We start from the raw sequence: 72089 nt of genomic DNA, 5'->3' as shown, positions 1-72089 counted from the left end.
TCTGGACATCTGAAAACATGACACAACATGGTTGCATTGACACAGAGAAAACCTGAGAAACAAGCAGCCCTAATACAGATGGCCTTTAGGACACAGCAAAAGCAACCAAGAAAACACTAGAGGTCAGTAAGATAACATGAAATGTCACTTCCCTAGTTATCTTACACCTGTCAAAAAAAATCATTGACTGTCAAACCTTTGTATCTCTTGTAGGACAAGGCAACTATATTGACAGTAGGAACAGTTGTGGTGACTGTTGTAGAAGAATGACAGAAAATTGAAAGCAACAGTGTAAGTAGAAAGGTGTGAGGTCAGATTTTATTTGCAGGCGATGAGTCTAAACACATAGGTATATTTTATGTTGTAATATGTAGCATTTCAAATACTGTGATAATGTATGTTACCCTCCTGTATTTTCTCATAGAATAAGCCGAGAAACAACCATAACAAAGAATGATATCTAAATTTTATTCTCTACATAATCCCCTTCTCTATTAAATAAAAGTAGGATTTCTCAAAGAACTTCACAATATCAAGTACAAGAAAGAAGTACTGGACCAAAGAATAGAAACACCCACAAAACCATATGGAGGTGTTGAGCACATATGAGCCATCTGGTTCTACAATTCTCAATGACCCCATTTAAGACAATCAACGCACAAAAACAAAGTTAAATTCTTGATCTAATAAAAAGTATAGATTAGTGAGAAGTAGACAGGCCATTATTTGCTGGAGCAAGCTAGTCAAATAAACAAAGAATTTGTCATATGGCTTGAAGAATTTTAATCCCAAACAAGGCTGTTTCTTCCAGTAAAGACCATCAGCACATAGGAAAAGCACTAATGAAGGAACGCTGGGGAAGAGATGTGTACTATCTCAGAGAACTTCAGGGTTTATTGCTACAGCAAAAATAAAATGTATTCTACACAGAGAAGTAGCAACCAATCCTGTAGGAGGGTCTCCAACTCATCTGTACTGGGAAAGACGAGCACACGGTCAGGTGTTATGTAAGCTGGTAACAGTGTTTGGGGGTGGAGAGAGGGCAGGAAGTTTCAGGTCAGCCTGGGCTACATCACACCATCTTGTGTCTAAAATCCAAGGGCTAAGGATGTTACTCAGTGGCAGGCAGAATACTTGGCTGGCACACATAATGCCGCATAATTCAGGCAGCACTGGAGAAAAAAAAAATAAAACATCTCTTGTCTCTCATGTGACACTCTGAGGAAGATATGTCACTCATATGATCATCACCAAAATATCTTAGTCCTACAACCTCTGACCATTAAAGATATTTGTGGCTTTGTACAAGACTTTATCTTGGACTCTATAAACCAGTCAAGGTCAGAAATTCATATTAAATTCAATTGTCAAGGTCAAATAATAAACCCAAAATATCTAGTTCAAAGGGATAAATGGAATCTGTAGCCAAATGCAACATGGAAACTTTTGTTGGGTCCTGGATCCACACAAAATAACTACAAATGATAGCTTAAGTTATTTTGGAAATTTTAAATCTGCATCATATAATGTATGTAGAAATAAGATCTATTTTCTTAAGTAAAAAGGTAGTAGTATAAAGTAAAGGCATTTAGAGAAAGATATCTTGAGATATGCATCTTACATTAAAATGTTAGATAAGAGGTAGGTAGATGAAAGATAGATCAATTGTAACATATGTAATGAATACTAGTAATTGATCAATTTGTGTGGTGTGTGCAGATGTTAGCTTTATAGTTCTTTCACCTATTCTACACATTTGTGAAACTTTTCAACATTTAAAAGTGAGCTTTTTAACCAAATGAAAATTTCCTCATATTTCACTTCATGGGCATCCTCAAAATACCTAATTGTGTGCACACTTCTGTACTTGCTTCTTTTATGTTTGGAGCTCCACCAGGAAGGGGCTGGATCTGCTTGGTTCTGTGTTCAGTACCAGACAATGTCTGGGATGCAGCAGGAACAAGCACCAATAGACACTAGGATTGCAGAGGTCTGTCATCCTTCTGCTGGCTGTAACCCATGCAAGCTCTGCATCTCAGATCCAGGTGACAAGAGATCAGCATGCTGGGCAGAAATTGAAACTCTTTCTTCCAAACTTCAGAAAACAAACTAATAAACACTCTAAATTACAAATAAAAGCTATACTCTTAATCTTTTTCATATAACAACACATATTCTAAGCATTTTTGCAAGTCTAAACAAGCATCCAATAAGTACTAAAAGAGGGATGTGGGGCAGTTTATTATATTTAACTGTATTGCTGTTAAATAAAGGTCAAAGATGTATACAGTCAAAACACATCTTCATATTACATAACTACATATACTGTAGTCATATAATACAGCCATATCATATGTAATGTATGTAATGTCATCCATGCTGGTTATGTATGCTAAGATGTGTTGTTTGTATTTTTAAAACTCATGCAACAGCCTTGCCCAGAAGCTACTCTGCTCTGGCCCCTCCCAGCTTCATTTTGTTCTACCTGGCTTATTGCTCAGGCTTGGCTCCAGGATCAGCTGCTGCCAGTCCCAACCTGGCCTCTCTCTCTACCCACCTTTGCTTCAGGAGTTAACCAATTCACCACCCTACTCCTGAGACCCTTGCTCTGGGAGCTGTTGTGTTACCAGCCTTATCTGAGACCCTTGAATCTGCAGATAAAGGGCACACACTCAGCTAGCCACTTTACAGCTTACCTTTCATGGCACAATTACTAGGCACAGATACCTCCCGCCTGGAAAGGCATGCCCTTACAAATTTACATCTGTGTCTCCCTCCATCCTAAACTTAATGACTTGCATCAGGTAGCCCCTGTCAACATCCCTGCCCCTCCCCACCCCCCTGTAGCGGAGGCTGTAGGACCTAGCTTCCCGAAACCTTGCCTGACTGCTGCTTTCTACTCGGTCCAAAGCATAACAGGAAAGGCTCTCACTTTCCCTGCATCTCATTTGCCTCCTGAAACCCGGACATCCCACCTGTACCTTCGGTCCAGCAATTGTTCCCTGGCCTTATTTATTGAGAAGTCAAGAACCAACTGGGGAACAAGACCTTAGCCATAGAATCTCCCCTTACAAATATGATGTATGGTATATGGGTTAGCACAAATACCCCTCTGTATCTGGTTTTCCTGGAGTGTATACTGGGTTAATCACAGGATATGTTACACAGAGGATTTTCATGTTCAGGTGCCCTGACACTAGGATAGGTTTGAGAGCCACTACTACTGGGATTCATGAGCAGTTTAAAGATATATGGAAGGTCAGAATCTGAAAAGGTGCGTGTACCTAGGTACACATTTGCACATGTGTGTGTACATACATTATCCATGCATGTGTGTTTCTCTGTATATATTTGTACATGTGTATTCATGCATGTGTGTCTTTGTATTTGTGTGTATGCATGTATGTATGTGCTGTGTGTGTGTGTCCTTTATGGGGAAGGGTGAACAGCCTTCATGAGTCTCTAACAAAAGCCTACAGAGAAAGTACACTAGAAAGAGGATATTTTTTCAGAACATTTGGTTTGTGCTGTGTGTCTTTTTTGAGTTTAAACATTTAATTCATGAAGCCTGAGTGCAGTATTTAATTCTCAGAAACTGTGGGTGTTTACTAATATTAAATCCTTTTGCCTTTTGCTCTCCCCACAACAGAAGACTCTGGTCTCTATTCTTCTATTTGTCTATCTTCCAGCAAACAAACATTTTTCTTTTTCCTTTTCTTTTTGAAATTATAATTTAATTGCGATATCTCTCTTTAACTTTGTTCCCTTCAAACACTTTCATACACCCCTCTTTTCTCTCCCATAAACTAATGGTCTCCTCTCACTAGTTGTTGTTACATGCATATATGTTGCTATAATCTGTTGCATTCATATAATGTAATTTTATGAAGGCATTTAGGGCTGACCATTTAGCAATAGACAACCAATTGGTGTGTTCTTCCCTAGGGAAGACCCTGATTCTCCTCCCAGCTTTATGCAGTTTCCTATAGTTCTTTATGTAGTCTTGTAGACTTTTCCCCATCTCCCTTGGTATGTCCCCTGTTCTCATTCTTGTTCAGCTCATGTTTTGGCAGTCATGTTGTTGAGACTTTATAGATGTAGCTTCTGACATTGCTAGGAGACACAATCTCAACAAACAAACTACATGATCCTCTGGCTCTTACTATCTTTATGCGCCATCTCTTGCAGTGATCCTTAAGCCTTATGTGAGGAAGTGTTTTGAAGATGCAGCCAACGGGACTGGGCTCCACAACTCTGCATTTTGATTGCTGTGGTCTCTATTGAAAAGAGAATTTTTCATGGTGAGGATGATCACTATATATATCTGTGGGTGTGAGAAGAAACATTTCTAGGTTGTTGGTAGGGATATTCTGATTTAGTAAATAAGTGGCTGTCTTGCTTATAGCCCCAAATACCTACAATTAAAAAAATCAGAAATAGTATAACTGTCTTAACAAGTGGCAAATGCCTTTAATCACAGCACTAGGGAGGCAGAGGCAGGTGGATTTCTGAGTTCAAGGCCAGCCTGGTCTACAGAGTAAGTTCCAGGACATCCAGGACTACACAGAGAAACCTTGTATCGAAACCAAGAAAAAGAAAAAGAAAAAGAAAAAGAAAAAGAAAAAGAAAAAGAAAAAGAAAAAGAAACACACAAGCCAGCACCATCCCAAAGGATTCTGGAAGGATCAAGTATGGGAGAGAAGCCCAGAGGGCCAAGAAAATGAATGAAAATATGCAGTTGTGGGGGAGGGAGAACAAAGGCTGCTAGAAAGTCTCAGAGACCTGGGATGTAAGAGATTCACAGGACTCAATGGAGATGTCTTTAGCCCAAATGCCCAATACAGGAAGATGGAATCTGAAGATATTACCTCTAGACTGGAAAAGGGGTCAACATTTGGAATGTAAATAAATAAATACATAAATAAATAGCTGGGTCTTTAGAAAGTCTTCACTTCTGTGCATGGTGATGTAAGTAGAGACTAAGAAAGCCAAAACATATCTTACACACACAAATAATTTCCTCATTTTCTGACATAGACTCGATAAGAATATGTCACTCAGGAGAAATACACAGTTTATTCAGATGCATCATGATTTTTCTCCCCAATCTTCCTGATTATGAGGTAGAGTGATGGCAGTCTTCATGAGACAGCATGATTGATGGCTGAGAAGTATGATGAAAGCATCTTAAGTAGAATACCCATCCCAGAGGGAAGCTTCACTACTGTGTCCTGACTCTATTGTACCCTACCTCTCTCTTGCTGTGATTGCTTAGTTATCCAGGAAAGAAAAAAAAATGCACTAGAATGGTTTTCTCCAGATCCTTTGGTCTGTAAAGTATTTCAGTCTGACAGAGCGCCAGGTGGGAACTTTATGGGTTCAATTTAATGTTCTATTCATTATTTTTGGCATATTTTCTACATCATTCCTTGTCAGTTTTTAAATGTGAAGATCAAAAAGATTAATTCATAACATCTCATGTCAAAATTTTATTTTCATCTTTTGCCAACATTTTCTTAAAACAGAGATTCAGCATACCTCTGTCAGGACAGGACTGTACAGAACCAGCCTGGGGCAGCCTCCACATTTCCTGAGTAATGATGGCTGGGTAAGGGAGCCAAGCTCCCCTTAGCAATGGAACTCTTCACTGTAGTGTTGGAGGCTGCACTCTGTGGATGGTGCTGGATTTTTTTTCCACAGACACCCTGAAAACAAATACTGCTTATCAACTTTCTGATTTTATCAGTGTGCTTTTTACTTTGGTTATGGTTTGTTTAATTTGTTTGTTTTCTATATTTTAAATTATTTACTTATTATCTATTTATTTGGTTTTGTTTGATGTGGTTTGATACTTAGTGCTTTGATTTGGTTGGGTTGAGTTGGGTTTGGTTTGGGTGTTTTAATATATACTCAAGGCTTGCCTAGAGTTCTCAATCTTCCTGCCTCTGCACCCCTGGAACTACAGATGTTCTCCATCACTCCAGGATTCTTTCATTTACTCTTGTTATGATTCAGGTATGTGACAAATTAAAATAAATAATGGAGAAGTGGTGGCTCAGTAAAGATTACTTCTTGTTTTTTCAAAGGACCTGAATCAGGGTCCTAGCACCCACATCAGGTGGTTCACTACTGCCTGTAAATTCAGCACCAAGAGATATGGCAGCCCCTTCTGGCCTTCACAAGTACTATATGCAGACACACCACATACACATAGGTGATAGAAATAAAACTAAATTCATTTTGCAGTGTAAATGATGTACAAGATTTAGCATTCAAAATGTAAATGTTGGTAAATAGTAATATTTATTAAGTAAAAAGAAATAAATTTTGAAACCAATCGTGCAAAAATATGACAATATGCTATTATTTCTCTTTATGCTGCTTGTACATCTCTATGTAGTCTCCATATATTTTAGAATTTTAAAATATATAACTTTTATTTGAAATGAATATATCTGTCTTTATGCTATCTCCTAAAATCTATTGTTGTTTTGTTGTTGCTGTTTAAAAAAAAACCTCATTTTTTTAGGGATAATTATATCTTATTGAAAATTGTAGTTTCTCTTTTTTGCTTTTTCAATTGTTTGGGGGCTAAGTTCTTTTGTGTTTCACACAGACATATCCCTATTTCTCTTCTTTCCATCCTCCCTACCATTTTCCATCTCACTCTTTCTCTCATTCATGTCTCCCAGCCTCTATTTATCACTTTCCTTCACTTGGTATTTACCTTTTCTTTATTAGACAAATCGAATTCTATTTATAATGCCAGTCTTTGGATGTTAGAAAATGTTGTATTGTGGTAGATGGTGGTTAGAACACTGGACTTTTGGATCATTTATATACAGCTCACATGTGTATCAGTTTTGAGGAAGTAGAAATGCTAACCCAATTTTTACTCTATTGTATTTTCTTTATTTAAGCCAGATTCTATGCTCTTTAAAACAAAATACATTAACAAAACATTTAAATGTGGACATACACTTAGCAGCTATTTTATAGATTTTAGTGTGCTTACATATCCAACAAACATTTTATAATTAAATCTAGGCTCTACCATATTATAGGAAAAACAATGTACCTTTATTCTTCAATAAGGCTAAGTGCTATTCACTATACTTGAGTAGCATTTCAACAGATGTGTAATGTAAACAGTAAATTTTGATTGTGCTCAGAACACATTTTCCCTTCAAGGAGAAGCAGAAATAACCCCAGTGAAGGAAATAGAATAGGAAAGTGATACATGGCAGAGGGACCCAGTCAGAACAGACTTGAGTGTGATCACAAGGGTAAGGTGACATAGTGTTTGGAGTATCAATACAGAACTGGAGGAATAAAGTAGTAAGTGTTAAGACAAAATTAAAACTCCACATTGTCCAAATAACCCTGAACTTCAAGTACAGGGACAATGTCAGAATCACTTGAATTTTAGGAAGAAAAATCCTAGTGGAAGAAACAAGTTGACCACACACATGTTGGCATAATTCATTGTTGACTTCAAGAAACACCATAATCTATGTAGTTGCTCAGAGGCAAATCCACACACTTACTAAATTAATTTGTGAAAAGACTTAAAAATCATTCTAATAGATTTCTTTTACCAAGAGTATGTGTTCCTTGTGATTCCCAAGGCACCATAAAATATTGAAGTGAATTAAAGTTCATGATTTTACTGGTTGGTAAGCAGCAGAGCTGACATTTCATGGCCAGCAATCTTCCCTTCAGCAGCTCTGATTGACACACCCTCCACAAGTATGTACCTGGCAAGGACAGCTTAGGGAGGGGAACTTGCTAATAGCCTTCAGCTCCTGAGACTGTTCTTTTGTATGATCCACTTGAATTGAAGCAGGATGCTTTGATGCATGGCTTCTGTGTGTGCCATCTAAAAAAATAACCTTAGAACCTTGAAATATTATTTTTATGGAAAGTAGTTTGTAAATATATGTCTCCCTTCCTTCTATTGCCCCTCTGCCACCGACTAAAGGTCACCAGGTGAAAAGATTTTAAAACAGGACGAAGAGGAAAAACACCCTAAATGCTGAAATGAGAAAATCAGAGAGTTTAAATCTTTGAACAAAATAGACTAGTACAATAAAGTGTACATCATCCCTGCTTCCCACTTCACTCCATTGGTTCATCGATTCATTCATTCATCTTTACTGCCTTGGATGGACCAGCATTTCTTGTCTTCTGTACTTCTTTAGCTGTTCTCAACATTACTTAATTTGGAAACTAATGACTCAGATGTCAGCTAAGGCAATGGAAGGAATATATAATAAATTCTGGGTGTGCCTTGTAAGACAAAGAACATGCAAAGTAACGAATGGGAAATCTCCAAGTGACTAGTAAGTGTTTAATCGCACACTATGTACTTTATTCTACCCCACTATTTTTCAGTTCTATCAAAATGTGATTACTGTATCCTACCTAAAGTTATTATTAATACATCTGAAATATGAGATTATGGAGATTGAGAAATTACTGCATTATAGGGAACAGGTACCCTTGGAATGACTCACCTGACAAAGTGATGAGATCTACAAGCACACAAGTTATGGGATGTGTACCCACTTTTGTGTCTCCATGGGGAGTTTGCCTGCACTTATCTCACACTGCTGCTGAGCTTCAGGGAAGTGCCAAAACATGGCTCCAGGGATGAGAAAATGAGATGGGGGAGAAGCTGAAGCTGGTATTTTCTGACTTCTGGGCCTGTAGTCACTGCTGGAGAAACATACAAGGAAGTCACTCTCACATAATACCTGGCCAAAGGTCTTTGTATTTGTTATGATCTGATGCATGAGGAAGCTCCTCTGGTGATGGCTGAACAAGGCACTGATCTATATGTGTAGATGGATGTCATTAAGGGTCATTTTATTACTATGCTTTATTTGTTGGGTTTTTTGAGTAATAATACTTGGTTTTACTCTTGGTCTCTGTGTCATCTAGTCTCAGGTCTATCTCTATGTATGTTCTGCAAGTGGAAAAACAGAGATGGCACTAGTTATTGGCAGGACTGCTTGGGTCTGGACAGCTTGAAAAGACCCAAATCCGAATCAAAATCCTAATTTCCAGATTCACTACCTAGCGTTATTCTTCGTAATTTACTAGACAACGACCTAACCTGAAAAGAAGAGGTGGAAAGTGCTTTCAGTACTTGCATGTTCCTCAGCTGGTCTTAGTTCTGCCCCCATAGAACCCTTGCTTTATTCTAGGAATACAGACAGTGATAGGCAGGTTCTCTGTAACACTAGAAAGCATCCATTTGAAAGGATCATTCAGAAGTCATGACTGGGAAGAGAATCATGTCTTATTACCAGTTTTAGCTTCCTTGCCCTCACCATCTCCACACCCTTGTGCCTTTTGTGGATCTTCTATTTGGGTTACGTGCAAATATTTCCCCAATGCCATCCACAAGCCACAAAGTCACTGTTGGCTCCAAAACTGTGTCAAGTGGCCAGTTAATACCTTCAGATGTTTTTCATCTCAAGTTATGCAGCATTCTTCTTGGTCAGTCCAAAACTGTCCATAATCTCAGGAACAGTGGGACTCAGCATCTGACATTTGCTCTTCCATGATCCTCTGAGAATGGAATATTCTCACAGGACCATGCCCATTTTCTTGCACAGTGAAGTTATTTTAAATATGTATACAAAAGGTTAGCAAAGGTACAGCTGAAAAGGACATTAGAAGACACAATTTTCATGGGTAGATTCAAGAGACATAGGGAAACATTAAAAGATCTATGTAATTAACTGAATGTTATTTTACAATTATAATATGTGGGGCAGTGGGCTGTGACAGGGAGCCTGTTCCTTGGTGGAGCACAGGCTTGAAACCCTGTGTCACTGCAGGGATTATCCCTGCAAGGAACAGTAGGTGTTTTGCCATGCTCCTGGGCCCATGGCTCTTGCCACATAGCTACAACCCCACATTCCTCCTCACCACCCACCCCACCCCCAATCCCCGTAGAGAGGTCTGTGGCCATCAGTCCTTGGGAGCAGCATCCCAAGCCTCTCCACAGGTAGAAGACTTGACCACAGCATCAAGACAGATCTAGATTTTAATGAGGTACCTAAAGGCCTAGAGGCTTAGCCAATAAACTCTCTTTCCCAGACACTCCTCCCTGCAAAGGTATTTAACCTCAGGCTGGCCCTGAGAAAGTGGGGTATGGTTTTACTCATCACCACTCTCTGCCATGACAGTAAATGCTTTAAAACCATGAATTGTCTCTTTTCGTCTGGATGCGCCATGGGAGCAATGGAACAGGCCTTCATCTAAGGAGCCAGCTGCCTTCTACTGCAGAAGGCCTCTTAGTGCTCCCAGCCATGGCCTCCAGGAATCCAAGCCACCCACCAATCAAACCAAGGACTCTCTCCTCTCTGCAGGACCCAGCCAGAGATCTCTCCTCTTTCCCCCTTCACCCTTGAACTAGATCCAGCCTGCAGGCCCCCACTCCATTCTCAGACCTTCTACAGCATCCAGTGGTGCTTGGGTGCTCAAGACCCTGAGAAACAGATGTTCATTGCAGGCCTTCCCAGGCCCCCAAGCGAGCTCTGGCACTCCCTGGGACCTCAGACTACCCTACCCCTGGAGCAATGTCCAGAGGCTTCACAAAACCTGACACCTGCCCAGTGCTGGCATGGGGCAAATGCAGTCAAAAGTTCCGAGTTCAGCCTCAACCTGAGCATTGTGGCAGAGTGGACAGTGATAAAATGAAAAGTTCAAGTTCTTAGTGAATATACAAGAAATGACTTAACTTCACCAGGGTGGCTAATAAAAACATAGAGATAAGATTTTTTGTGAGTTAGATGAACAAAACCACAAAACTGTTCTGCATATAAATTGCATCTATGTACTAAATTACTTAAGAAATCAACCATTTCTGGTTTATATACTATATGAAGTGTGTGCCCAGTGCTTAGACTTTTTGGAGCACAATAGGAAACTGGGCTATATTAGTGTATTGTAGTCATTTAATGAGACCTTTTAGTGTGTTCTGAAAATAATTTAGTGACTTTCCATGTACATAATGATATCCCTATTTACTTATTTAGTATGCATTTGTATATATGTATTTTTGGAGAAGGCACACACATGTAAAGGTGTGTGTGTGTGTGTAGAGGCGAGAGAAAAACTTGGGTGTGGTCAGTTCTCCCTTTCCATACATTTTGTCTTTTTCATGAGGAATCTCTTTCAACAAAGTATTAGCTAATACCCATTGAACATAATTAAAATCCAACTCAGGTGTCCAAGCCACAAAGCTAAAGCAAAGAAGAAAAATTTCAAAGATATAAAAAGCAAAGAGGCAGAGTTGAGACCTTTTTATTTCATCAATGTCCCTTGAGATATGTAAGTAGCAGAGAAATACAGTTAAATGGAAAGAAATTCAATAGTCCTTTTTACAGATCTATACTGGAATGACAGTGGACCTTATAAAATCAAGCTACACATGGAAGTGGAAGCTTAGGATCTTACTACACAGGGAAGAACTATGAAAAGGTGCTCGATTCTAAGGCAATTCAACAGTAATGACTTTTGCCTAAGATTATGAAAGGAGGAATAATACAGAAGTCTAAGGACAGCTTACCTGGGTTATCAAATTTTCAGAAGAGAAACGATTCAGCTCATCATGTATGATGTTAGGGAGACATCTAGGGATGGATTATGTTCCCAAGGTAAATTACTTCATCCAGTTATCCAATGCAGCCAACAGAGAATGTTCACACACACACACAAAAGCACTTAAAACAGGGAGGGAGACACAGCCCTGGAGGGTACTAGTAGTTCATATTGTTGTTCCTCCTATAGGGTTGCAGACCCTTTAGCTTGTTGGGTACTTTCTCTAGCTCCTTCATTAGGGGCCCTGTGTTCCATCCAATAGATGACTGTGAGCATCCACTTCTGTATTTGCCAGGCACTGGCATAGCCTCACAAGAGACAGCTATATCAGGGTCCTTTCAGCAAAATCTTTCTGGCATATGCAATAGTGGTATTGTGAAGATCATATGCCCCAGTACAAGGGAATGCCAGGGTCAGGAAGCAGAAGTAGATGGGTTGGGCAGCAGGGTGGGGGGAGGGTATAGGGGGATTTGGGGATAGCATTTGAAATGTAAATGAAGAAAATATCTAATAAAAATGCCTTTAAAAAAGCAGGGAGGGAGGCAGGGTGTTGCACGCTGAGTAGATGAGGACACTGTAGGAAAAGTTCACCCAGGGAAAGATGGTAATAGCACCAACCTTCTGAGATAATGGATTTCTTTCTTTAAAAAAAATTGGAAAGATCAGGAATTCAAGGCTCATACCTAAACATAGTGACAGCAGTATACAGCAAACCAGTAGTCAACATCAAACTAAATGGAGAGAAACTTGAAGCAATCACACTAAAATCAGGAACTAGACAAGGCTGTCCATTCTCTCCCTACCTATTCAATACAGTACGCAAAGTCCTAGCCAGAGCAATTCGACATCAAAAGGTCAAAAGGATACAAGTTGGAAAGGAAGAAGTAAAAAATCACTATTTGCAGTTGATATGATAGTATACTTAAGTGACCTCAAACATTCCACCAAAGAACTTCTAAACCTTATAAACAACTTCATCAAAGTGGCTGGATATAAAATTAATTCAAACAAATCAGTAGCCTTCCTATATTCAAAGGATAAGGGGGCTGATTAAAAAAATTAGGAAAATGACACCCTTCATAATAGTACAAATAATATAAAATATCTTGGTGTGCCTCTAACCAAACAAGTAAAACATCTGTACAAGAACTTCAAGTCTGAAGGATGAAATTGAAGAAGACCTCAGAAGATGGAAAGATCTCCCATGCTCATTGATTGGCAGGATTAATATAGTAAAAATGGCCATCTTGCCCAAAGTAATCTACAGATTCAATGCAATTCCCATCAAAATTCCAAATAAATTCTTCATAGAGTTAGAAGAGCAATTTGCAAATTCATTTAGAGCAACAAAAAACACAGAATAGCAAAAACTATTCTCAAAAATAAAATAATTTCTAGGGGAATCACCATCCCTGAGCTCAAGCTGTACTATAAAGCAATAGTGATAAAAACTGCTTGGTACAGTGACAGGTAATTAGATCAATGGAACAGAATTGAAGACCCAGAAATGAACCCACATAACCATGATAACTTGATCTTTGACAAAGAAGCTGAAACCATCCAGTGGGGGGAAAACAGCATTTTTATCAAATGGTGCTGTTTCAACTGGTGGTCAGCATGTGGAAGAATGCAAATTGATCCATTCTTATCTGCTTGTACAAAGCTCAAGTCCAAGCAGATCAAGGACCTCCATATAAAACCAGATGTACTGAATCTAATAGAAGTGAAAGTGGGAAGAGCTTTGAACACAAGGACATGGGAGGAAATTTCCTGAACAGAACACCAACAGTATATGCTCTGAGATCAAGAATTGACAAATGGGACCTCATAAAATTGCAAAGCTTCTGTAAGGCAAAGGACACTGTCAATAGGACAAAATGGCAAACAACAGATTGGGAAAAGATTTTTACCAATCCCACATCCAATAGTGGGCTAATATCCAATATATAAAAAGAACACAAAAAGTTAGACTTCAGAGAACCAAATAACTCTACTAAAAATGGGGTACAGAACTAAACATTTAATCCTCAACTGAGGAAACTCTAATGGTGGAGAAACACCTCCACCATTAGAAATGATTACCATCCTTAGTCATTAAGGAAACTCAAATCAAAACAACCCTGAGATTCCACCTCACACCAGTCAGAATGGCTAAGATCAAATCCTCCGGTGACAGCAGATACTGGTAAGGATGTGGAGAGAGAGGAACATTCCTCCATTGCTGGTGGGATTGTAAGCTGGTACTGTGGAAATAAGTTTGGCAATTCCTCAAAAAATTGGGCATAGTGCTACCTGAGGACCCAGCTATACCACTCCTGGGCATATACCCAAAAGATGGTCCAACATGTAATAAGGACACATGCTTCACTATGTTCATAGCAGCCATATTTATAATAGCCAGAACCTAGAAGGAATCCAGTGTGGGGTCCTCAATGGAGGAGTTAAAGAAAAGACTGAAGAAGCAGAAGCCACCAACCAAGGAGTACACAAGGCTCCAGCTGCATGTGTAGGGCCTTATCAGGCATCAGTGGAAGGAGAGGCCCTTGGTCCTATGAAGGAAGGCTAGATACATGCCCCAGTGTGGGAGAATTGAGGGTGGGGAGGTGGGAGTGCTTGGGTAGGTGGAGGAACACCCTCATAGAAGCAGGGGGAGAGGAGATGGGATGGGGGCTTACGGGAGGGGGGAACTAGGTAAGGGAATAACACTTGAAATGTAGATAAAGTCAAAAGTAAATAAATAAACAGTAATAAAAAAAACCCCAGATATTCCTCAACAGAGGAATGGATAGAGAAAATGTGGTACATTTACATAATGGAATAATACTCAGCTATTAAAAACAATCACTTCATGAAATTTATAGACAAATGGATGGAACTTGAAAATCTCATTCTGAGTAAGGTAACTCAGTCACAAAAGAACACACATGGTATGCACTCACTGATAAGTGGATATTAACCATTCCCATATGCTGTCACCAAACCCAGAAGCTATTGTGGATACCAAGAAGTGATTGCTGACAGAAGCCTATCACAGCTGTCTCTTGAGAGCCTCTGCCAGAGCCTGACAAATACAAAAGTGGATGCTTGTGACCAACCATTGGACTGAGTTAGGGGTCCCCAGTGGAGGAGTTGGAGAAGGGACTGAAGGAACTGAGGGGGTCTGCAACCCCATGGAGGTAGCAGCAGTGTCAACAGGCCATATCCCCATGAGCTCCCTGAGAGTGGACCACCAACCAAAGAGTACACATGGATCCATAGGGCTCAGGCTGCATATGTGGCAGAGGGTGGCCTTGTTGGCATCGGTAGGAGGAGAGGCCCTTGGGCCTGAGGGTGTTCGATGTCCTGGAATAAGGGAATGCCATAGCAGGAAGACTGGAGTGGGTGGGTGGGGGAGAACCCTCATAGAGGCAGGGGAAGGGGAAATTTGATAGGAGGTTTCTGAAAGGAAGACCTGGAAAGGAGAAAGTATTTGAACTGTAAATAAAAAAAAATCCAATAAAAAGTAAACTTTATTTTCACATATTATGTACATCTAATACATATTTACATGTATATAAAAACCAAAACCATATTAAAATTAAGAATGGCCTTGCATTGTAGTGTGTGTGTGTGTGTGGGTGTGTGTGTGTAAAACCTCATTGATTTCAATGCATCGCCATCAAATCTATTCTGTCACAAATGCAATTTTACTCAGTGAAAAAAGCAACTGATGTTGTTTACTGGGTATTTAGAACATGCCAATTTTCTCATTTTATCTGTCTGCTATTCTTTCAGATTCACTATTAGACAATCCTACTTTACAAATGAAGACACTGAGTTAGAAGAGAGTATATCTTCCACATAGGATCACAGAGCTCGGAAAGGAGAGGGGAAGGGGGAGAAGGCTGTCTCCTATCTCACAACACCAAGCCTTGACTGCACACTTCTAATGCTATACACAGTGCATTGGTGGATATCCAGTGCTGATTCCTCTTCATTCAAGTTCCCCATCCACTGCAGCCTCTTGTTTCACTCTCACTGAAAACAGACAAGGATTCAGTGAGTTGGGAACAGATGTCCAGTTGAAACTATGACAGCAGGGCTCTAGACTAAAGGCAGCTAAGCTGGCAAGCCCAGTTCAAAATGGAGGAATGTATAGTTTGGTTAACAGCATAGAGGATTTTAACCTACCTCCTCTGTTTTTAAAGAATGACCTTTTCCTCTCTTGCTACAGCTCTAATAAGAAGTCTCCAAGGACGAAGAGTCTGTGTTGCTGTCACCATTGCTTGATGTGACAAGTGTCTGCCATTTCATCTTTTCTTGTTCTTTAAACCATGATATCATGAAGAATGATACCCAGGTTGATGAGACCAGGGATTTTTGAAAAGAATAAAATAAGAAACAAGTAGATAATAACAAGGAAACATAACAACATAATCATTCCAGGAAACACATAGAATAGGAAAATTTCCCCAAGAAAAATCTCACCTTTTTTTTAAACTGAAAATAGATTTTTTATACAATATAATCTGATTATGCTTGCCCTTCCCCCAGCTCCTCCAAGATCCTCCCCATGTCCTCTCCCACCCAAATCTACACCCTTTCTTGTTCTCCATGTAGAAAACAAATAAGCACCTTAAAAGAGCAATAATAAAAAATAAAAGGAAGATAAAATAAAAACAAACCTGAGTAAGGCAAAAGAAGAAGAAAAGAAGAAGGAGGAGGAGAAGAAGAAGGAGGAGGAGTAGGAAGAGGAGGAGGAGGAGGAAGAGAAGGATGAAGGAAGAAAGGAAGGAAGGAAGAAGTGGAGGAGGAGAAGGAGGAGAAGGAGAAGAAGAGGAAGAAGGAAGGAAGGAAGAAGAGGAGGAGGAGGAGAGAAGGAAGGAAGAAAGAAGGAAGGAAGGAAGGAAGGAAGGAAGGAAGGAAGGAAGGAAGGAAGGAAGGAAGGAAGGAAGAAGTGGAGTAGGAGGGGGAGGGGAGGGGAGGTGAGGGGAAGGGGGGAGGGGGAGGAGAAGGAGAAGAAGTAATACAGATAGACACACATACTCACACAAAGAAATCCCAGAAACACACAAAATGAGAAACCACACATATGACCAAAAGACCAGTAGGATTTTAAAAAGATTCCTAGACAAAACGACATGCGACAAAAGCAAACAAATACCCCACCCCCCCACCCCCTGCTAAAAAGCTATTGAGTTTGTTCTGTGTTGGCCATCTACTGTTGGGCCTTGGGTCTGACTTTAAGTGTGGTTTGTATATGCAGAAACTGTTGGAGAAAGCTGAGTTCTCTTTTGCACGTGATTATCAACTGGGGATAGCATCCAGGTTAGGGATGGGGCCTTGTGTGCACTTTCTTTCTCAGTGCTAGGATCCCGTCTGGTGGTCTGGTGTAGATTTGTGTAGGCTCTGTGAATGCTGTTATGTGTAAGTTCCTAGGTGTTGCCCCAGGGGCATGGCCTTCCATGCACTGGCGGGCTATGGCCGACCTGTTTTTATCTTGTGGAGACTCTCTGGTCCAAAATGTCTCCACCCAGCTCACTAAATTCCCACTGGCGGCTCACTACCATGCTAACCCTAAGCTTCAAATCCAACACGGCTTTTGTGGTACACCTCAGGCTAGTCCACACTTTGCTGCCATACCTTTCTCTCTTTAACGCTGATGATCTGCCCCATGAAAGAAAACACAACACAAACTTAGTTCACAAATGACAGTAACTCAATCACTGGGCACAGCAACTAAAATCCTAATCTTGTAAGCCTTATTAAATCTAAACCCTCTACAGGCAAATGACAAATGACGGATCTGCCACTGAAACTGGGAGACAATAGTATCTACATCTTGCCCTGTTGCTATCTCTGTCCAAAAAAAAAAAAAAAAAAAGACTCTCTTCAACCCGGAAGTCCCGCCTACTCACCCAGTGATTGGCTCTTTTGTTCATTAGGAGATTGGTTCACAAGAAGTAACCTGAGTATGACACACTCAGTGTTGGCAGCCCCTCCCAGGAGAGCAGAATTAGCATGAACATACAAATAGCACCAGGCCCATCCACAACAGTTTCCTTTAGTTACTTATTTTGATGTCCATGTCTACTTTTCCTAAGACTATACTGAAACTGTATCCTTTCTCTTCTTCTAGTTTGTTTCTCTTTCCAAGCACTTACACACATCGCCCCCTTGCTCTCTCTCCAATTCTTGGCTTTTTATGATATTTATTCTTGCTACATACTCAGTATGTTTAATGCTATTTACATATATAATTTATGGCTGACTACTTAGGGTTAGATAATACATCAGGAGCTTGTCCCTGGAAAAGAATGGCTTTCTCCCAGCAGTCATTAATTGTCCATAGCTTTTCATCTAAATGATACCTTATGAGATTTCCCCTCATCAAGGATAGTAAATCACATAAGAACATTTTACCTGTTTTTCTAGCTGATAATATTTATTATCTTTAAGGATATTAATAGCTAGGAGTAATGTCTATTATCTATAAAGCCTAATTAATAGCTAATAGTGAGTGGGTGTATTCTTGCAACTAAGAGGTTATTATTTATTTATTTATTTATTTATTTATTTATTTATTTATTTATTCATTCATTCATTCACTTTACAGCCTGATCACAGTAGCCCCTCTTCTTCTCTGAGTCTTACTCTCAGAGTATTACCAACACTTACCCCCTTCCCTTCTCATGAGAGAAAGGGAAGCCCCCTCCCCCAATACACCCTAGCACAGCAAGTCACCTCAAGACAATGCATATCTTCACCCACTAAGGCAAGGCAAGGCAGTCCAGTTGGGGAAGGGGATCCAAAGGCAGGAAATAGAGTAAGAGATAACCCCTGATCCAATTGTTACAGGGCCCACACAAAGACCAAGCTGCACATCTGCTACAAATGTGTAGGTGGTTTAGGTCCAGTCCATACTCCCTGGTTGGTGATTCAATCTCTGTCAGCCCCCATGTCAACAGGTTAGTTGATTCTGTAGGTCTTCTTGTGGTGTCCTTGACCACTCTAGCTCCCTCAATCCTTCTCCCCCTCTTCCACAAGGTTCCCCAAACTCCAAATAATGTTGGATGTGTTTCCATCAGCTGCTGGATGGAGCCTCTCTGAAGAAAATTATGCTAGGCTCCTCTCTGCAAGAATAGCAGAGTATCATTAAGAGTGTCAAGTGTTGATGCTCTCCCCTGGGATGGATCTCAAGTTGGGCCAATCATTGGTTGGCCATTTCCTCAAATCTGTTCTCTTTATACTTGCACATCTTGTAGGCAGGAAAATTGTGGGTCAATGGTTTTGTGGGTTGGTATCCCCCTACTGGAAGTCCTACCAGTGGCTACAAGAGGTGACCACTTCAGTCTACAAATCCCTAGATGCTAGAAGTATCAGGTAAGGTCAACCCCATATACTACTGGGTGACTCCCCTGTCCCATGTTTCTGGCTTATCCTAGTGATCACTGCCCCCAACCCCACAACTGAGTTTTCTTCTCTCTCCTAACCCTCTTGCCACACCTCATCCACACCCCTGTTCCCCTCCCCACCCTCTCTACCACCCAATTCCTTTCCTCCATCCACCTCCAATGTCTGTTTTATTTCCCCTTCTGAGTGAAATTCAAGAAACCTCTCTTGGGCCCTCTGTGTTACTTAGCTTCTCTAGGTCTGTGGATTATAGCATGGTTATCCTGTACTTTATGGCTGATATCCACTTATAAGTAAGTACAGAATAGCTCCATTCAGTTGCCTGCAAATTTAATGATGTCCTTCTTTTTAATAGCTGAGTAGTTTTCCATTGTGTAGATGTACCACATTTTCTTTATCCGTTGGGGATAATGGTAGTAATGATGTCCTTTAACCCTTTTTCTAGGGTTGAGAGACATCTAACTTGTTTCAGGTTTCTGTCAAAAAAAAAAAAAAAAGCTGCTACAAACATAGTTGAACGAATGTCCTTGTGGTTGGTGGAGCATGTTTTAAGTATATGTCCAGGAGGAGTATCTCTGGGTCTTTAGGTAGAAGTATGACCAGTTTTCTGAGAAACCACCAAATAGATTTCCAAAGTGGTTATGCAAATTTTCAACTTACTACAAATGTAGTACTCTCCTTGCTGCACATTCTCACCAATACAGGCTGTTGCTTTAGTTTTTTGAATTTAGCCATTCTGATGAGTGTGAGATGGAATCTCAGAGTTGTTTTGTTTTTCATTTCCCTGATGACTAAGGATGTTAGATATTTCTTTACCTGCTTCTTGGCCATTAGAGATTGCTCTGTTGAACATTTTCTGCTTAGATCTGCACTTCAGTTTTAAATTGGTTTATTTGAATGGTTGATGTCTAGTTTCTTGAGCTTTTAAATATGTTTTGGATATCTGCCTTCTGTTTGATATGGACTTAGTGTGTTAGGATATCCAGGGCTAGCTGTAGTATGATAGCTGAGGTCCAGTGCTGTCATATTACCCTGTTCCTGTTGATTGTGTTCTTAATCTGGCCTTCAATAGGCAGGGGATTGATTGGGAAGGGATGTTCCTCAGGCCACAGAAGGCCTCCTTGGGAAGGCAGGCAGAGCAATGGTCCAGCTAATCTGTCTGGGAGTTCTAAAGGCACAGAGCAGTGCATATCATACCCCTGGAACTGGTATTCATCTCATGATCTCTAGCTTTTGCATCTGATTCTCTTCTGACTCCAATTGGTGACTTCCACTTACAATGCCCTAATTTATGCATTATAATAATTTTAAATGGTTTATTAACATATATTGATTATAAATACTAAATTTCATTTTGACTTTCTGTGAATGGTCTTTTTTGGTAATAGTCAACCCCCATCGACCTGTCTTGTCCACCTTTACTGACCCTTTTCAACTGTTTTCTTCTTCCCAATCAGTCTGCTTTATACTCTTTATACTTCCATTTCTTTTTCATTCTTTTACGCTTTTTCTTTTCCTTTCTGTTTTCTCTTTTTATTGTTTTCTTTGTGTGTATTTGTTTCTGTTTAATTGGGGTGTTTATAGGAACTATCATATTTAAAGATGCATGGGATTTAGATTTTCAAGCTTGTTAATTATCTATATGAATTTTTATATATGTGCAGCTCTTGATATTCTTAAAACTGATTCTCACTTTACTAAACCAGCATAATGCCTAAATACTTGTCTTGTGGCCATGTTTATTTTTCAAATCAGATCCAGGCTGAAAACTACTTCCACAGGGAATGTATATTGTGACACATTACTCTGGAGACACGGGATACAGAGGTGATCTGGACTCATATGTAGATGTTAGCAGCATGGAAACCAACAAAACGAGCCTAGGATTTGTTCATACCATTCACCAATGAACCTTGATTTTTCCCAAGAGAGCCACTGTGTTTGGACCAGGCTGTGAGAAATTTCTTAGATATTTCATATATCCATATATTCTAGATGCTAAACCTCTCTCTGTTAGGTTTGCAATGGAAAAAGTTTCTTCCCCATACAATGGGCTGCCTTTTCACTCGTTTCAGAAACTTTTTAGTTTTATGAAGTCTGTTTTTTTAAATGTTGGAGTTAGCTCCTGAGAAAAGGTGGTCCTATTCAGAAAGTCCTCCCCACACCTGTATCAACTAGGACACTGCCTATGTTTTCTTCCACCTGTTTCAGTGTTTCCATTGAGGACTTTGATCTACTTGGGGTTGATTTTTGTGAAGGGTGATAGATATTGTTCTAATTATATTCTTCTATATGTGGACATCCAGTTTTCCTAGCATCATTAATGAAGATGCTGTTTCTCCCGTGTATGTATTTAGCAGCTTTATCAAATATTAGATGGTGATAGCTGTATGCACTTATGTTTAGGTGTTCTGGTCCATTTGTCTGTATGTCTATTTTTATGCCAATACTATTCTGTTTTTATTAGTATACTCTGTAATATACTTTAAAATCTGGAACAGTATTTCTTCCAACTTTGATTTTTGGGCTTAGAGGTTGTTTTGGCTATGCCTGGTCTTTTGTGGTTCTATATAATTTTTATATATTTTTTTCTATTTCTGTGAAAAACATTGTGGAGATTTTCTATTGCAAATGGACTTAATCTGTAAATAATGAATTTATTTGATATATATAGAAAAGCTGTTGATTTTGTGTCCTTCCAATTTGATGATTTGCTGATCATTTTTAGAAATTTTCTCATGGGTTTTGGTATACCTTTCTATATGGTCATTCAGGTTGTACACCCAAGGCAAGACTTGAGAATTAGATATTGTGATGATTTGTATAACATTGAACCAGAGAGTGGCACCATCTGAAGGTGTGGCCTTGTTGGAATAGGTGTGACCTGGTTGGAATGGGTGTGTCACTGTGGGTGTGGGTATAAGATCCTCACCCTAGTTGCCTGGAAGTCAGTCTTCCACTAGCAGCCTTTGGATGAAGATGTAGAACTCTCAGCTCTGCCTGCGCCATGCCTGCCTGGATACTGCCATGCTCCCACCTTGATGATAATGGACTTAACCTCTGAACCTGTAAGCCAGCCCCAATTAAACATTGTTTTTATAAGACTTGCCTTGGTCATGGTGTCTGTTCACAGCAGTAAAATCCTAACTAAGACAGATATGGTGCAGCATGTTGAGTTTTTAGAAACATACCAGACTGGATTCCATGCACAGGTATACAACCTGGGCTATTCCTGGAGGTTAGTTATGTTGCAAGTATGCTAAGGTCTATGGGTTTTACCTGATTAATCTGACCAACAGAATATCTGATGGGGAAAACTGGATGTTGGGATGGCTCAAGTAGGATTGATCATACTGGAATGCTCTACAGAGTGTTCAGTTCAGGCTAGGTCTACAGATTTAAGAGGCTTCAATTGGGCTAGAGTTCAGGACTAGACATAAGCAGGGGGAATGGGACCTGGGAAAATACTGTAGGTTGGATGCAGCTCAAGCATCTGACATGCAAGAGGAGGAGAAGAAAGTGAAAGTGGCCTGCTTGTATCTGTGCAATGTGTGGTGGGTGCAGGATCTCTGGTAGTAAGTGGAGTAAGAATCAAGCAATTTTCTAAGGAAGGGAGACAGTCTTGGGGGAAGGACCTATCCCTGGTAAGCAGCTATAAGTATAGGGCAACTAGAATGAAGGAAGAAGCAGGGTACAGTATAAACAACCTACCTGGGTCTGCACTACCCACTGTGGTAGCTATGAAGTCTTTAGTAACAAGGAGGACTGGGAACAGGTGAGTCTCAAAAAATAGAAATAGAAATAGAAATAAAAATATGAAAATAAAAATAAAAATAAAAGCCAACTGACCAGGGAGACCATATGGAATAGAAGAAGAGAGGAGGGAAAACATAGGTAGCCTACTTAGGTCTATTCCTGTCTCTCACTCTTAACTTTAAATCTTTTTACTCATAATTATCTCATTCATTAGTATGCATGTAAAAGTAATAGTATGTGTCATAGATAGGCATTATAGAACCAGATTAATCGTGTGCTACAAAAGCATTATTTTCCTTCTTCACTGCCTCTTTCCATTACCTAAAAAACAAAAGCTGGTATACTCAAAATTGGTAAGAGGTTAGCAGTCACACTGTGCAGGTGTTATACATATTTATTATGAGAAACATGAGAAAATACTCATGATCTCAAAAGAATACGAAATAATATTCTGTAAATATCAATTGCCAACATTTAAAAAATACTTAATATTTGAAAATTATGTACATATTTGGTCTTACCCAGGAATGCCAAAGGCTGTAAATTTGAAGTTATTAATGAAATTCTTTGGTTGCTTACCAATCTTAATTCTGTATTTTTGAGCCCCTGATTTTTACAGTGATTGTGACATCAAGCATACTGAAGGAAATACTAGCATCATCTTGTTTCTCAAGAATGAGTTAGCTTTCATTCTGATTTCTGAGCAACAAATGGGCTTACTTTTTAGATTGTTGTATCATGAATCAGGAATGTCTCTGAAAACTCAGGAATTTAAATGTAAGAGTTTCTACAGGCAGCCCCTGCATTTTCTTTGTGAGTGGATCAAACCCCAGATGGGTCAATAGTATTAGACAAAGGGAAGTAAATGGGAGTAGAAATGATGAGAGCAGGCATTTAGACTATCAACCAGGTATCAAAAAGGGTTAAGTCACCAGTATCATTTGCTGACCATCAATGCACTGAAACAAATCAAAGCAAACCCATGTATTTCCAATTACAATTCTATTCACTTATGATGCTTCTTGATGCCTGTTACTGTATAGGAAACCAAATGGAATTTCAAGGACAAGAGACTTTGCCAGTAAATAAGATGATGTCATTCTTCTTGATGACAAACAGAAATGGGCGGTCGGCTCTGAACACCGTGGACTCAGGAAGCTGCTTTTCAACAATGTTATTTTCTGTGGCAGCAGTGGCTTCAGTGCCCTCCTCTGAGACCTCTATGAATGACTTGTGCATTAGCTTTGATACGTAGAGACGACCTCCAGAGGCAATTCCAGAGAGATCTGCACTGGACTCATCAAAGATATCTTGCAAGCCTAGGGATTTCAAGTGGTGCGTCATTTCATAATTCTTCTCTATCTTGAACTGGGGGAGAAACACGTTCACATACTGAGATTTCATTTTCCTCCTATTGGTCCAGTCCATTAGATTCTGGAAACTCAGCTTGCTTTCAATCTATAGAGATTTAAAAGTTTGGAAACATACTGTTAGGGGAAGAGTGAAATGAGAACTACAATGACATCTGGTGTTCTGTGGTGACACCCTTCTGGGTTTTTCTACAGCAGTGCATGAAATAGATCTGGAGGAAATCACAAAGAGAACATGAGTAAAGGTTTTAAACAGGTTGCTTGTTTCACTCATGAAGCTATGACAAGCCATGGTTTGTGTGTACGAACTGACATGTCCAATCCCTGTGCATACTGGGAAAGACAGAGAAAGTGGAATAATAGGCAGGCAACCAGAAGAAGGAGGGGTATATGGGACCATTTGGAGGGAGAAAGGGTAGGGAAAATGGCATAATTATACTCTCTACTCTCTAAACTTAAAAGAAATAGTTAACATTTATAAAAATAAATATCATTTAAAATAGAATTAGGCATATTGGTTCTGTGAAGTATTTTAAAGATACTATAATGTGGTAGCAGTAGACATACAAGAAGAACAGGGAAGTGAGGGATCACCAAAGGAAAAGAGAGCTTAGTTGTCATCTAATCATTGTCCTATCATAAAAGACTCATGAAGAATAAATGTTTATACAGCTTGAACAATAAACCAGAGGAAAGCTGGAGAGTTGGCTTAACAATTTGACTCTCAGCATGCATACATGGCTTATAACAATCTATAGTTAGTTTCAAGGAATCTGATGCCTTCTTATGCCAAGGACACCAGCCACACATGTGGCACAGACATGCAATCATGCAAAATACCCATACACATAAAATAAAAATTTAACGATAAAATAATAAATGATAAATAAACCTAGGTGGCCTGAAGTAAAGACCCAGAATCCCATCTTCTGGGAATGACAGCTCTCTCCCAGTATGATAATCGCTCTCAGGAAGCATAGATTCACTATGCTTTTTTTCATACACAGTTGAAATCCTATACATGGATATCTCTTAAACTAAAATGCCCTGAAATTTTAAAAATACTTCTCATATACATCAAACTTACCTTTTATAAAGGATCAGAACTTACATAGTCCAATGTTCATATGAAATTTCTATGTATAAATAATCTAGTTTGTAGGTAATCTTCTTACTCTGAATTTCCCCTTTTCTCCTTGATTCTAGCCTTCTATAGTGTCAATTCCCTTACTATGTAACACACATGTGCACATGAACGCACTCACGCATGCACGCACACACACAAACACACACAAACACACACACACACACACAGAAAATAAACATAACCAAGAGTATTGTGCACACAATAGTCCATTGTAGGGTAACTGTGACTTACTTCACATAGGTCATCCTCAGGCAGCATAATGTACATGCTTATGCCACCATGATATTGGAGCTCAAGAACCTTCATTGGTGGCTGCTGAACGGTAGACAAATTGAACCGCCGTTCTTGATGCATCATATTAACTGCTTTTCCAGGACACTGGAAGTCAGATCACAAAGAGGTGTTTACATGCCCATATTACCTTACTCATTGACCAAGTACACGTAAAAATATGGATTTGGTTAGAAGGCTTTGGACATTTTCTGATACATTGCAAGTGTTCGTTGTAAGATGCCTTCATCTTAATTAAGTTAGTCCTTTAGTTGAAACATTTCAGCTAGTTAACTTCAGCTAAGGTACCTCACTTTTTTGCCTCCAGACCCTCATCTATATGATAGAGACAATCTATCAATGATGAATGGTCCTTACTGCATGCAATGGTGGGGACTCTGTGGCTTAATACAGAGTTACTAGGTGAAAGATTGCTTTGTGCTGAGTGCATTAGCTGAAATGTTTCTGTAAGTAATAATAAAAATTAAAATTAATTAATTTTATAAATTAATAGAAATTAATTAAAAAATAAATAAATTCTATACTACATGACAATACATAATTCTGTAGGTTTCTTCTCACATCAAAACCAAAGTACGCACTAGAGCAATAAAATCATGTAATTTAAGAATAAAGTCCTAGGAAAATTAAAATTTGAATAAAATGATAGATTACATCTGTTATTAATGTTATTAAGAAGCAATCTAATTCTTATCTTGAAGATACCTTTCATAAATTTAGAAATATCATACAGGTGTAACAAGTTCTTTTTCCTTTTGAAATTAAAATAGACAAACTTGTCAACAATTCTGTAATATCCATTTTTAGAACAAAATTTCTATACAAGAGGACAGTAAATTCTGTGTCTTTGAACCTAAGGAATCTATACTTCTAGTAAAATTCTTCTTTTGGTCTTCAAAAGAACATACAGGAAACAACAAATAATAAAAAGACCCATCGAGAGAAATGAGAGTGTGCTTGTCCCTGGTCGGGGCTGGGATGGCTCAGCCACACAGTGCCATGGACTCAATGGGAGAGTCACACATCTTACAAAGGCATTTCACTAACGCCTTGTTTGTGTGTTACTTTTGTGACATGTGTACTACTATTCTTCACTTTTCTCTGTCTTGTACATTAACAGCACCAACTGTGAAATTGGCATTCAAGACTGAATAGCCTATGCAGTAAAAGCTATCATGTAAGGGGATGTGGCCAGCATGATGGGTTTTTAAAAGAAAGCCAAAATAATTTTTAAAAGCTCCAATAGAATCCCAAGGCCGTCTAGGAGACAAGAATGCTACCTGGTCTACATTTATTGTTGAAAGTGAGACAACTCACATAATGTGTGAGGTGGAGAGTGGGTGGACAAAAATGCAGAACAAGTATTTAGTTTTAAACCCTGTCCATCTCAGCCACTGAAGCGCTGACATGGCCTCTGGAAGTTTTTATACTGCAAGTGCAAGAGAGGACAAGTCAAAGGTGTATGCTACTATGATTTATTGTATTAACTTGTTGTTCATATACAATTCTCAAAGTGTTTCTGTGCTTAACTTGTTTCCTCACAGAGTCACTTAGGTCAGGAATTTTCTCAATCAGGTTTTGAATTCACCTCAGGATTAGTATGTAGGTCACCAAAGTCAAGCCACCAAAGATAAGCCACTGTTGATTGTTACAGTACTTCCATGTTTAAAATTCCTGATGTGGAACGATATATAAAGAAGATGTCAATCTATTTTTGTAATATGTAAGAAATAAAAGTAAGACTTAATTTTAAACCTATGCAACAGTATTTCTCTGCAGTTAACATAAAATACTGAGTGATTAAAATACAATTTGGATATAATTTGACTTAATAATAACTTCAAGGTGTGGTGAGTCCAACCACATTTAAACTTGTCCAAGACAATAATGTCACCTCTATAAAGCAAGAGAGGGATCTTACCACATTTGGCAATACAGATAAAATTTATGCAAAGACCACAATTCTCACTACGGAATAATTGGAGGTGGGTTCCTTAATATATATGTACATACCGTGGGAGACCTAAAATGGCAACTGAGGGTATCACTCTTGGTGAAGGCCGATTTCCATTTGCCTTTGAAGTAAACAGCGTTCACCAGCACCATGACAGCCGACGAGCTGAGGCTGCTGTCGCCCAACACCTTCTTGATTTTTCCTTTTGAAAATAAGTTGAATGGAACAAGGCCCATCTATAGTGAAACACATTTTTAAATGTGCTCACAGACTGTTAATGAGCATGTTTTTTTAGTATCATTATTATACAAATAACTAATGTCAGTAGCAACATTATAGTAATAAAAATACCTGGTACTTTCTAAACCCTTTAAGGACATTATTTGGTTTAACTCTCTTGAATTCTTTACAAAACCTATGCTGCCATTGTTTTGGTTTCCTGTTAGGGGAACTGAAACACAGGGACATTAGATAGTTGATACAGTCACTCAAGTAAGAAATCAAGTGTAATCATCACTGTGGCTGTGGTAGCCACAGAGATGTTGACTCGCTATCCCAGATTCAACCTGTAAGACAACTTCATACAGTGACATGACATAATGAAGACGTGAGCTTCCCATTATGAAGAAATCAAGCCTCAGAGAAGGCATTCAAGCAAAGTCTGGGGGATTGCATTTACAGAAAGAAACAGAAACTCACATAACTCCAAAGGTGACTGAAAAGTATACTGAAAGAATATGGCCAACCAAACACCAAATGAGATGGAGCAATTTGATAACTTTCCTGTAACTTAATACTAAACATATAGAAGTCTACTTTTTGGTTGTGGTAAATACCACAAAAGAGAAGTGAAAGCCAAGGAGGTCCCCTGTTCAGAGCACTGCTTACAGAAAACTTTTAGGTGACCCAAAAATAACCATGAGATTTCAGAAATGTCATTTTGAGAACAATGAAGTGCTGACAGCCAGAGCAGGACTCATCAGCCAACTGGAGAGAAACCCTTGTGGGTGGGCTTTCATGGGACACTGCCACAGCAATTGCACAGAAAATGACAAGTTGTCAGAAGTCACAACTATCTGACAAATTGAAACAACTCAGTGTTTCCCAGAAAAAATAAATTATTATTAATAATCAATCAATTGCTGATCTGTGAAAATGATAAGTTCAACATTTGTCTCAAGATTGAGGTGTTTGGTCATCTTACATATATCAACAAACCAATATTATCTACTTATGACTTAGTTTTAAACACAAAATTAGACTCAGTCATGTGTAAGAGATAAAAATATATTACTAAAAGAAAAAAATAAATGCAAATATCACTAAAGAAACAAAAGGCCATGACAGCATTATTCTTGTCTGGGAAGAAGTTCCCAAAGCCCCTTCATGGCACTGGCCAAACCACACTGAAACTGTGCAACCCCAAGTGGAATTTAATTCCATTCCATTAAAAAGGCTGATACCTCCCAATTCACATTAGCAAGACTTTGGTTAGTTATATCATTTATTCTCAGAGATTAAATCATATCTATGAAAGCTTCAAATGGGAGGGAAGTCAAATGCCTTGAGCTATTTAATGCTTCTGAGAATGCCACTTAGTTTTCCAAAACCAAGTTATATCATTTCTTTTGATTCATTAGTAATATACAGATTATATTTGAGATTTGTAATAGGGAGTAAGCCAATGCACAGTAATGACATAATGATAAATGAAGAAAGGAAATGGAGAAATTATCTTCTCATTCCCAAGAGAACATATGTGCTGCTAAATGGAGTGTAAGTCACATGGCTCATAGTACTGAGGTGATCCAAAACTCACATACGTGAATAACTGTACAGTTCAAATCAGAACCCACCATAAGAAATAAGTAGTAGTAGCTTTAGCATCATTTGATTAGCAACAGAAAAAATTAATAGGTTTTTGTGTTTTGTGTTCGAGGAGAACTTTGTCTAAAATTCAGATGAAGTATTGCAGTTTTTCAGAAAGTACTACCTTTGCTAACTATGTTATTTGATAAAAAGTTTTATTTTAAATATTGAAATAAATCAAACAAATAGTCTAAAAAGCCAACAATCATTATTTTGGATTAGGAAGTACTTCTTATACATATTTATATATATTTTAATATTTTTTGCATAAAACTTTGTTTCAATTATCCTGATCTTAATATTTACATATAACCAACAAATAGTGTAAAACAAACATATTTCACTTGCCATGTGTCTCATTTTCAATCCATTTATTAATTTTAAATCTGGTCTCTTGTACATCATTTGTGAAGTCAACTCTTTCCACTTTAGCATTGTATAAGTTTTCAGCACACTCAATGTAGTTCTGCAAATAAGAATATCGATTTTGTATTAATAAATACCACTGACCAAGTACAAAGAAATGTGAAGTTGATTCTTGATTTCCACTGCCTCCAAAAAGTGAAAACATGACCAGCACTATAATACAGGCATGTTAAATATCAATTTGACTTTTTCTGGATTGGGTTGGGGGCTGCTGGCTAAAGTTCACTACCTCAGCTTCAACATGTCTTTCTCATCTTAATACCCCAGTGTCCTCATTATCTACCTTTCTAGCTAAAGGCTTTCAAGGCTACTTATCATACATAAGATCAGATGGCAAACTCTGTACATAGCATAAATGGCTTTGCACCTCATTTCCTCCTTTCTAGTTATCCCTCCACATAGGTGCCTTAATTATACTAGATTCCTTATGCTTCCTCTAGTGATTCATCCATGTGTCCTGCTTTGCTGCAAACTTTGAGCATCACTCCTTCCACTCCAATGCTCCTCATAGTCAGCAAGTGTCCTACTTCTTTCCATGAGAGACACTTCCTTAGTCCTTCCAATGGCTTATAACAATGTTTTCACTTTCATTTCAAAGAAAAATTAGTATCTGAACACTTGAATAGAGCACATTGTGGTAACTTGATACATACATTTAATTAACATATAACTGCCAAATCATGATAATGAGCATCCCTATCTTTTCAAACATAATTACATCAGTGGTCACAATGTGTTTTATCTGCATTTGAAATATTCCAAAACCTCCATAGACATGAAATTCTGTGAAGTTGAGACCATGCATGCTTTGTTTACTATTGCACTCCTAATATAAAATGCACTGACTTTTTCTACTTTCTGAGTGTTCAAAAGTATATAAATTTAATTTTATTATGTTACTCAATTTATCAGCATTCTAGGAATATAGCAAACACGTGCATAAATATTTTGTAACAAAGATTTTCATATTTGGAAGAAAAATATTTAATATAAGTTATATTGCTCTATATTTACCAGTAGTTTCCTAGTAAAGACTATACAATGTTCTATACCAATGGTGAGAATTGACTGGCAATCTGGAGAGAATTGACTGGCAATCTCTGGTCTATCTGGATGATGAGATCAGACTATTCATTTACAGATTAACTTCCATCTAGCAATCCATTCATCTATCCATCTACCAATCTACTCATAGACACAAATTAGAAAGATTAATTTTAAAACTCCATCCACATTTAGAGAAGTTATTATCACCAGTGTAAGCTGTCAGCAAGAAGAAAGCCTAAGAAAGGCAGGGGTTGCAAAATTACATAGGCATTGCTATAGTCTGCCACTTTTAGATAGCCCTGGAAGACTTACAAGCCATTTGACACTTACACATTTTTCTTTAAATTCAATTAACATGCCATACCAATCTCTTTCTAAGATACCATATTTTTAAAAGGAGTTATTTGTCTAAATAAATCCTTTCACAAGGTCTCTAACTCCTCTCCATCTATCACTATGAGCTAATAGAATTATATTCTTCTATGCCACAAATCATTCCAGCATGTTTCCTTTGTCTTGGAAAGAAAAGCATCCCAGCTCTTTCCCGGAAGAAACCTCATATCACAAATCCTTTCTGTGATGGCTGCTTTTATGTATCAATTTGACAAATCTGAAGCATCAGACTGAGACTAGAACATGTCTACAGTATATGAGGGTCTCATTCAGTCAATGTCCAACAAATACAAATGCCAACAGCATCAGAGTAAGAGGAAAATCCTGTAGCTTGCAGAGATTGGGACAATGACCATTTGACTTTTAGACTGGAACTGAAACATGGGATTTGCTTTAGTCTGGGCACTGGTAACTTTTTACCCAGGGCCTCCAGGTTTTCCTAATTGTTTTGCTGGAACCTCTCTGCCTCCACAGTCAATGAGTCAAGTCCTTGCAATAAATCTCTCTGCACCCTGATATTTCTAGTCTCTGAAGAATGCTTGCTGAAGCACTCACTAGAATGAAACCCAACTATTTAATCTTGTCTTTCCCAGCTCTTCTATCAGATCTTTCCACAGACAACAGGATTCCCACATTTTCTATTATCAAAAAAAGATTGTAGACTTCTTTTACTTTCAGTTTATTTAGTTTTTGATGGATGTTTTATAGATTCTTGGTTACTTTGCTACTTCTCCAGCAGCATGTCTACTTGCATGGCTTTATACTTCCCATTTTAATAACAATGGACTAAATCTCTGAAACTATAAGCAAGCCCCCAATGAATTTTGTTTTTTGTTTTGTTTTGTTTTGTTTTGTTTTGTTTTTTTTTGTTTTGTTTTGTTTTGTTTTTTGGTTATAGTTGCCTTGGTCACTGTGTCTGTTCAAAGCAATAAAACATTGATTAAGACAGAAGTTGAGACCAGGTATGGGCTATTGCCCTGATAGTCAGGACAATGCTGCCTATTGGCCAAATGTGGACTTTGGGCCTTGCAATTAGGAAATCAGTTGAATGCTTTAAGGTGGGCCATATTAGTAGAGGGTTGGAAGACTGGTGCTTAGAGCAATGTATAGTATGACAGCCTGGCTCAAGAGGTTTCACAGGAGAAGAAATTAGTAAGTGGCCTAGAGACCATCCTTGTGATATTTTGGTGAAGAATGTTCCTGCTTTCTGCCCTTAGCCAAAAAAAAAAAAAATTCCTGAAGCTAATTTGAAGAGTTATAAATTAATAGCACTGGCAGAGAATATTGAGAAAATCTCAAGACAGTCTAGTATCTACTAGGATGCTTGGTTATTAACGGCCACTCTTATGCAAGTATATAATGAAAAGGAGCACACCAAACAAGGGAAAATACAAAATGTACAATTTGAGGTGAAAAAGGGCACACGAAGTATATTGGAGGTATGGCCAGTGTTTGAGATAAAAGGTTTAAAGAAGAGCCTGAAGCTAAATGGAATAAAGGAAGTGGTGACCTAGAGCCAGACCCCATGCAGCTAAGCTTCTAACTTAAGCAAAGCAAATGAAGAAAAGTTTAAGCAGTGAAGAAAACCATTCACAACAGAGCTGAGACAAATGAAACTGAACATAGAGGCTAAGGCCCAGCCCCACCAAGCCACAGAAGAAGTTGGCAGCGTTAGCAGTATGATTCTGGTCTTAATAGTTAAGAATACAAGAATCTTTCTTCTTTGGTTTAAAAAAAAAAAAAAAAGAAAAAGAAAAAGCTGAAGCCAGGCTTCCGTCATGAAAGACCAGCGACATGGAATAGATGGAAAGGAGACCTGCTATCAGTATGTGGAACAAGCCCAAATGTGTTACAGTCAACAAAGCTGAATGGAGTTGGAGATCTGAAGAGCACATTGATATCAGACATGGAGGTATAGAATTTGGAGTTTGCCAAGCTAGGTTTAAGTCTTTTATTTTGGTCCCATATTTTCTTATGCTCTCTTTCCTTCCTTTTGTAATGCTAATGTATATTTTGCTCTATTGCAAGTTAGAAGTATGTGATCTGCTTTTTTATTTTGATTATTTCAGAGGGTAAGAGTTCAGAGATTGCCTTTAGTCTCAGAAGAGAGTTTGAACTTTAGATTTTGAACAGTATTGATGTTATAATAGATTGTAGAACTTTTAAACTTGGATAAAATACATATGTGCATTATGATATAGCTACAAGACTACCACAATCAGTGAGGGAACGTGGTTTGAATATAAATGGCCCTCAGAGGTTTATATGCTTGAATTTTTATTCACAGGGAGCATCACTACTTGGGAGGGATTAGGAGGTATGGCCTTGTTGGAGTAGGTGTGGTCTTATTGGAGTAAGTGGGTTACTGAGTATGGTCTTTGAGGTTTCAGGCAGGCACAGTGGCTTTATTTCTTCCTGCTGCCTTCAGATCTAGATGTACAACTCTCAGTTTCTTCTCCAGCTTCATGTCTACCTGCATATTGCCATGGTTCCTGCCATGATGATAATAGGTTTAAAACTCTGAAACTAAAACCTCTGACACTCTAAGCAAGCCCCCAATAGGTGTTTCCTCTGATTATAGTTGCCTTGGATATGGCGTTTTTTTCACAGCAATAGAACACTGACTAACACAGAGATCAAGGATTGCACTTATTCCTAAATTTCCATTTATTAACTATTCATAAATAGGACTGTTTTGTGGAATTCTTTTACAGGTAGTTTGTGTGTAGTATTTAAGAATGATACTTTTGGTAAATAGACTTTCTAAACTGTAATTTTACTAAGAATTTAGGAGTTCAAGTATATTTTTGATGGAACCTTTAGAGATAGATAACGATATGACAGAAAAATAAATATATATGTTAGATATATGGTAATATAATAGATGGATGGATAGATAGATAGATAGATAGATAGATAGATAGATAGATAGATAGATATGATTGACATGCTCATCCGGCCGGATCAGCGCCAGGGTAGCTGGAGCACAGGGTTGCCTGACACCCGCCAGCTACCCATGACCCCCGCCGCAGGAATTTGGGACTGCTGGTGAGTGGAACACAGCTTCTGCTCCAGTCCAATCACGCGGGACCTGAGACTGCTCTGGTTGGGGAGAGAGAAATCCGGCCTACATAGGGCCACAAGCCTCATCCGGTCAGAAAAGCACCGGAGCAGCTGGGGCGCAGGGTCGGCTGACACTCGCCAGCTACCCACAACACCCGCCACAGGATCTTAAGACTTCTGGAGAGTGGAACACAGCTTCTGCTCCAATCCAATTGCGCGCGGGACCTGAGACTGCATTAGTTAGGGAAGCAGAAACCGGCCTGAGTAGGGCCACAGGCCTCATCCGGCCGGATCAGCACAGGGGTAGCTGGAGCGCAGGGTTGCCTGACAACCGCCAGCTACCCACGACCCACGCCGCAGGATTTTGGGACTGCTGGTGAGTGGAACACAGCTTCTGCTCCAATCTTTAAACAGTGACAACGATAACAACTAACCCCAGAGATTACCAGATGGCAAAAGGTAAACGTAATAATCTTACTAACAGAAACCAAGACCACTCACCATCATCAGAACCCAGCACCCCCACTTCGCCCAGTCCAGGGCACCCCAACACACCGGAAAAGCTAGACACGAATCTAAAAGCATATCTCCTGATGATGATAGAGGACTTCAAGAAGGACTTTAATAACACACTTAAAGAAATGCAGGAGAACAATGCTAAACAGGCAGAAGACACTAAAGAGGAAGCACAAAAATCCCTTAAAGAATTGCAGGAGAACACTGCTAAAGAGTTACAAATCCTTAAAGAAAAACAGGATAACATAATCAAACAGGTAGAAGTCCTTACAGAAAAACAGGAAAACACATCCAAACAGATGATGGAAATGAACAAAACCATACTAGACCTAAAAAGGGAAGTAGACACAATAAAGAAAACCCAAAATGAGGCAACACTGGAGATAGAAACCCTAGGAAAGAAATCTGGAACCATAGATACGAGCATCAGCAACAGAATACAAGAGATGGAAGAGAGAATCTCAGGTGCAGAAGATTCCATAGAGAACATCGGCACAACAATCAAGGAAAATGTAAAATGCAAAAAGATCCTAACTCAAAACATCCAAGAAATACAGGACACAATGAGAAGACCAAACCTACAGATAATAGGAGTGGATGAGAATGAAGATTTTCAACTCAAAGGACCAGCAAACATCTTCAACAAAATTATAGAAGAAAACTTCCCAAATCTAAAGAAAGAGATGCCCATGAACATACAAGAAGCCTACAGAACTCCAAATAGACTGGACCAGAAAAGAAATACCTCCCGACACATAATAATCAGAACAACAAATGCTCTAAATAAAGATAGAATACTAAAAGCAGTAAGAGAAAAAGGCCAAGTAACATATAAAGGCAAGCCTATCAGAATTACACCAGATTTTTCACCAGAGACTATGAAAGCCAGAAGATCCTGGACGGATGTTATACAGACACTAAAAGAACACAAATTCCAGCCCAGGCTACTATACCCAGCCAAACTCTCAATTAATATAGATGGAGAAACCAAAGTATTCCACGACAAAACCAAATTCACACATTATCTCTCCACGAATCCAGCCCTTCAAAGGATAATAACAGAAAAAAACCAATACAAGGACGGGAACCACGCCCTAGAAACAACAAGAAGGTAATCCCTCAACAAACCTAAAAGAAGACAGCCACAAGAACAAAATGCCAACTTTAACAACAAAAATAACAGGAAACAACAATTACTTTTCCTTAATATCTCTTAATATCAATGGACTCAACTCCCCAATAAAAAGACATAGACTAACAAACTGGCTACACAAACAAGACCCAACATTTTGCTGCTTACAGGAAACTCATCTCAGAGAAAAGGATAGACACTACCTCAGAATGAAAGGCTGGAAAACAATTTTCCAAGCAAATGGCATGAAGAAACAAGCTGGAGTAGCCATTCTATTATCTGAGAAGATTGACTTCCAACCCAAAGTCATTAAAAAAGACAGGGACGGACACTTCATACTCATCAAAGGTAAAATCCTCCAAGAGGAACTATCAATCCTGAATATCTATGCTCCAAATACAAAGGCAGCCACATTCATTAAAGAAACTTTAGTAAATCTCAAAGCACACATTGCACCTCATACAATAATAGTGGGAGACTTCAACACACCACTTTCACCAATGGACAGATCATGGAAACAGAAACTAAACAGGGACACAGAGAAACTAAGAGAAATTATGAATCAAATGGATCTGGCAGATATCTACAGAACATTCTATCCTAAAACAAAAGGATATACTTTCTTCTCAGCACCTCATGGTACCTTCTCCAAAATTGACCACATAATTGGTCACAAAACAGGCCTCAACAGATACAAAAATATTGAAATTGTCCCATGCATCCTATCAGATCACCATGGACTAAGGCTGATCTTCAATAACAAAATAAATAATAGAAAGCCAACCTTCACGTGGAAACGGAACAACACTCTTCTCAATGATACCTTGGTCAAGGAAGGAATAAAGAAAGAAATTAAGGACTTTTTAGAGTTCAATGAAAATGAAGCCACAACATACCCAAACTTATGGGACGCAATGAAAGCATTTCTAAGAGGAAAACTCATAGCTCTGAGTGCCTCCAAAAGGAAACTAGAGAGAGCACACATTAGCAGCTTGACAACACACCTAAAAGCACTAGAACAAAAGGAAGCAAATTGACCCAAGAGGAGTAGACGGCAGGAAATAATCAAACTCAGGGGCGAAATCAACCAAGTGGAAACAAGAAAAACTATTCAAAGAATCAACCAATCAAGGAGCTGGTTCTTTGAGAAAATCAACAAGATAGATAAACCCTTAGCCAGACTCACTAGAGGGCACAGGGAAAGCATTCTAATTAACAAAATCAGAAATGAAAAAGGAGACATAACAACAGATCCTGAAGACATCCAAAACACCATCAGATCCTTCTACCAAAGGCTATATTCAACAAAACTGGAGAACCTGGATGAAATGGAGAAGTTCCTAGACAGATACCAGGTACCAAAGTTGAATCAAGATCAGGTTAATGATCTAAACAGCCCTATATCCCCCAAAGAAATAGAAGCAGTCATTAATAGTCTCCCAACTAAAAAAAGCCCAGGACCAGATGGGTTTAGTGCAGAGTTCTATCAGACCTTCAAAGAAGATCTAATCCCAGTTCTTCACAAACTATTCCACAAAATAGAAACAGAAGGTACTCTACCCAACTCATTCTATGAAGCCACAATTACTCTGATACCTAAACCACAACAAGACCCAACAAAGATAGAAAACTTCAGACCAATATCCCTTATGAATATTGATGCAAAAATCCTCAATAAAGTTCTTGCTAACCGAATCCAAGAACACATCAAAACAATCATCCATCCTGACCAAGTAGGTTTCATCCCAGGGATGCAGGGATGGTTCAATATATGGAAATCCATCAACGTAATCCAGTATATAAACAAACTCAAAGACAAAAACCACATGGTCATCTCGTTAGATGCGGAAAAAGCATTTGACAAGATCCAACACCCATTCATGATAAAAGTCTTGGAAAGATCAGGAATTCAAGGCCCATACCTAAACATGATAAAAGCAATCTACAGCAAACCAGTAGCCAAAATCAAAGTAAATGGTGAGAAGCTTGAAGAAATCCCTCTAAAATCAGGGACTAGACAAGGCTGTCCACTTTCTCCATACCTATTCAACATTGTACTTGAAGTCCTAGCCAGAGCAATTCGACAACAAAAGGAGATCAAAGGGATACAAATTGGAAAAGATGAAGTCAAAATATCACTTTTTGCAGATGATATGATAGTATATATAAGTGACCCTAAAAATTCCACCAGAGAACTCCTAAGCCTGATAAACAGCTTCGGTGAAGTAGCTGGATATAAAATCAACTCAAACAAATCAGTGGCCTTTCTCTACACAAAGAATAAACAGGCTGAGAAAGAAATTAGGGAAACAACACCCTTCTCAATAGTCACAAATAATATAAAATATCTTGGCGTGACTCTAACTAAGGAAGTGAAAGATCTGTATAATAAAAACTTCAAGTCTCTGAAGAAAGAAATTCTAGAAGATCTCAGAAGATGGAAAGATCTCCCATGCTCATGGATTGGCAGGATCAACATTGTAAAAATGGCTATCTTGCCAAAAGCAATCTACAGATTCAATGCAATCCCCATCAAAATTCCAACTCAATTCTTCAACGAATTAGAAAGTGCAATCTGCAAATTCATCTGGAATAACAAAAAACCTAGGATAGCAAAAACTCTTCTCAAGGATAAAAGAACCTCTCGTGGAATCACCATGCCAGACCTAAAGCTCTACTACAGAGCAATTGTGATAAAAACTGCATGGTACTGGTATAGTGACAGACAAATAGACCAATGGAATAGAATTGAAGACCCAGAAATGAACCCACACACCTATGGTCACTTGATCTTCGACAAGGGAGCTAAAAACATCCAGTGGAAGAAAGACAGCATTTTCAACAAATGGTGCTGGCACAACTGGTTGTTAACATGTAGAAGAATGCGAATCGATCCATTCCTATCTCATTGTACTAAGGTCAAGTCTAAGTAGATCAAGGAACTTCACATAAAACCAGAGACACTGAAACTTATAGAGGAGAAAGTGGGGAAAAGCCTTGAAGATATGGGCACAGGGGGAAAATTCCTGAATAGAACAGTAATGGCTTGTGCTGTAAGATCGAGAATTGACAAGTGGGACCTCATGAAACTACAAAGCTTCTGCAAGGCTAAAGACACCATCAATAAGACAAAAAAACCACCAACAGATTGGGAAAGGATCTTCACCTATCCTAAATCAGATAAGGGACTAATATCCAATATATATAAAGAACTCAAGAAGGTGGACTCCAGAAAGTCAAATAACCCCATTAAAAAATGGGGCTCAGAACTGAACAAAGAATTCTCACCTGAGGAATACCAAATGGCAGAGAAACACCTGAAAAAATGTTCAACATCCTTAATCATCAGGGAAATGCAAATCAAAACAACCCTGAGATTCCACCTCACACCAGTCAGAATGGCTAAGATCAAAAATTCAGGTGACAGCAGATGCTGGCGAGGATGTGGAGAAAGAGGAACACTCCTCCATTGTTGGTGGGATTGCAAGCTTGTACAACCATTCTGGAAATCAGTCTGGCGGTTCCTCAGAAAATTGGACATAGTACTACCGGAGGATCCAGCAATACCTCTCCTGGGCATATATCCAGAAGATGTCCCAACCGGTAAAAAGGACACATGCTCCACTATGTTCATAGCAGCCCTATTTATAATAGCCAGAAGCTGGAAAGAACCCAGATGTCCCTCAACAGAGGAATGGATACAGAAATTATGGTACATTTACACAATGGAGTACTACTCAGCTATTAAAAAGAATGAATTTATGAAATTCCTAGCCAAGTGGATGGACCTGGAGGGCATCATCTTGAGTGAAATCACACAATCACAAAAGAACTCACACAATATGTATTCACTGATAAGTGGATATTAGCCCAAAACTTAGGATACCCAAGATATAAGATACAATTTGATAAACGCATGAAACTCAAGAAGAATGAAGACCAAAGTGTGGACACTGTGCACCTTCTTAGAATTGGGAACAAAACACCCAGGGAAGGAGTTACAGAGACAAAGTTCGTAGCTGTGATGAAAGGATGGACCATTTAGAGACTGCCGTATCCAGGGATCCATCCCATAATCAGCTTCTAAAAGCTGACACCATTGCATACACTAGCAAGATTTTGCTGAAAGGACCCAAATATAGCTGTCTCTTGTGAGACGATGCCGGGGCCTAGCAAACACAGGAGTGGATGTTCACAGTCAGCTATTGGATGTATCACAGGGCTCCCAATGGAGAAGCTAGAGAAAGTACCCAAGGAGCTAAAGGGATCTGCAACCCTATTGTTGGAACAACATGATGTACTAACCAGAACCCCGGAGCTCTTGTCTCTAGCTGCATATGTATTGAAAGATGGCCTAGTCGGCCATCAATGGAAAGAGAGGCCCATTGGACTTGCAAACTTTATATGCCCCAATATAGGGGAATGCCAGGGCCAAAAGAATGGGAATGGGTGGGTAGGGAAGTGAGGGGCGCTATGGGGGACTTTTGGGATAGCATTGGAAATGTAATTGAGGAAAATATGTAATAAAAATATTAAAAATCAAAAAAAAAGATATGATTGACATATCGGTATGTGATAGGTGATATGATTGACATATCGGTATGTGATAGGTGATATATATCACATCATCCTTTTGGACAGTCAAGTTTTCTCTTTTTGTTATTTTGTCTTTTTTTTTTTCAGAGTTGTGGATCAAACCCAGGGCCTTGTGCTTGCTAGGCAAGAGCTCTATTACTGACCTAAATCACCAACCACTTAAATTTTCTTTCTGAGAGGAGTATCTTTCATTTCTTTTTATCAACTAGACTTTTAATATTGTATTTAATGTCGCATATAAATAATGAGAGTGACCATGATTGTCTTATTACTGACCAAATTTTTCAATTATCTTTGAGACAGCAATATACATTCTATGTCTACCTAGTTTATTAAGAATTATTACTGTGTGCTCAGTCCAATGGATGGCTGTGAGCATTCACTTATGTATTTGTCAGGTACTTGCAGAGCCTCTCAGGAGACAGCTATATTGGGCTCCTGTCAGCAAACACTTGTTGGTATCCACAATAGTGTCTGGGTTTGTATATGGGATGGATTCCCAGGTTGGGGAGTCTCTGGACGGTCTTCAGTTTCTACTCCACACTTTATCTCTGTAACTCCTTCTATGGGTATTTTGTTATCCCTTCTAAGAAGGATAAAAGGATGCACACTTTGGTCTTCCTTCTTGAGTTTCATGTGGTTTGTGAATTGTATTTTGGGTATTCCAAGCTTCTGGGCTAATAGCCACTTATCAGTGAGTGCATACCATGTGTGTTCTTTTGTGATTGAATTACCTCACTCAGGATGATATTTACTAGTTCCATCCATTTGCCTAAGAATTTCATGAAGTCATTGTTTTTAATAGCTGAGTAGTACTCCATTGTGTAAATGTACTACATTTTCTGTATCCATTCCCCTGTTGAAGGACATCTGGGTTCTTTCCAGCTTCTGGATATTATAAATAAGGTATGAACATAGTGGAGTCTTTATTACAATGAAGGAGCTAGAGAAAGTACCCAAGGAGCTGAAGGGGTTTGCAGACCCATAAGAGGAACAACAATATGAACTAACCAGTATCTCCAGAGCTCCCAGGGACTAAACCACAAACCAAAGAAAACACATGGAGGGACTCATGGCTCTAGCTACATATGTAGCAGAAGATGACCTAGTCGGTCATCAGTGGGAAGAGAGGCCTTTGGCCCTGTGAAGGCTCTATGCCTCAGTGTAGGGCAATGCCAGGGCCAGGAAGCAGGAGTGGGTAGGTTAATGAGCAGAGGGAGGGCGGAGGGGATAGGGAGTTTTCATAGGAGAAACCAGGGAAAGGGATACCATTTAAAGTGTAAATAAAGAAAATATCTAATAAAAATATTACTGTGTACATTTATTTTTAATACCTTTTTCTACACATATTGAGGTGATAATATTCTCTTACCTCTTCATTTTATTCATGTAGCATATTGTATTTATTGATTTATATGTACTGAAAGAATCTTTGCATCCCTGACACAAATCACACTTGGCCATTGTAAATGGTTCTTTTAATAGGCTGTTGAATTTTATTTGCAAGTGTTTTATTAAAGAATTTAAAAATCCGTATTCCAGAGGTAAATTGGGCATTAATTTTCTTTTTTTACTAGTGTTCTGTGTAGCTTGTCAGCACTGGCCTTTTAATACAGGTTAGGGTTTTTTGAAGTTTCTCAAAGCTTGACAGTTCTGTAAATATCTGGTGAGCTTGTACCTCCTGAGCTTTCCTTAGAAGGGCAACTTTTCATATATATAAATCAATGTATTCATTACAAATCTCTTCAAGTTTCATGTTCTTTTGATTCAGCATTTATAGGTTGCATGTTTCCAAACACACTCATGAGTACATATCCCCAGAAAGACACACATGTATAGACATCATTGAAAATAATAGAAGTCCTGCTCCTAGAGTTTTGCAGGTGATGAGGCTATATCCTATGTGCATCAATAGTTAACAGAGAGGGTAGAGGCCATGTCTATGCTGTGTTCTGACCTGTGAACAACTGAATGATTAGTAGCTTAAGGTTCCCTGAAAAAGGAGAACCAGAGATGGCAGCCAGTCTGGCACTAGAGGTACTAGACAGGGAACACGGCTGCCAGGGTGCAGACTTAGAAGAACCCACCCTAGCACCATGGACCCAGGTGGGAATGAGCCTAAGACAAATGATACTCACGTGAGGCCACTCAGGTGGGCCCAGACATGGAGCTAGCATAAGCTGACCACCAGTCAAGTGCCATGCAAGCCTAGAGGAGGGGTCAGAACATGCCTGAGATGATCCCTTTTCAGTACCATAATGCATGAGTAGGGCATAATACTTCTACTCCTGAGATGACTCCAGACACTCAGAGACCACAGGTGTCACTAAGAGGAGCAAGTAAGTAGTGGAGAAATGGAAGAGAAGGAGAAACAGAAGGCTGTGAGCACAATGTAGAGAAGCAGAAATGCTGACTTGAAGGATTGAGGAACAACCTGATATGAGATGTTTATGACACCTGGGTCCATGGTGGGGTCCTGGCCTGTGTTGCCACTGGGGTCCATGTCTGGGTCCATTGTCTTGTATGATCCATGGTCTGTTACCAACAGAGGCCATGTGGACATCCCTGGTCCAGGCTTCAGCCCAGGGACATGTTGGTATCTGGGGGCTATACAGAATTGTTCCCACCCATCACATGTGCATGTTGGGAGAACTGGCCCTGAGAATATGAAATCAGGGGAGCTGACACTGTCCTTGGAGAGCTGTACTACTTAGAAGAGTGGTACTTCACACTGTGGGACTTAAGGGGGATCCAACCCAATGATGTGAGTATCCTACCATGAGCCCTACCACTAATCTTCCTGACAGTGGGGTGGAAAGAGAAGAGATAGCCTCCCTCCCCCTACCCCTCACCACCTCCAGAAGACAGGAGACATTGCTCCTAGAGTTTGTGAGAGCTGAAAAGCTGACCCCACTTCTCACCTGTTTCAGCACTAGGGTGAGCAGGCCCTGCTCATCACTTGGGTAGCACAGTAGAGGTGACCCTGGGAGAGCTGGTTCCACAATTTGTCTGTTGTTAAGCAGCAAGAGCAATGGTCAGATACCCTACTGACCCTTGCTCCCTTGCCACCTATGGCAGTTGAGAGAACAGCCCTTTTCCTTACCTGCTGCAGCGTTTGGGAGAGGAGATCCTACTTTTCAATTGGACTGTACAGTAGACCTGACTCTGGACATGGGGGGTTGCAAGTAAACCAGCCCCAAGGTGTTAGCATGAGAGAGCTGGCCCCACAACTTGTCTGCTGTGCAGTGGCATAAGCAAGATAGACACCTTTCTCCTTTACCTTGTCTCTCACCACGTATGGCAGCTGGAAGCGCTGTCCCTGGGATCACTAGAGTGGGAGAACTAGCCATATCCTTCACCAGTTGCAACACTCAGGAGAGTAGATCCTGAACCTCTCCTATGCCGAACTGTAGAGCTAGCCCAGGTTGCAAGGGTTGGTAGCACAAGGTCATAAAATCTGGAGAGCCAGTGGGTTGACCAGCTTAGATACCTCTCAGACCCAGACCCAGATCCAGGTCTGTGAATTGGCCCACTCCAACATCAACACCAGATGAACTACTAGAGTGCACGAAGGGATCAGTCCTACACTTCTCTAACTTCAGGATCTCCATGACACAAGTCAACAACAGGATATACAAGAGGAGTCCCAGTGAGGTTGCAGAATTGATAGAGTATCAGAAACCAGAGGCCTTGTACCAAACAAAGTCATTTCAAATGACTTTGAAGTATGGACAGAAAAGTATACTGTAGGGCACACTGTGATACACTACAGCTTCCACAGTGAAATTATTTATCTTTGTTGATGAAAAGGTTGCAAGGGTGGACAGAGGGTACAAGGGGAGGGAAAAATGAGTGGGATTAGAGTGCATGATGTAAAATTAACAAAGAATCAATGAAAAGATAAAAAAATAAAAGGGGAAGCAGGAATAACTAACTATACTAGGTTTGAGAGGACAAATAATACTAAAGTTGCTTGATAAAGTCTCATGGAATCATTATCTTATATTTGTCTAAAACTATACAAAGTATGTGTATAATAAATACATTTATACATATATCATACATACACACACATACATTAGAGGTAGTTAAGTCACTTGAGCTGACAATGCTCCCCATAAAAACTGTGGACTAACAAAAATCCCACAACCATGCATGAGAAACTTCCTTTTGAGTGGCCACTGAGAGTAATAAAAATGACTCCTAAAACTATATAAATTATTAATATAGTTCTGCTTGTCTCTCAGGAGTTGAGTGTGAGTTGCTATTGCTGAAGATATCACAGGCTTAGGACACAGGACTCAGATGACTTGAGCTGGATCTAAACTGGAAGCCTCTTTCCTAAAGTCTAACTTTCATCAATCCAGAATGTACTATGTAAGCTGCCAAGGGAGAGAAAAATTAAGCAGACTGAAATGTTTGAAACACCTATGAGTCAAGCTAATGACCAAAAAGACAATATATAAAGAGTGGTGCAATAAGTGGCACTCACATTTTGATGGTACCCAAGAGATTTCTAATTAGACTTAAGACCCCTCAGTAGGAGAGAAAAGTGAGGTCATTAACATTAGAAAAGGATCTATTACTACCACTTTCCTAGAGCAGCATATTTCAAACTACATTATAAATCATATCCTTATACCAACAGATACATGCAATTACCAACCCTCATCAAAGAAGCTCCTCTTTACAGCAACTGGAGACTATCACAGAAAACCACAACTAGATGCAATACAGAGATCACTAGATCATGGGAAGCCCAGCCCAACAGAAACATGTACATCACAGCTTCTGTATTGATGGCTTGGGGAAAATATAGAAGGAGTGGGTGGAAAGACTGTAAGAGCAAGAACTCCAAGAAATCTTTTGAGAAACAGTCTCTTTCAAGTGACTACATAAAAAGATTAAAACACTGGCAATATTAGAGAATATGGTAACTTGAAAGGGGAAAATTTTTGAAGGGGCTAACCCGTAGGGGGGAAAATGGGTAATTAATGGTAGCTGAAGAGAGGGAAACCAACCTCTACCATGTATTAGCCTCTTTATTGGTTGTCCAATGTAAAAAGGCCAACCCTGAAACCATTTACACACAAATAATATACATGTGTGTTTATATGTATGTACTTTTTCTGTATTTTTTGGTTCTTCTATTATTTGGTTTCAAATATATATTTGGTTACAAATGTGTGTGTGTCCATAATAATTAAAGAGAAAGATGCTATCAACTTGAAAGTAGGGGAAACAAAGTAAGGGCGAGGGAGGTGACATGGAAAGGACTAGAGGGAGGAAACTGGGAGGAAAGTGTCAGAATTACATTTTGATTTAAAGAGTGATCTCCCTATTTTCCATGTTCTTGATCAAATTTTGCTTTCACTGTGCCTCATGTAATTCTTAATGCGATATCTTTTCATGCTATGAGAGTCAGGAAAAAGAAATACACTTAAAACTGTTGTAAAAAGTATAGTAATAGCATAGTAGACAAATAGACAAATGATTTAGCATTTCCTAAATGCTAAATGAGTTAGCGATCTGCGTGGGAATAAAAAAATAAAATATGATAAACACACAGAATGGTTCTCTTAAAACTTCATAGAAATCTTTTGAAATGATGGAAAAATAAAAAGAGGCCTATTACTCTGTAATTGGCAGGATACCAAATGATTTGGGAGTGGTTCTGGGGAGGGGCAAAGAATTTGAGTGGGTGACAGTCAGACGGAACAGTAATGGTTGGGTGGAAGACAGAGAGTTGGCAAAGATACAGGAGATTTACCCAGTGATGTCATAGAGACAGAGTTTTATGAATGGTTGATTGAAGAGTGGATAAATGGAAGGGAGATATGTTCCCACAGAAATATAGGAAGTGTGACTGTTTACTAGTTCTAACCAAGTGAAGTTTCTGATCATCACAGTAATGAAGGTTCCAAAGTAAGCTTAGTGCTGTAGTTTAGGGATTATATTTTGCACCTCATAGCCTTTCAGTAGGCAAGGTACTGTGATGATGCATTGATTCTCAATGCCATTCAGCAATATTAGTCACCTATATAACTCTTGTTAAAACTGAGCTTCTTCTCTGTCAGTGTCTGCAATGGCTGGCCTTATTTGGCTATAACTCCTTGGGAAGAACTTACGTAAAACAGCATCACTAAGAACAAGCAACTAGAAGGAAAAGTGAGGAGACTCACTGAGAACAAACTGACAAATGGGCTCAACTCACTGGGAGTCACGCCTGTCTCAGTAGACCTGCTCAAAGGAAGCAGTAGCTCATCTCTCCCGTAATGGACTCCCCTGTGTGCCCATTTACCACTTCCTGTTACAGCTCAACATCATTACACTAGCAATAGCTTTTGTCTTTGTAGTCTGTCCATCAGTTGAACCATCCTGAATATGGGAGTTCACTGGATGGGAAGGTGATATGTTGAACATAGCAGCATCAACAATAATAAAATAATATTTTATGCCTTGTAGGAAGGTAAAAGACATTATTCATATGATAGATTGGACAAGGTTCAAGTCTAAAGTCGATGTAACTATCTGGGATATGCATTTTTCTCACCTTATGAAAGTCATACACTTTTTCTGCAAAAATTCCAGTGGCAATGCTGAGTTCATAATCCTTATGAGATGAGTTTATGTCAGCAAGAACTCTTTTCAATTGATTCTGAAGACCTGACTGTTATCAAACAGAAGGATACAAATTCAATTTCATACTGAATAGATGCATACTATCACTTAACATGAAATAAATATGTATATTATTCTATAAAAGAACTGAAAAACATTGCTTCAAAAACAGCAAGCAAATCCTCATACTTATCAGTGTTTTTACCCTTTCTTGTCATATTGTCTGCAATCAAACTGAAAAAAAGTTTAGTGAAATGAAGCTATTAGTCGGATATTATCAATTAGTCCAAAACACGTACCAATGAATTAGTCAGGAAGTTAATTTACCTATAAAGGACAGAAGAGAAAGGCTGATTGATCATCAATACTTTACTACAACCTAGCAAAAAACAAAATATTAGTAAATTAATAATTAAATTATCAAAATTATATTTGATATTCTTATGTAACTATATTTGAAGTTTGGAGGAGTTGGAATGGATTGCTTTGCTTTAACAGATTAGAAAGCATTAAAACATATTCAAAATATAGGGTTATCTCCTATTTAGTTTCTAATTTTTTTTTTCTGTAAGGAATCTGTTCCCTTTACCTGATTATTCGATGAGTTTCCTTGTCTTGATGGGGTGTTAAAGTGCAGTGCCTGCAGATATGACACAAAAAATACTGTCAGAATCAGATCAGTTAGCAAGAGATTTTTGAAAATAAGCCTACTTTCTGAAAAACTCATCTAGTGTCAGTTCAATATCAGTAGTGTCTTAGAGCTTACTTTTCTCAAAATTCCAAATGAATGTCAATGTCTTAAGCAGAAAATGGCCTCTATTTTTCATCTTTATCATTTTTTTCCTGTTCCACAAACTAACTTAATTTAGATTACCCATGATTGATAGATTTGTATTAATTTAGTAAATTCAGTGTAAACACGGGCTTTGAAATATTTTATCTCAAAAGTCCCCAAATTTTGTGTTTTGAAGTCTTAATCTCCTGAGCTCTGTTTGGAGGTGAGGATTCTGAAAGAGAATTGGATTATTAGAGTTCAGAATCCCTCCCTTGCTTAATCTCCTTCTGGATTTCTGGTTTCATGGACTCTTGGGAAAGGGATTTCCTGATGTGAAGTGAATGAGAGCCAAGCAAGTACAAATGGAAACCTCTGAAACCATGGAGCCAAATATATCTGTATACCTTAAAGGTCAATTTTCCCTGGTATTTTGTCACAACAGCAGAAGGTTACTGACAGAGGTGCAAATAATACACAGAGTTTTCAACCCAGTCCATTGAAATACTATCACAATACTCTCTACAAGCATTGCACAATGCAAACCATATTGTGTGGGGACTGATGCAACACCCGCACCTCACCTGGGTGGTTCATTGGAGCATTTGGGTCAGTATTCATTAGGTCAACAATTCATGAGTTTATGTAATGTTTCCTTAAATCTTGCCTACCAGAATCTGGCCCCCTCCCCATTTTTAAACTAATTTTGGAATCATGAACTCAATTTGCATTTTATACAGCTATAATCTCTACATATCTTCAAATTTCACTTTAAGAATTAATATTAAGTTTTACTTGAATTTGTCATGTCCTCAAACAAAGTATCATCTTCACCATGTCAGGGACTGAATCCTTCTCATCTTTCCTGGCCCCTGTCATGAGACCCTCAATGTACACTCTTCTTAAGTTATTAATAATATCGAATGTAAAATCACTTGGCTACATTCCTATTTTACCCATTAAGTTTCCTGTAGGTGCAGAAACTCAGGTTTCTGTTCCCATTTTCCCTAGTCTTCATAGCTACATGTTCTCCTGCACCAGCAATGCACTACAAAGATTCACTTCAGGTATCTGTGTTGATCAAGTTTAATGTTCTCTTTTTGTATCAAATGTGATTTTGATTTTGTAAGGGGCATTTTCAACTGATGGAGAATCTTTCTGTGGTGGCAGGCATACATATGGTGATGACTGCTTCATCTCTGAAGCAGCTTTTCTTAAAGCCATCATCTCTACAACATTCATTCTCACCACAACCTACCTTCTGGATTATTATGGAGTCTTAATTCAAGGGCACATTTTGGTAGCTTCTGCCAGAAGAACGGGAATTTTCAAAATTTCTTCCTGTAATTCAGGATTATATCTACAGAGCTTTCTAAATTCTTATGTGTCTAGGTTTTAGAAATTTTAGTGTTAAGTGGCTTTATTTGGGATAGGAATCTATTATATTTATAATTGAACAAAACTGGAAAATTACTATTTTATGCCTAGTTGAAAACTTTGTTATGCTGTCAAGTTGTTGCTGAATTACAATGTACACTTGATTATCTTTAATTCCCTACAAGAAGAAATTTGTTTCAACTGTGGGCAATCATACATCACATGCTCAGTTGTAAAGTATTTTAAAATGTTTACTAGAACCTGCATGGCCTGTGAGCCACAGATCCTTGGACGATTCTGATTAAGTCGTTAGGTGGATTAGGGTTTCCTTGTATTAAAATCTATAGGTATGATAAACTGCTATGGTAAAAGCTCAAGAGCATATGCCTCAGGTCATATACCATAAAAATCTATCAGAAAATGTCTCCACTGATGCTAAGTCGAAAACAACAACCGAATTTGGTGAAATGATGAATGTGGTAATTAGTCTGATTTAATCTTTCTATAATGTATGCATAGATCAATAAATCACATTGTGCTCCATGAATATATTTACATATATAATTATTGTTTCTCAGTTAAAATTTTATTTTTAAGTTGAATTGAATTATTATACTTTTTATATCAAAGAACAATCCATCCAGCTAAGACAGAATATGAAAGTGAAACTTTGTTGGGTTTGGTTGTTTATGCTTCTTTGTCTGAGAAGTTGAGAAAGCTGTAGTGTTGGCTTGAATAAAGCACAGATTGTAAAGCAAGAATACAAAATACTCTTTCTCCTCAGAGGTAGGAAAATGTCCTACATAGTAACTGGTCATGTGGTTTCAATGGACAGCACCGAGGCTGCTGGGGACTCTTCTGCTCTTCCAACAGCTGGAAGGAAAACATAAGTAGCTGCTAGGCCCTGATGGATCAGTTCTACAGACTCAGCTCAGGACCCCTGCAATCCTGACTGCAATGTGGGTCTCTGCAGATAGCAAGGCAGCTGCTTCTGCCTCACCCAGTAATTCTGGTATACTTTTCTCCCTAGCATTTCACTGCAAAGATGAGCAGCCTCAGACTCCCTTTCCCATTCAGAGTTGGCTAAACACACAAATGTTCAGTGGCATAGAAAATACAGTAGTTGTCTCTTCCCACTAACAGCAAAAGTAAATTTAAAGACAGAATGTGCCAGGGTACATTGTGGCTTTAAAATATGTCCTGTCTATTTTCAACAAGGACTTACTAGTCCATGGAATAGTTTGTTTTTGCTACTTCCAAGGAGGGAAAAAAAAAGCACAGACTATCTTGTTTCATTATTAATGTTTTGTCCTCACAACTCTGTACCATTTGTGTGGGAAAATAAGTCAAGCTTGCTTCTTGGTGAAAAGGAAAAGTTGTGTAAGGAGAAGGACAGAATCCAGTGTGTGACAACTGCTCTTGACCTTGAAGGATGTTTTTGTGTCCTTTTTCCTAAAATGAGAAGTGCGAGTGAGGAGAGGGCAGTTCCCTGCTCTGTGAAGTGGTCCGGGGAGAAGAGTTTGACCTTCAGCGTATGAAGGTGAGTGACACTAAGTGACATCTGGTTTGGCCACCAGTGCTGCACTAAGAACAGGGCTAATGGCGTGTTAGTCTCACGTGAGTGTAAATTGTAATATAATTTGACAGGTTTCTTTTTTTGCTGTTTTAGAGCTTTAAACTTTTTGCTTTTAGATCATTCATTGATAAAGAAGCTAGTCAATAGTGTGAAGGGGGAAATAAGTCATCTGCTCAACACTCACTGTACAGCCGACTCAGCTCTTGTTTTTCCTTTTTTTTAAAAATTGGGTATTTATTTCATTTACATTTCCAATGCTATCCCAAAAGTCCCCCACACGCTCCCCCATCCACTCCCCCACCCACCCACTCCCACTTCTTGGCCCTGGCGTTCCCCTGTATTGAGGCATGTAAAGTTTGCATGACCAATGGGCCTCTCTTTCCACTGATGGCCAACTAGGCCATCTTCTGATACATATGCAGCTAGAGACATGAGCTCCAGGGGTACTGGTTATTTCATACTGTTGTTCCATCTATAAGATTGCAGATCCCTTTAGCTCCTTGGGAACTTTCTCTAGCTCCTCCACTGCGGGGCCCTGTGATCCATCCAATAGCTGACTGTGAGCATCCACTTATGTGTTTGCTAGGCCCCAGCATAGCCTCACAGGAGACAGCTATATCTGGGTCCTATCAGCAAAATCTTGCTGCTGTATGCAATGATGTCAGTGTTTAGAAGCTATACTCACTGATAAGTGGATATTAGCCCAGAAACTTAGAATACCCAAGATGTAAGATAGAATTTGCTAAACGCATGAAACTCAAGAAGAACCAAGACCAAAATGTGGACACTTTTTCCCTTCTTAGAATTGGGAACAAAACACCCATGGAAGGAGTTACAGAGACAAAGTTTAGAGCTGAGACAAAAGTATGGACCATCTAGAGACTGTCATATCCGGGGACTCAGCTCTTCTTAAAACTCCCCTTTGTAACAAAAGAGTCCCAAAGCCAGTGTATGTAGACTGTTATTTGGAAATATTGAAGTGTAAGAAAAAAAAATAATAAAATATCATGGTGAAATGCTAGGACTCAGTCTTGCTACTTACTAATAATATATTCTTTGAGCTAAGCTTATGAAAATTATATAAAGATTCAAAAGATACTCCTCTTAAGTTTTGAAGAAAGTTTTGGCAATTAAACCTATTTAATGTCATTATTTGCATTTTTGTGCTGCTTTAGTTATACTGATTCAGTCCTAGTTGGCTTGTGAAGATCTGGAGCAGTGCAATTCTGACTAGATACACAGCAATTTTATCTGAACATACAAACACATTGGTCCAACAATAATATGACCATGTCTGGAGTGGCATGGGATAAACAAAGAGAAATACTAGAATTTCAAAGGCTTTATCATAAGGCTATTTCTTCCTTTTTCCATTGGAAACATTTTTTTCCACCTGAAATGTTACGTTTATGCTGCCATAGCCTCTTATGGACATGAAAGGAGATCAGCGATTCTTTGTCTTTTTATAAGTAGTCATCAAGTTAAATCAGATAATGACAAGGACTGAAAACTCTGCCAAGTGAGTTTCAAGATCCTCGTATTAGCTATGGGGAAGGAGGGAGCCATGGATGTAGTTTCCCTGGGGCTCCTACCTAAGTACTCATGCCAAATCACCACACTACCATTTCCCTTACAGAGTGCTCCAATAGGAATGCACACTACAGTAGTTATTTTTAAATGCTGTTTGGGAAACCCACGGAGATCTTAGGAAACACAAGTTTGTACAACTTGTAAATAATATTACTGTCCAAGTTCGTGGTTTAAGATAAATGCAAATCCAACATAGTGAATAGTAATTTAACTTGGGAGAGAAGAGCAAAGGGAAGAAAAATGCTTGCTCTTTCTGTGTTGGGGTAGATAGGAAGGTTGTCAATATCAGAGCCAAGTGAAAACTATGAGGCAAATTATACGGCTTTGTAAACAACGTCAATCACAGCAAAACACATCAGGAAGCAAAGAGGCTTAAAGGTTTGGAGAAAGGATTACCTAAAACCAAAGGATTGACCTTAGGCATTTCCACTGTTAGGGACAGCAGCAACACTGAGCCAGGGAGATGGCTCACTGGGTAAGGCACTCACCACACTAACATGAGAACTCTAATGTGAATCCCCTGAACTCACATAAACTGGGGTCCAGAACCTGACAAGTCTAGAGTCCTAACACTTCCCCAAGGAGCTAGAACGTAGAGACGGGAGGATTTCTGGAAGCTTGCAGCTAGCTGGCCAAGCATTGTATGGAGGAAACAAGCAAGAGATTCTATCTCAAACAAATGGAAAGTGAGGAGCAGTTTCTCAGATTATTCCCTGATCTCCATATACATGCTGTGGCTTACGTATACCTACACTTACATGCATGAACATACACAGGACAAGGATTTCAAAGAATACCAAAACAAAAGAATTAAGGTGAACATAACCAAACTATGATATTTTGAGCATCCAAAGAAAAATGATCATTGGTTCCTTGGAAGTGCCTTTTGAAGACATATGCATGGAAGTTGTAAATTGTGACTCCATTGATCAAATCCAAGTTCCCCTGAAATTTAAATGTGTAATTCATATTGCTAGGGAGCATATGCTCTATGGAGGAGCTAATAGGGGCAAGACTGATGTGGGAGCCTAATATCCAAATCAGCATGTCACAAAGGACTAAAACTTTGCATGACTATTTGTGACTGTAGTTGATGTTTTCTTCTCATGTTTCTTGTGGGCTATCATGACAGCAGCAGCTATAGAAATTCATGCACGAGAGTGAAGGATGATGCTGTAGAAAGAAGTCTCTAGCCAGATGGTGGCTTTTTCAATTCACCAGGACACAGTTCAAGAAAATTTACTTTAAAAGACCAGGCAGAGTTTGAGTCACAAGACTGGCATCCATCACCACACAGTTGGCTTGGTAATCCCACCATAAAAATCAAGATCATAATGCTACTTCAGCGAGTTATTGAAATTGCCAAATAAAATTATGTTTTATAATAATAAAAGTGGGCTTGTCCCAGAGGTTTTAGTTAACAATGTCATCAACAGTTAGTTGTCACTGATGTTGCCTTGTATGACCCTCTGCCACCTCAGCTGTCAATTCCTATGTCTCCTAATAGTCTGACACCACTTCACTCGGCTGCACACTTGCAGCAGACTCATTAAGTTATGCAGAGATAGAGAAAATCATTGCAGTTTAAGGACACACAGAGACAACCCACAACAGTACTGGACTAAAGTAATAGGTACAACTAGAATCAAAAAGAGATGGCTTCTGAGTCTGTGGAAACAGCTACACATGGCAAGATAGGTTCTGTTGAGTGGGTGAATTTCTATGATGATTTCATGGGAGAAAAGAAGAAAACCTTGACTATAGCTCTTTAGAGCTGTGTACAAGGGCACATTAATAAGCACTTTCTGAAAGTGGTGAAGAAGGCGGTGATGGCACATACTGTTCAAGTAGCCTTCCATTGTCTAGATGCCTGTGACTGTCATTTGTGTCCATGTGACCTATGTTTAAACTAGGACATCAGGTTGTGTTTGAGCACTTGTCTAGCAAGTGTGAAGGTCCTATATCCAGCACTACAAACAAAACAAAACAAATCTGGGACACTTTGTCAAGTTCTATCAAAGCTGTGTCTATTAATCCTGTGGCTCTCAAACAGGGTATGCCTGGAGAGCTTTCTAAAACTGACAGGTGACCCACACCCATATCTATAATTCCTAATTCATCCTAAGAATTTACATCCCCACCAAGTTGTCCAGACCCTGCTGCAGTTGCTATCAAAGCTAAAGGATTCTGAGAAACAATCTGTTGATTAAAAGCATCCCAAGATTTATTTCTTCTTACCCCCAGCTGAAAAGCAAGGACTGGAGGCCAAGTCCAGTGCTTATCATGAAACATTTTCTTGGAGAAAACAGTTCATTCCTAGGATTGATTGGAAAAGGCAGCACTAACCTTGTCAATCTGACGTGCACAGTCACCTCGAGCACCCAGACGGATTAGGGTCAGTGCAGTGAAGATGCTCAGGGAAGAGAAGAATACATTTCCATTTCCTTGGCTACTATCCATCTCTCTGAATAAGTCGAAGCCAAATTCTGCATTTGCTGCAGCAAGGGAGGCCATTTTGAAACCAAGTATTGCCTGGAGGTCAATGGAGAATTAAATCAACTCAGAGCACATTCATGTGTTTATTATGATTATTAACTCAAAGCTTAATTTTTCAACTTTGTGTGCAATCATCAAGCAGCTTGGGACAAAAGAGATGATTCATTTGGACCTACATTCTTGGGTCTACTACTCTAAAACTTTCTTGGCAGTGGTACAGAATACTTTCATTTTCCACACCCTGACACATCAACAAAACAGCTACTCTATTCCCATTGGGAATGGTCCTGATTTTCTTTGATGGGTTACTCTATCTTCAGTGGTCCTGATGGCATGTTTTCAAGATGTACATTCAGGCATTTACTCATTCTCAAATAGCCTCACATTTCTAAATTGAGGAAGAGCAAAAGTATTACTTCCTGAAAGGAAAGCTACATCATGCAGTCCATTCAATATAGCCGTTGTTTCCTAAACCATTTTTACTTTATCACATCATTTCTTCACAGTGTCTCTATTATGGCTTTCATATTCATCCATAGAGCCAGTGTTTGCCATGATGTTTTTAGCACTCATCATAATCTTAAACACTGTTCAACTTTGGTCCCATAAATATATTTATCATTGAGAGTCCACTATCTGTTTTATTGTTTGTTTGTTTGTTTTTGGTTTTGTTTTTAGTGTAAAATAAAGTAATCATTATAGATATCATGAACATTCTTAAAACTTCCCAACACAGGTCTAGATTTTGCTAGAAGAGCCAATTAAGCTATAATAGCAAATATAGAATCAAGGATGAAAATTATCTTTGAATTCTTATAACATTGTTACTGAGATACATAGCAATGAGAACAGCCTGGAATTCCCCAAGGACCCATTCAGTGTCTCTTTGGAGACTTTCTCCATAGCTTAGTGATTTCAACATTGCAGGGAACCTGACTCAAACTAAATGAATTTGTATAGACAATCCAAACTACTCTCTTTGAGAACTATTTCATTGGTAAGGTGATAGCTATTCAGGTGACTCAGCACTGTCCCAACCCTGTTGCTAATAGTTCCATGAACTGGAGCAAGTTTTTCATTCTTCTAAACTACCTTTTACCTTATTCCATGAGATGACCTTGAATAGAAACTATAGTAGTGATGTGCAACAGAAAATCATTTGTGCTTCAACCTGTCACTCCAGAAAAAGAAGAAAATCTTCAGATCAGTCATTAGATGAAAGAAAACAGAAATATGGGAGATAAATATCTCCCAGAGAAAGATTCATGTAACCCAAAAGAATATTCTCAAACTGCCATTTTTACCAGTTACATTCCAGGAACATAGAAATATGCAACATCCTTAGTTATCAGGAAAATGCAAATCAAAATGACCCTGAGATTCCACCTCATACCAGTCAGAATGGCTAAGATCAAAAACTCAGGTGACAACAGGTGCTGGCAAGAATGTGGGGAAAGAGGAACACTTCTCCATTGTCGGTGGGATTGCAACTGATACAGCCACTCTGGAAATCAGTCTTGCAGTTCCTCAAAAAATTGGACATAGTATTACCTGAGGTCCCAGCTGTACTACTCCTAGCCATATACCCAGATGATTCTCCAACATATAACAAGGGAACATGCTCTAATATGTTCATAGCAGCCTTATTTATAATAGCCAGAAGCTGGAAAGAACCAGATGTCTTTCTATCGAGGAATGAATACAGAAAATGTGGTACATTTGCCCAATGCAGTACTACTCAGCTATTAAAACCAATTACTTCATGAAATTCTTCGGCAAATGGATGGAACTAGAAAATATCCTGAGTGAGGTAACCCAATCACAAAAGAACACACATGGTATGCACTCACTGATAAGTGGATATTAGTCCCAAAGTTTAGAATACCTGTGATACAATTCCCAGACCACATGAAGCTCAAGAAGAAGAAAGAAAGTGTAGATGCTTAAGTCCTTCTTAGAAAGGGAAATAAAATACTCACGGAAGCAGAAATGAAGAGAAAGTGTGGAGCAGAGACTGAAGGAAAGGCCATCCAGAGACTACCCTACCTGTAGATCCATCCCATATATAGTAACCAAACCCAGAAACTATTGTGCATGCAAAACGTGCATGCTGACAGGAGCCTGATTTAGCTGACTCCTAGAAGCTCTGCCAGAGCCTGACGAATACAGAGGGGGATGTTTTCAGCCAAACACTGGACTAAGCACTGGGTCCCCAAGGGAGGAGTTACATAAAAGACTGAAGGGGGTGAAGGGGTTTGTAACCCCATAGGAAGAACAACAATATCAACCAACCAGAGCCCCCAGAGGTCCCGGGGACTAAACCACCAACCAAGGAGTAGGCAAGGAGGGATCCATGGCTCCGTCCTCATTTGTAGCTGAGTATGCACTTGTAAGGCATTAATCAGAGGAGAGGCCCTTGGTCCTGTGAAGGCTCAATGCCCCAATGTAGGGGAATGGAAAGACAGGGAGGCAGGAGTGGGTGGGTGGGTGGGTGGGTAGGGGAACATCCTCATAGAAGCAGGGAGAGGAGGATGGGATAGGTAGTTTCCGAAGGGGAGACCTGGAAAGGGGGTAAGGTTTTAAATGTAAATAAAGAAACTATCCAATAAAAAATCAGTCACACCACACACACACACTTTATTCCAAGAAAGAATATCTATGTTCATTTATAAATTATTTAGGAGGCTAGATCCCGTAGCTCAGGTCTTTAAATCCCAGCACTCTGGAGGTAGAGGCAAGCAGACTTCTTTGAATTCAAGGCCAGCTTGGTCAATACAGTAAACTCCAGGCCAGCAAGTGCTACACCATGCATCCTTATCTCAACAGCAGGAAGAAGAAGAAGAAGAAGAAGAAGAAGAAGAAGAAGAAGAAGAAGAAGAAGAAGAAGAAGAAGAAGAAGAAGAAGAACAACAACAACAACAACAACAACAACAACAACAACAACAACAACAAACAACAACAAACAAACAACAACAACATGTAAGTTAGGAAAGGAAGGAAAACATTATTTTGGTCTGATGGTGTAATTTAGTGACTTATAGTACACAAAGCTTTGGGTTTTCTAGCAATGTCAAAACTGAAATCAAATAAAACTACCCAGAAATTACTTAACTGATTTCATATCTTATTCAATTAATTCAGGACAGAGAACACTGGTGATTCCTATTGGCACTACCAATAAAACATTATAGTGAAAAGAAACATGAAAATACAATTGGGGCTCTAGATGGGTTTGGTAGTGAGTGAAAACAGGCCAGCCTTGCACACTGAGTGACACTGGTACTATCTATGCTCCCTAAGCCTTTATGTGACCGAATTGTATTTTGGCCTTAGGAATAAGTATTACATCTGTAATTTGAAAAATCGTGAAGCAAATTAATAAAAGCATGAAGCAAAAAATTAAACAAACACTGACTATTTTTTCATTAATTTTAGAAGCATAAGTATTTCTTCCACAAGATGTGTTTAGAATCTCTGTCTTCAAAAGAGTTTCAGGACTCCCTGTTGGCAGTGAACATTCGGTGCAAATGAATGGAATTGCTCTTAGAAACCACCTTGACAGCAAACGCATAGGAGCTCCATCCAGAGCTCACAGGAATATCGTGTCCGTGGGAACATTTTAACACACCAACATGGTGGCGGCTGAGCCATTAAAACAAAACTAAAAGGGTTTTAGGCCAGTGGAGGCTATCAGGTTAAATTTTACTTCAAGTTAAACCCCAATTCTCCCATTTGGTTAAAAATGTCTTGCTTATTTACACTTTTCAGTTAAAAAAAGAGAGAATAATTTCTGAGTTTTCAACATTATTCTTTACATTCCAAACAATAAAAGCTTTTCTTTTATAAACTTTTAGTCAACGTGGTAATGTTTCACAAAATGGTTATTATATCAAAAAGACAAGAAAACTAACACAGGAATTTGCTCATTTTAAAAAATTAGTCTAACTAATTTCATTGAATATGATAGATTTCATGGCATCCAAATCATACTGATAAAAAGTAATTACAGAAAACGATGAGCCAAGACATTCCCAGACAATAATAAATCATGAAGTCTTAACTTATAAAATGATGGATAGCCCTAAATACATTCAATCACTCTTACATCAACAGGCTCACACAGGTTGAAGATAAACTCCAGAAAAATTATATTTTGCATAGTTGATTGGTATACTGTACATTCATGAAATGAAAGCCCCTCTCCTCTTTGTAGATGAGACCTGCATTCCATAGGCAAACAGACAACTTTACTTAAGGCTGACTAGGGGACTAAATGCCCTGATGTCCCCTGCTGAGAGATGAATAAACGTTAGTATCTAAAGAGTTTTCCTTTTTCCTATAAAAAATTTGCAGCAACTTAAATATAAATATGTAAAATGCCAATAAAAATAAACAATGTTTGGAAAAGCATCAACATATGCCAAACATTTGGTCCTTAAGTTATGTAACTAAGACAGTTGTAAAGGAAAGTAATTTGGGCTCAAGCCACATAAGATGTCACCACAGGGTCACCCATCATGCTGTGACAAACAAAAAACAAAAAACAAAAAAAAACAAAAAAACAAAAAAAAACAAAAAACAAAAAACAACAACAACAACAACAAAAAACAACAAACGTTTTAATCACAAAAGAATTTGGCTAGAGAGAGGAAGATTTAATGTAACCCCCAAACCATATTCTCTTGTTTCTTCCATAGACTAAGTTTTATATTAAATTACAAAATAGGAAGAAATGTTTTATAATTTTAAACTTAATACAAAGTAGAAAATTCTCATGAACATTCTTAAATCCGAAATTTCAGATGAAAATCACAGCTTTGGTTAGCTGTGGACTGTTTCAACACTAACAACATTTTCCGTCTCTCTACTGGTGTCAATATATTTGTGTCAAAACAACAACAAATTACAGGTTTCACCAAAGCTTTGCTATAATAATCTAATTAAAGTATCAAGAAAATAGTTTTGAAAATGAAGCACAAGAAAACTTACATAAATCACCTTCAATAAAATATAGAATTACAATGATTCTGTTTTGTGGCCCTTGGTTGATAAAATACATGGTTTGGCTTCATGGTAAAAGCATATGTAATCTTAGAGTAATTTTTACTATGCAATAAAAATTAATTGCTCCTAATAATTAATTACTAGCAGAAAGCTTATATATTTACTGTATTAAATCATATATAAGAACAGCATAACTATCAAAGAAATTTAATTTTTGTCAACAGTACTTCAAATAATATATTACAAGACAACTGCTGCTCTCCGGAATTACTCTCAAACCTTTCCATTTATTTTAAAAAGTGCTAACTTTGATGAAGTTCTATTCTATCCATATGAATGTCTTACATTATGATTGATTCTATTTTAAAGCATTGGTAAATTCCCGACAAATAGTGAGTGACCTAAATAGGAACACACAAAATAAAAAAAGCTAGATTCATACATATATCTCCATTTATCTTTTGAAAAAAATGAACATAAAATTTTGACTGATAGCTGATCTCCCACGCTGTGGTGAATGTCATTCTCTGTGACGCTAGTCAAAGCAAATCGGGAGAAGCCATAAGCCAGAGAGCTGAAGACCTTTCGGAAAGCCTGATGCATTTAATGTTTCATGCACAGAAAAGAACTGAAGATTCACTCCACCCCCTCTCTCTCAACTTTACTCCGTGGACATCTGAAGCATTTACCTTACTCTCTTCATAGAGGAAGTTGCAGCTGGTTGGGTGAGTCTGGAAGAGTTCCCTGCATTACTCTGAAATATAAAGCCTCTGACTCAGACACTCCCTATTTCCTATTGTGATGACCACAATAGTTTAAAGATAACTCCACTCAAGTGAAATTATGCTCAAGCAAATTGAAGAAAATTTGTAATGAGCTATAATTTCAATTCAAAGTTCTCAGAATAAATATGTTCTCATGAAATTGAATGATTTTAATATTGTTATAGCATATATTTTTAAATATGTATATAAATGATATGAAATTTAGTGGCTCATCTGTGATATTTCTGACTTCTCTATTCCTCTCCCCCTTTCAATTTTAGTAGACAACAAGGAAGACAGCAGAGTAACCCCCCTTCAAGGGCTCATTTTCTACAGAATTGGGAACCAGGGAATCTGTACCTGAGGATGAGGGAGCTGACTCTTTCTGGAGAAGCAAGCTTATATTATTGATTCTGGTTGACCTCATACATTATTCCTTCTATTCTAGAATCTCTTCCATTTTAATTGTATGGCATAATGCAAATATTGAATACTTTTGATCATTCAAGATTCTCTAAAATGAATATCTTCTCTGACTAATTCATTGAACATATGGGGAGAGGCAGCTGCCATTGTCATAAGAGAAATAAGTCAGTGATAGGAAAACCGAAAACAAACAGATATAATGTGTGGTCATCATCATTGACATCATAAAACAAAGGCATGCTGTGAAATGTGCCATAAGACTAAATGTGCCATGCTAGAGCATCTGGGGATAGGTTGCTCTTGGTTGTGATAAATGCTGAACATTGAGGTAAATAAAAAGGTAAGACATATTCCTCTAAAGGGAAAAAGATGGGGCTTTAGGGAGTATTATAAAAAGCAGAATAGTCAAGAGATATACTGTGATTTCATGAGAAGAGATATCCAAATATAGCCTCAAAAGCAAAAGACAAAGTTGAGTAATTTCATTCAAAGCTGAGTAGCATCAAAGCTGAATGATGGTTAGATATTCAGAGACAAGAAACTTGGTTCAAAGCAACTGAGTGCTGTTGCTGGCAGTGAGTGTGAGAAGAAACAGGGGGTGAGCCAAGTATGAACTGCTGTTTCACATGACAAGCTTGCATCTAGGCTCCCATTGCTTAGACTATATGTAACTTGGAAATAAAATAAAGAATAATTTACTAGATCTAGGGTCATTCCAGCTGGGCAATTTTACTAGATGTGACCTTGAACCAGTTTAATTTTTTGTGGCTAAATTTTACATCAATTAAATAATATTTCAATCAATTTGGTAATATAATATAAAATAGCATCTTGCCTATAGTCTAAGCCCCCAAAATTTTAATACCCCCTTTCAACCTTCACCCCACCACAACTTTGCCTTTTTAAATAGTATGCTCATTACAGTGAAATAATAGTGTATTATTACATATAAAAACACTGTATTATATAATATACTATACTAATAATGTATTGTATTATATTAATAACATTGATATAACATATATTATATATTCTATTATAGAATAATATATTATTACATTGAAAGTCTTGATGACTTCGTCCATTCTTAGCACTTTATTTTACTACTAAAGCCCAAGTAAATAATATCCCTTTGCTGGATAGTTTAACAGAAGGGAAAAGAGGTGGCTCAGATGCACAGAAGATACTGTTGGAGAAAAGGATAAGGCTCACCAATCTAATACAGTGGTCCTTGGACTTCCTGGTCTCAGCATCCTGAATTTCCTCATTCTAAGGCTGGACATTTACAAAGACTCATCCACATCTTTGAGGCATAAGTCTTTTCAAAGTACCTCAGCTTACCTAGTATATTTCCAAACCATGCTAAAGATATTCTAAGTCCCCCAATGATGCCATTATTTTGGTGACTAAACTCTCCTCAACAGGACACAAGGCTCCCATGGTACTAGTAGAATTGAGGCTTAAAAACTAAATGTTTGTCACTAAAATATGCATACAGTATGATGTCCTACAAAAGCCCAATCCATGAAGAATGAGGATGTATGAGGATATTTCTGTGAGTGGACCTGCTATTCAGAAGAAACAGTTGCCTTAGTCTCCATGAGTGGGAAGGAGGTTTTCTTGAGTGCAGAACTGGCACAGAAGTGTCAGGAACCCTGGAAGGGTTCTTTCTGGGGACTTATGTGAATATATCGAGAGTAACATTACATTTTGAGTTATGACTCATAATGTTTAAAATTGCTACAAGAAAATAAGGAAATACATTCAAGATATGTCCACAACTCAATGTATGTAGCTGATTAAAATTCTCATTTGGATATAAAGTTTTATTAGAGGGTGAGCTGGAATCCTGAGCTAAGAACAAAGAAATCATAAGGAGGTTGCAAAATAAAGCTGAGAGGGCTGACAGCGATGGCCAGCTGTGGAGACCCTTTCTGACACCTCAAATCTGACACCTAAAGGGTAACTGCTACTAATACATGCTCACTGCACTACTAAAAGAGGGATCCTTCCGATGAAGCAACCTAGAGAGCTTTTATAACTCTGAAGCTGGCCTCTGGCCATCTACAACTGGAGTGAGATTCAGTAGTGAAGTCATCTGCCACTCACAAGAGAGAATAAGAGAGGCATACTTGAGTATGGAAAACAACAAGGTATTTACAACAGCATTCCTACACATAGAACCTTTGATGATGACCACACACATTCATCTCCACCCTTTTCTGTACTCTCCAGTGCTAAATTTCTATGCCCTGCACTTAGGAAAAGAGCAAGAGGGCTGAGGTTACAACCTTATTTACCACTATTTGATAGATCAAAGTGACCATATATAACCAGGTTTGTTTTTAAAAAAATCAAATTAGGTCTTAAAGCTGTCCCTAGGTGCAGGCTCCATGCACCTGCTTACTGATGATTAGATGTCACTTCTGGGGTGGATCTTCTATGACTCAGAGCACAGCACTGTCCTCACAGAAGTTTACGAGCATTAGCTTAGGTTTCAAAATAGCATGTGATTAAGATGATCATTATGTGGTTTATTCAGTTTGGGTGTGAATCAGATGTAAGAAGGTAATTTTTCCATCTCTACTCTTTATAGTAAAATGAGTTAAATATAATAGTTCAAATAAATTAAGATGATGGTATTCATTAACCCATCTTATAACATTCCCCTCTATAAGAAGACAATATTGATACTAAAAACAGCTGTGATTCCGAGTTTAATTTTCAATTTTATTGCATTTGGCATTGATTTCTTATGGCCCAATTTTTTTCTCACCCTATTTTGTACAAATTTGCCTGCGGTAATACTCTAGAACAGAATTTAGCACAACATTTTTATCACTCATTAAACTAAAATATTTCTCTCTACTCCTAACTTGGTCTGGCTTCTTTTTGTATCATTTTCTATCTTCCTTATTCCTTTTTCTTTATGACAGCCTGTAATTTTCCAGAGAAGTATCTGTTGAGTTTATTATTGCTCTTGACCTCTCTAGATACTTCCCTCAACTAAGAAAGTTTCATGTAGCCTGAAACTGGGTGAGTTAGTTCATTCTTGTCTTTCTGCCAGCCTGTCCTCCACCCTACTGACTGGCAATGGAAAGCCACACCACACCATCCAGACTTGCCCTGCCATCTTACAGACTGGAGTTCACTGAGAAGAATTTAGACCCTGAAAAATGACCATATATAACCAAAGTGTCCAGTCAACTGCTCACAGCTTTGCCTGTGGAATATGCCATACAAACAAGGATGGCAACCTATTACAGGATCTCCCATCACAGTATTTAGGTTTGTGTTAAAACCACCACAGTCCACCATACACAGAAATCTAAACTCTTCCAGCTGAATGGTTTCCAAAGAACAGCTAATGCTTGCCAGAGTGACTAGTCCTTTATTGTAAAAGGTTATCAGAATTTGACAGTACCATCACCATAGAGGTGTTCTTCTATTTTCTTCAATTTTGCCAATTTCCAAAGAAAAAAAAGAAAGCTTGTCTACTAAAATACAACTGTCTACTGATCAGCTGCATGATACCATAATATCTTTGTAACAATAGAGGCAAATAAAATAATGAATAAACACTGAATTAGCTGTTGAAGTAAACTTTCTGATGGAGACTCTGTTAAGTTGGAAAAATAAAGCTTATGAATGGATTTCCTGTTTTCTGTTCTAATTATAGTATAGTTGATTACAGTGATTCAAAATTCTCTAGGCCTTTTTCCTTCTTTCTTCATTGTAGAGATAAAGTTATAAATGACTAGAAGATTGAATAGAGGCAAGCAACTCAAGTGATGGACAAACTGGGATTACCAGGTCAACTTTAATTAAAGGTCTTCTTGCAACTGTTTCTTCTCTACTGAACTCAGAAATCCCTCCCACTGGACTGTCTGCAACTGTGTATTTGCAACCAACCAATCCCAAAGGGATATAAGTCCAAGAAGGAAATTCAGTTATGGGAACACAACTGGAGTCATGTCAACTATTCTCTCTTGCAAGACAATTACAACCCAAATTTCCATTGATCTTGCCAGTTTCCAAGTATAGACGAGGTCACACAAACGAGAATGATATAAACTTTACAGCTGGTTATTCTCACTTACCAAAGGCTCACTATGACGTGTGATACACACACCCCTGCAAAGAAGTTTCCCTTTTCGCTGAAACCACCTTGAGGGGTCTCCCATGTTTTTCTAGTCTTGTTCTTAATCTGCACTTCAATTCTGAAAAGCACTGTTATCTCTACCAAGAATACTATTTTAGTTACCCTCTCAGATGTTTACTGACTGGGGCTCAACAACATCAATATACAACCCATGAAGAAGTTGGGGGAAAAAGGTAGATTTTTCCTAATCTTATTATGCTTGGTTGTCAAGCACCAAGATGAATCTTTATTGTACCTCTACCTTCTATCTGATATTCATTCTCACACTATCTCCAAATGAACCATTGACTATGAATTCTTTTTAAATTCTTTATATAAATATACCAAAGACCCACCTTTTTAAAAATAAAAAGCTCACAAACAAAACAGGTCTGTCTGAACCCAAAGTAATACTTTTCTGCAAAATTAGAGAACAACTTAATAAACAACTAAGGAGACATATTGTATACACATTTTAAGTCTATATGTAAAAGAAGTGCTTAGTGGGAAATAAATAAATTTTTCAATTCTTGACATTTATAGTTAAACCATAGAAAGGACACAGGATCAAGAGAAGACAAAACATGTTAGCAAGAGACCTTGAAAAAAATCCCACATTTAAAGAATGGATTTAATGATGATTAACTAAGGATTAATGAATTATGGTGGGAAAGTAATTTAAGAGCTAAATTCTAAAAGCTAAATTACAGGGTTAAGTGGGCTTTTGTATTTTTATGTATCAACAGTTGAAACCAGATAATAAAACAAAAAATTATGTTATGAACTATGAGTATAGAGTTATTTGTTAGAGTTTAGTTTTAACAAGTGTACATTTAAAATGGTGAAACAAATTTCAGATTAAACGCAGCAATATTGAGAGAAGAAACTAATCTCTTCACTGTTTTCCAAAATTAGTGTTTGCTTCAGAACCATGCACATCAGCCCAATTACTTCCCACCTGTGAATTTCTTGCGGCTGGTAAAGATGGCAAGATCTGTAGACTAGCAAAAGATAAGGTAAGAAAACTCTACAGACTAAAAGACTTCAATAATTACTATAATGGAAGATAGGAAATTAAGTATGTTCAATGAAAACAGAGTACAAGGCTGGGAAGTTGTGGCACATGCCTTTAATACCAGCACTTGGGAGGCAGAGTCAGGCAGATTTCTGAGTTTGAGGCCAGCCTGAGTGAGTTCCAGGGCAGCCAGGACTGCACAGAGAAACCCTGTATCAAAAAAAAAAAAAAAAAAAAAGATAAAACAAACAAACAAACCCCACCCCAAAAAAAAGAAAAGAAAGGAAGGGAGGGAGGGAGGAAGGAAGGAAGGAAGGAAGGAAGGAAGGAAGGAAGGAAGGAAGGAAGGAAGGAAGGAAGGGAGAGAAAAAAGAGAGAAAGAGAAAGAAAGGAAGAAAGAAAGAGAAAGAAAGGAAGAAAGAAAGAGAAAGAAAAAAGAAAGAAAGAGAAAGAAAAAAGAAAGAAAGAGAAAGAAAAAAGAAAGAAAAAGAAAGAAAGAGAGAGAGAGAGAAAGAAAGAAAGAAAATAGAGTACATGAAAGCTAGTAACATACTTGAGGCGCTGATGTGTGTGCTTGCAAGCATGAAGAAGGTCCTGGATTCAGTTTCAAATGTTAGGAAAAGGTGAATGAGGAGGAGGAAAAGAAGGACGATGGGGAAGGAGGAGAAAGAGAAGTATATGGAAGACAAAGGAGAGAAGGAGAATTGTAATTAGGTTGAGAGTGTAAAATCTCTCTGGTAAGGAGTGATACAAGAAGGTAATAAAAAGGAAATGACTTTATTAAGACAGTTTTCCAAAACTAAGGAAAATACTCTGCACATCACAAAATATACTAACACGTTGCCTGGAAGACTGAGCTGTTTGTATTTTATTTATTTGCTTAGCATACTACTTGTTCCAAATACCAAGCTTTGAGATTTCTTTTTATATAAACTGTGTTTGCTATATCTAATCCTTTCGGTTTCTCTGAGCTATTTATTTAAATAAAATCTTGTAGGAGCAAGTTTCAGGGCTTAATTACATTTGCCGGGACAGATTCATTTTAAGTGATTGCATGTTATGTCTATTTTTATTTCTTACTACATTTTTGTGACTGGTTTGAGGGAAGGGCACAGATGAATCCAACTAGTCTACATAGCTTGTTTCATGTAAATATTTATTGTGCCTTCTTGTTCTACTGCCTCCATCAATCCTTTCTTTCTTCTCTACTTGTGAACAGTCTTAACTTTCACTCAGCAAAAAGGAACATGACAGTCTCCTCAGACATTTAAATGATGTGATTGTGAACACTTCTAATCTCCACTTATCAGAAACTAAAATACTGAAGGCAATATGGATTTGCATTTATTTCTGTCACATTATTTCATCATCTTGTCATAGTGACAGCCAAAAGAATAGTGATGAACAACAAATGTAAATGCCCCCAAACTGAGTCATCCTTAGGGCCTATTAACCACATTCTCTCTTTGAACTTAATTCTGCTGACATTTAGGAATGTATTGATGGTGTATAAATAAAATCCAACTTATTTCTTTTTTCTTTTCTTATTTTAACAGTTGGTGCTCTTAACTACTGAGCCATCTCTCCAGTCCCAACTCTTGTTCCTTAAGAGAAAGACCCCTTTGAATTTTAGAATTTCGACTTCTCAAGTCAATGTATAATCACTCCATTTGGCTTACTGAATTATTTTATTGAGGTGTCAAGATCATTACCTATCAATCTTTCAAGTCCAGACAAAAAGTTCAATGTAAATATATATTTAGTTTATCTAATTGCTTCTCTTTGTGTATCCATTAAGAGTTTTGTTCTAGCTTCCAATGATAACCATGAACTTTAAAATCTTTCTTGCCTGAGTACAGAGTTTGAGAAGGACCACAAATATGTGGGGATGGAGAAAGGGATGCCTTAACATAGCATATGTAATTAAATTTATAATCACAAAATGTTAAGTTTTGTAAAATAATTTAGATAATATTGCTTCCTTTACACTGGGTTTGTCTAAGGGAATTAATGATTAGTGAAATAACTTGATAAATTGTGGAGAGCTTTTGGTTGTGCCTCCTAGGAATTTGGCAGAAATTTGATAATGGGCTAGGACAAGGAAGTAGGTTCAATCAAGGTAAATACAGACGAGGTATGTATGGTATTCCTTTAATATTGGTCATCCTGATAAGTCCCTAGACACATTGACCACCAGACTTTGTTTATTGATTTGTTTGACAACTTTGTTTATTGCCTTGTTTGATTACTTTGTCTTTGATCTAAGAACTGACCCTATTCTTTGCATATACCTAGAATGGCATGAAAGCTGACTGGGAAAAAAATAAACCCACTTCAGCTTCAGCAGTGGCTGAAGTCATGCTATAATGCTGTCTAATTGTCTTTTCTTTCTTTAGTCCCCCCTTTCTCCCTCCCTCCCTCTGTCCCTCCTTCCCTCCCTCCCTGGAGACCCTGTTGACTGACTGAGCTGGCTTGGTCAGATGATGGTTCAACATTGGAGCTCAAGTATAAATGATGCAATGAAGAACACTGTGAGAAAAGGAAGCATAAGCAAAGGAAAATAAAGATTTGGGCCAGCAGTGAGTAAACCCTGTAAGAATGGGACAGAGTAATGGTAGAATACTTTTTGTATATATGCTTAGAGATATGTTAAAATCTAGAGGAGTGAAGGTAATTCTCATAGATGCTTTTAGTCTTTGGACCCTAATTAGAGATAGTTTAGACTTTAGACATGAGAGGGAGGATGAATTCCAGAAAAAGCAGTCCTCCTACCTGTCCAGGGATGCTTTGACAAAGAGAAGGAAAATGAAAGTAAACTGTTCCAGAGCTCTCCTAGGGATATGAGGAGATCAGGAGATGTCCTGCTTCCTCTCTGGCTCCCACTGGAGAAATGCCTAGTTCTGGCTCTGGGTACCTTCTGGGTCCCTTTGGTGGAACATCTAGTTCTCTTCCCTCTCTGTCTATTGAGTATCCTTGATGCACCAGTCTGTCCACGTTTGTCAATTTATGTCTGTGGTTTCATCATTTCATTGCTTCATTCATTGTTTCTCTGTGTCTCATATTCAAAAGAAAAAATGGTTAGAACTTTATCTGATAGCCATTCATACCCTGATTTAGTTTTAACTCATTTCCAAAAAAAAAAAAAAGTAGTCTCAATTGACAACAACAAAACCAAAAATTCATTAAACTGCTGTTGGACCTCTGCACCTGTGACTAGGAGTCTAGCACTGCTGGAGAAGCCCTGGCAGGGGCTAATTGTCTGTACAAGCACTCTTAAAGAGATCAGCAGCTTCTCAGCTTCTCTGGATGGGAAGCTGATACCTGTGTCTCCTACAAAAATCTCTGTGACTATGATTATTGGGGTCAGCAGGTGGCAAGGTGCTCCTCTCTTGAAATTACAGCTGGAAAAAGCAAGAAAAAAATTGTCCAGTCTAAATAAGTAGATGTGGTAAATATGTGTAGCCACTTTATTTTTGTTTCTGACTGGTCGTAAATGTAGCCCATAGAGGATGCATTTACTGTATTTCCAGACAGCTCATGTAGTGGGAAGGAAGCATATCTAATTAGATCACATGTTTATTCTCTTGAGTTCTGCCCCCCTCCTGCCCTGACTTCAGCAGAAATAATTGAATTATGTGCTGTAGCTGCTGTTTTTGAAATGCTGAAAAATCAAGCTTTCAATTTGCATACTGATAGCTAATATATAGCTCATGGTTTGTAATTGCTTGAAATTGTTCCTTTTTTAGATACTGCCAATTCTCAAAATTTTCAATTATGTATGCAAATACAACTCAATTTAAGAGAACATAGTGTTCCTTAATTTACAGGACATTCAAGAGCTCGTACTGGATTGTCCAGACCCCTCAGTGAGGGCAATGCCCAAGCAGATTATTATACCAGGCAAATTATAGGCCTTACACTGGAACAATTAGCTAAACAGCCTCATTCTTTACATTATCAAAATAGTAATAGCTTGAGACAACAATTTGGCATTTCTAGAGAATGTGCATGTCAAATTGTAAAGGCTCATCCTGAATGTCCTCAATTTCTTCCTGTACCACATAATGGTGTTAATCCTGGAGGACTCATACCTAATCAATTATGGCAAATAAATGTTTCTCACTTCTGATTTTGGAAAATTAACATATGTACATGTGACTATTGACACCTTTTCAGGCTTTCTTGTTGCAACTGCTTTAACAGAATAATCAAATAAAAATGTAATTAGTCATTGCCTATGTTGTTTTTCTATGCTGGGTGTTCCAAATCAGATTAAAACAGATAATGGAACTGGCTATGGCAGTCATGCATGGGAGACATTCTGTATGCAATTTAATGTTACCCACACTGCTGAGGTCCCTTATAATCCTCAAGGACAAGGGATTGTGGAATGGGCCCATGGAGCTTTAAAGCAATATCTTCATAAAATGAAAAGGGGAACCGTATCCCCATATACCACAAAATTATTTAAATCATGCTCACTTTATTTAAATTTTAAAAAATTTGGATGCCAGGAACTCTGCTGAATGTCTATGCCCTACAACTTGGCATACTTCCAGGTGAAATGGAAGGATCTACTTACTGACATATGGCATGGTCCCAATCAGGTATTAATATGGGGAAGAGAACATGTTTGTGTTTTTTTTCCCCCCCACAGGACGCTGAAGAAGTGTGGTGGCTGCCAGAGCCATTGGTGAAACATATTGGTGCTAGGACAAAGAATGATGTTGACTATGAACTTTCTGAGTGCCCTGACAATGATAACAAGGATGGTATATGAGGCACATGTTCCTGACCCACCTCTCTTTGCCTATATTCCAGACTGGACAAGCTGCTTTGCCTCATGCTTTCAGACTTTGTGGGACAGAAAACATGGAGACTGTGGAAACTACCTTCAAAGTTTAATCAAATGGAGAAGTTATAATGACTCGTCTCTTTCTTTTAATGTGACCAATTGTTCTGAATCAATCATGGGCTGGTCCGGAAATCAGTCTCATATCGGAAAAACAGAAATGATAGTATGCATTTGGAGGCCTGGTCTGGACACTTTCAGAGACAAATTAGAAAATCGACACCTGTGTGGTATGAAGTTACATTTGCAGTGGATCGAATTGGAATAGGATCTGGATTTAAAACAATGACAGGATCTGGATTTTGAACAAGTGTTAGTGCACGTGTTAAGGTTCCTAATCTTTTATTAATAGGTCATGTTAAAATTACTTTTGTTTCTTCTACAGTATTTAATGTAAGTTTATTGTTTGTGCATTTTGTAGTTGGGTTAGTGTATTGATATCTGACATGTCTGTTATGGTGGTCTATCAACCAGCTTTTATTTTATTGCCTGAGTATGACAGGACCTTGGTATTCTGAAAAAAGCTTACAGATACTGGAAGAAGTAAGTCAAGCTTTAAGTAAAAGCAAGAGGGTAATGGGATTGATTATTTAGTAGGGAAAATAATAAAGTAATTGTCTATGATTTGCTTCCTTTCAGGTAAGAAAAAAGGGAATATAAGAAAAAACACACAAATCTACCCAGTTATCCAAAAGTCTATATTAAAACTAGAAACACTGATTTTAATATGTAGTGAACTATATCAAATATATCCATATGAATACATTTAGACATACCTGTATTCTTACGTGAGATCTTGCTTTCTTAAATTTGTCTAATAAGGTCATAAGAGAAGCTAATACTAACTCTGTGATATTTCCTGACTTAAATCAGAAATAAATACTAAT

The 72089-nt window shown here is 38.4% G+C and overlaps 1 protein-coding gene and 1 non-coding gene across 3 annotated transcripts; one reads left to right on the top strand and one right to left on the bottom strand.

Moving 5' to 3' along the window:
- Positions 1-23823: 23823 nt before the first annotated feature.
- Positions 23824-55018, bottom strand: Serpinb7 (serpin family B member 7). Of its 2 annotated transcripts, XM_021174055.2 has the most exons (7): positions 54851-55018; positions 47779-47829; positions 47122-47238; positions 29744-29861; positions 27586-27728; positions 25513-25659; positions 23824-24222 (listed from the first exon to the last, which is right to left on the bottom strand). In XM_021174055.2, the coding sequence occupies exons 1-7, from the start codon at positions 55016-55018 to the stop codon at positions 23824-23826; spliced, it is 1143 nt and encodes a 380-aa protein (XP_021029714.1). The 2 variants fall into 2 exon arrangements, with proteins under 2 accessions (XP_021029714.1, XP_021029721.1); XM_021174062.1 differs by lacking the exon at positions 47779-47829.
- On the top strand, positions 42431-42559 carry LOC115032487 (small nucleolar RNA SNORA17). The gene has a single exon (XR_003838158.1). It is a non-coding gene; the product is annotated as a small nucleolar RNA SNORA17 (small nucleolar RNA).
- Positions 55019-72089: the final 17071 nt, after the last annotated feature.

Source organism: Mus caroli, unplaced genomic scaffold (genome assembly GCF_978045245.1).
Source record: "Mus caroli unplaced genomic scaffold, Mus_caroli_1 scaffold_1, whole genome shotgun sequence".
In the NCBI taxonomy this organism is placed as follows: Eukaryota; Metazoa; Chordata; class Mammalia; order Rodentia; family Muridae; genus Mus; species Mus caroli.
Note: the sequence above shows the minus strand (reverse complement) of the source record. Positions and strands in the feature narration are given on the sequence as shown.

Coding starts and splice junctions, on each gene's coding strand:
- Serpinb7 (XM_021174055.2), bottom strand. CDS start 55,018: ATGGCCTCCCTTGCTGCAGCAAATGCAGAATTTGGCTTCGACTTATTC. Junction 47,830..54,850: donor GTGCACGTCAGATTGACAAG/GTTAGTGCTGCC, acceptor TCATATCTGCAG/GCACTGCACTTTAACACCCC. Junction 47,239..47,778: donor GAAACTCATCGAATAATCAG/GTAAAGGGAACA, acceptor GTTTGATAACAG/TCAGGTCTTCAGAATCAATT.